This window comes from Pogona vitticeps, chromosome 3 (genome assembly GCF_051106095.1).
Source record: "Pogona vitticeps strain Pit_001003342236 chromosome 3, PviZW2.1, whole genome shotgun sequence".
Classification (NCBI taxonomy): Eukaryota; Metazoa; Chordata; class Lepidosauria; order Squamata; family Agamidae; genus Pogona; species Pogona vitticeps.
The window spans coordinates 124,826,680-124,898,768 of NC_135785.1; the positions used below are offsets into that span (position 1 = coordinate 124,826,680).

The 72,089-nt window shown below is 40.7% G+C and overlaps 1 protein-coding gene across 1 annotated transcript; it reads left to right on the plus strand.

Annotated features, from left to right (window-relative positions):
* Positions 1-16,119: 16,119 nt before the first annotated feature.
* On the plus strand, positions 16,120-46,277 carry OLFM4 (olfactomedin 4). The gene is made up of 6 exons (XM_020777650.3): positions 16,120-16,277; positions 18,390-18,452; positions 23,535-23,687; positions 29,457-29,669; positions 30,701-30,854; positions 44,937-46,277. The coding sequence occupies exons 1-6, from the start codon at positions 16,128-16,130 to the stop codon at positions 45,740-45,742; spliced, it is 1,539 nt and encodes a 512-aa protein (XP_020633309.3). The 5' UTR covers positions 16,120-16,127; the 3' UTR covers positions 45,743-46,277.
* Positions 46,278-72,089: the final 25,812 nt, after the last annotated feature.

Genomic DNA, 72,089 nt, shown 5'->3' on the forward strand with positions numbered 1-72,089 from the left:
TATTATGGGAGGGAGTTTGAAAGTCTGGGAGAAGCAACAAAGAAGAGACCTCCTGAGTCCCCATCAGATGCAGCTGTAAAGATGGTGAGACGAAGAGAAAGGCTTCTCCTGATGATCTTAACACACAAGCCGACTCATAATGAGAGATATGGTATTTGAGGTAACTTGGACCCAGGGCTTTATTTATGGCTTTACAGGTTAGTACAAGGGGCGTGGTGGCGCTGCGGGCTAAACCGCAGAAGCCTGTGCTGTAGGGTCAGAAGACCAAGCAGTTGTAAGATCGAATCCACATGACGGAGTGAGCTCCTGTCACTTGTCCCAGCTCCCGCCAACCTAGCGGTTCCAAAGCATGCAAATGCGAGTAGATAAATAGGGACCACCTCAGTGGGAAGGTAACAGCGTTCCGTGTCTAAGTCGCACTGGCCATGTGACCACGGAAGATTGTCTTCGGACAAAACGTTGGCTCTATGGCTTGGAAACAGGGATGCGCACCGCCCCCTAGAGTTGAACACGACTGGACAAAAATTGTCAAGGGGAACCTTTACCTTTACCTTTAGGTTAGTACAAACACCTCGAATTCAGCCCAGAAATGGATTGGTAGCCAATCAGTGGAGCTGCTGTAACAAGGTGTTTATGTGATACTTATAACCAGCCCCAGTCAGCAATCTGGCTGCTGCGTTTTGGATCCTGTAATTAAGGCATGTTTAGCCTTAAGAAAAGAACAATGAGGGGAGATATGATAGCATTTTACAATTACTTGAAAGGTAGTCAGATAGAATCTGTTCTCAATAATCCCAGAATGCAGGACACATAATAATGGGCTCAAGGTATAGGGAGCCAGATTTAGGCTGAATATCAGGGAAAACGTCTTAACTGTTAGAGCAGTACAACAATGGAACCATTTACTTCAGGAGGTGGTGAGCACTCCAGTACTGTAGGCATTCAAGAGAAAGTTGGACAACCTTCTGTCATATCTGCCTTGATTTGGATTCCTGCATTGAGCAGGGGGTTGGATTATATGCTTTGCTGTTTTGTTTTTGGTTGAAAATATTGATCTCACATCACAGTTCTAAAATGGTTGGCTCTGAGCAGGCTGATATTAGTTGGAAATAAATATCAGCGAAAGCAATGGGTCTTTAGTTAAAAACTGTTGCCCCAAATCTTACTGTGCAGCTATAAAGTCAATGGCAGTGGCAGACTGCAGCCAAGGACAAGGTCCTTGCTTTGACTTCAGACTCATTTTAGTCTCAGTGCATACAGTGTACATCATGCTGGCCCACTTTTTGACAGCTGCATGTGGAACAGGGACAACTACAACAGGGCTCCTACACACAAGTAGCTTTTTATATGTATCTCCTCCTTTGTGGATGCCCATGTTCGATGTGCACCTGTTAGGAGGATGCAAGGGTGGAGGGGAATGCATTTTTCCAATTATCAAGAGAAACCTCTCCATCATCCCCATACATTAGCCATACATGGGCAAGGAAGGAGGGGAAAGGGCTATACTTGTGAATAATTTGCACATTGGTTTTAAGTACATATGCAGTGCAATCCTCAACATGTTTGCTTAAATTTTTAGCCCTACTGAGTTCAGTGGAACATAATCCTCAGTCAGTGTGTTTCAGACTATAACTTTATTCACGGCTGACTTTTATTATATTGGGCCTCCTGTATGGAAGAAAATCCCATTGCTATCAATGGAAATTACTCTTGAAGGCAAGAAGCTTAAACTAGTGGAGAAAGTGCTGTAATTACGCCCCCCCCCCCCCAAATGTGCTTACTCTGTCAGCTTTTTTAAAAAAAGAAATTGCATCATAGTACATATTGCAAAACTCGCAAATCTCTTGGGTTGGTTCATATAGAAGCACAAAATAGGAAGTAAATAACCAGCATATAAGTAATGTGCAATAGAGTTCTTTCTATTGCATATTGGGAAACAGTAAGCTGTTTAGAATGGAGGCTGTTTCAACCTCTCTCTTTTCAAGGCCATGGATCAGTTTCCGTGCAAAGTAATTAAGAGTCTCCCTTAAACTTTTCCTCTATTGACTCCAAGTGGAACTTTGGGGAAAAGGAAGGGGAAAGGCGCAATGCAGACTTGAGGACTAGCACCCACAGTATTGTAGGGCACCTGCCATGACACATAGCTCCATGGAGAGCTCACTGTTGAGCCCCTGGCTTGGAGCCTGGTTGGCTAAACCAGTGGTTCTTAACCTTGGGTTACTCAGGTGTTTTTGGACTGCAACTCCCAGAAGCCTTCACCACCAGCTGTGCTGGTTGGGGTTTCTGGGAGTTGCGGTTCAAAAACACTTGAGTAACCCAAGGTTAAGAACCACTGGGCTAAACCAAAACCTGTTTGGATGAGAACAAGACTATATAATGTCTATCATGGGCATAGTCTTGTAGCAGCTTAAGGGAACTTTGAAGCTGGCCTGGTTGACAAACTGTAAAAAGTTGATTGTCTGGAGCCACAAAGGCAAACAGCTCAGGAGAAGTGAGGGAGATGGAAGAAAAGAAATGGTGGGAGAAGAACCAAAAGCACTGAAAAGCAATCAAGACAGAAGTTATTGAAAAAGGGGGACTGGTATTTGGAAATAACCAATTACAAACAATTGGTCACTTTATTTCCTTTCTTAATAACAAAGACTTAAGTACATTACAAGTGTAACTGAAGAAAGGATACTTTCACTCTTCTTTTGATGTAAATAACATTTATTTATAGGCGTGTGGTTTCTCTAAATGACAAAGGAGGAGGATGGTGGATTTTAATGTTGACTTGGGCTGCTGCCTCCTGTCCTGTTGTGTGTGTCGAAGTGACAATGAGGTGATGAGGGAAAGTGCATTTTCTACTACAGTGGCTTGTAGTTTTCCAAATGTTTTCAAAGAAGCAACTAAATTTAATGATTTTCATTACTTCTGGAAAAAAAATGGGAATATAAACTTTTTTTTTTTAAAAAAGCCAGCAGTTATAAGAGTAACTATTTGCTGAACAGCGTCTGGAATGATAACATTAACTAGTTTCTTTTAAAAACTAACTTTTCCATGTATTTGCGAAGGCTTTCACGGCTGGGATCTAATGGTTGTTGTGGGTTTTTCGGGCTCTTTGGCCGTGTTCTGTAGGTTGTTCTTCCTAATGTTTCGGCAGTCTCTGTGGCCAGCATCTTCAGAGGACAGTTCTCTGTGCTCAGTGCTGTCCTCTGAAGATGCCGGCCACAGAGACTGGCAAAACATCAGGAAGCACAACCTTCAGAACACGGCCAAAGAGCCCGAAAAACCCACAACAACCAACTTTTCCATGCTCTGAAATACACTATAAGAAGCACTGGTCAGGAGATGAAGGTAGAGCAAGAGAAGGGGGAAAGGGAGTATGTAAGAAAGGCAAGTGCCAGAAGGATGGGATGTCATTGTCTGGCTAAGGAGAGCTGTACCACACGTCTGTCTGCAAAAAAAGCCAGGCTCCTTCTGCCATAACAGACTGTCAAGTGAAGGGGTGAGGGGAAGATCTCTTTAGGAAGCTTTCAGACTTCGCCTGACCCTACTTACTGGTTGACTCTACTTACCTGTGAGCAGAAGCAGATGTGCACTCCTGCCTTAAGCCCAATTCTCTAAATCAATACATCCAAAAGATGAGGGCAAGCCTAGTTTCTTATGGTGCTGGCACAAGATGCCCATCCTTCCGTTTGCATTGAGATACTCCTACACGCAGAGTGTATCTCAGCCTCCTGAGGCTGGAGTGAAACATTTCCTTGTTTTGCAATATACTGATCCTCTATCAGAAAGAGCTGACCTAAATAGCTTCAGAAAAGAAGCCTTTTGCAATCAGATTTGGCAGGAAAGTTTTGCCACAAATCCCCACGTCCTGTTCCTTTGTTTGTATGAGGCAAGAAGAAATTCTTTTTCTGTCCTTTGGCCACGATACAAAAATGAGTGGCATGAGTGGTGTGTGTGTGTGTATGTGTGTGTGTGTGTGTGTGTGTGTGTGTGAGCTCTGCCATCTATGGACAGAAACACTGCTCACACAGAAGGTCCCTCCATCGCATCTCAGGTGGGGAATTCCATCTGTATTTCAAATTCCCCCCTGAAACTCTCCACAGAATTTTTCAGGAAATTGGATAGCCTGCTGTGGGAAGGGGAGGAGACAAGGAAGTTTGCTCCCATACACCTAAAAATGGCTCCAACTCAGCATAATTGAAATATTGATTCAATGAAGTATGCTGTGAGAGCAAACAAAGATACGTACATTAACAGTAGTGCCTTTTAAAAATGATTTATTTATTTTGCCAGGAACAGCTCTCTCACAAGGCAAGGTGAGACCCTTTCTTCGAAGGTACTTTGGAGGAGTGGGCAGCCCACAGAGCCAGAGCCACCGGGCCAGTGGACTCACCCTTTGCTGCCATACCTACTGCCCAGCTACCTGCCCCTCTCCTGCATAGCTCATATGGCTACTGGACAACTGCTGTTGCCTCTTGTCTTCTGGACCTCTCCTTACAGTGAGGGTGTAAGGCAGATGTGAAGAAACTAACCCTTTCTTTTTTGCTTTTAGCAACTTCCATTTTCTGGACAGTTCCTGTAAAAGTTAAGACACTTGTACTATGTCTTGTTAATAAAGCAATGAGTAGGTATGAAGAAATTCAGGTTTTTGTGTTCCCAACAACTGTTTTTTGACAGGATGAGTTCCATCACAGTTAGGATGTGTGCAACATCTCCTCTTAGTTCTTCAGATTCATCGGAAACAACTCACTAATTACAGTAACTGGTTTTACAACATAACCCACAGTAACCTAGAATCATGCTTTAAATAAAAGGCAACACCAGCATGTACATCAAAGTGCATAATGGTTATGGCTTTTTAGGGCATGATTCTAGGTTACTGTGGGTTCAGTTGTAAAAGCTGGGTTTTGGACCCTGCCCTTTATTGCCATGATTTTAGATTTTAGCTCTACCTTCACAGGTCACCTTACATTTTTTGCCTTGCTGCTTTCTGTTAGTACAGGATTCCTGTCTTGTGGTTGTTGGTAAGTCGTGTCTAACTCTTCGTGCCCCTTCATGGATTGCTGCCTTGTCGTGGCGAAGGGGCTTGAGCAACTCAGAGAAGCTATGGGCTATGCCGTGCAGGGCCACCCAAGATGGACAGGTCATAGTGGAGAGTTCCGACTAAACGCAATCCACCTGGAGTAGGAACCGGCAATTCCACTCCAGTATCTTTTCCACTCCAGTATCTTTGCCAAGAACGCCCCATGATCAGAAACAAAAGGCTAAAAGATATGATGCTGGAAGATGGGCCCCTGAGGTCGGAAGGCGTCCAACATACTACTGAGGAAGAGCGGAGGACAAGTACAAGTAGCCCCAGAGCTAATGAAGTGGTTGGGCCAAAGCCGAAAGGACGCTCAGCTTTGGACGTGCCTGGAAGTGAAAGGAAAGTCCGATGCTGCAAAGAAAAATACTGCATAGGAACCTGGAATGTAAGATCTATGAACCTTGGGAAGCTGGAGGTGGTCAAACAGGAGATGGCAAGAATAAACATTGACATCCTGGGCGTCAGTGAACTAAAATGGACAGGAATGGGTGAATTCAAATCAGATGATTACCATGTCTACTATTGTCGGCACGAATCCCGTAGAAAGAATGGAGTAGCCCTCATAGTCAACAAAAGAGTGGGTAAAGCTGTAATGGGATACAATCTCAAAAATGATAGAATGATGTCAATACGAATCCAAGGCAGACATTTCAACATCACAATAATCCAAGTTTATGCACCAACCTCCATTGCTGAGGAGACTGAAATTGAACATTTTTTTTGAAGATTTACAACACCTTCTAGAACTGACCCCAAAGAAAGATGTTCTTCTCATTCTAGGGGACTGGAATGCCAAAGTAGGGAGTCAAGAGATAAAAGGAACAACAGGGAAGTTTGGCAATGGAATTCAAAATGAAGCAGGGCAAAGGCTAATAGAATTTTGCCAAGAGAACAAGCTGGTCATCACAAACACTCTCTTCCAACAACACAAGAGGCGACTGTACAGATGGAAATCACCAGATGGGCAATATCAAAATCAGATTGATTATATTCTCTGCAGCCAAAGATGGAGAAGCTCTATACAGTCAGCAAAAACAAGACCTGGAGCTGATTGTGGCTCTGATCATCAGCTTCTCATAGCAAAATTCAAGCTTAAACTGAAGAGAGTGGGAAAAACCACTGGGCTACTCAGGTATAATCTAAATCAAATCCCTTATGAATACACAGTGGAAGTGAAGAACAGATTTAAGGAACTCAATTTGGTGGACAGAGTGCCTGAAGAACTTTGGACAGAGGCTCGTAACATTGTACAGGAGGCAGCAACAAAAAACATCCCAAAGAAAAGGAAATGCAAGAAAGCAAAGTGGCTGTCCAAGGAAGCCTTACAAATAGCAGAGAGGAGAAGGGAAACAAAATGCAGGGGAGATAGGGAAAGTTACAGAAAGTTGAATGCAGACTTCCAAAGAATAGCAAGGAGAGACAAGAGAGCCTTCTCAAATGAACAATGCAAAGAAATAGAGGAAAATAACAGAAAAGGAAAAACCAGAGATCTGTTCAGGAAAATTGGAAATATCACAGGACCCTTTTGTGCAAGGATGGACATGATAAAGGACAAAAATGGAAGGGACCTCACAGAAGCAGAAGACATCAAGAAGAGGTGGCAAGAATACACAGAGGAATTATATCAGAAAGATTTGGATATCCCAGACAACCCAGACAATGTAGTTGCTGACCTAGAGCCAGACATCCTGGAGAGTGAAGTCAAGTGGGCCTTAGAAAGCCTGGCTAACAACAAGGCCAGTGGAGGTGATGGCATTCCAGTTGAACTATTTAAAATCTTAAAAGATGATGCTGTTAAGGTGCTACATTCAATATGCCAGCAAGTTTGGAAAACTCAACAGTGGCTGGAGGACTGGAAAAGATCAGTCTACATCCCAATACCAAAGAAGGGAAGTGCGAAAGAATGCTCCAACTACCGTACAATTGCACTCATTTCACACGCTAGCAAGGTTATGCTCAAAATCCTACAAGGTAGGCTTCAGCAATATGTGGACCGAGAACTCCCAGAAGTACAAGCGGGATTCCGAAGGGGCAAAGGAACTCGAGACCAAATTGCTAACATGCGCTGGATTATGGAGAAAGCCAGAGAGTTCCAGAAAAACATCTATTTCTGCTTCATTGATTATGCAAAAGCCTTTGACTGTGTGGACCACAGCAAACTATGGCAAGTCCTTAAAGAAATGGGCGTGCCTGACCACCTTATCCATCTCCTGAGAAACCTATATGTGGGACAGAAAGCAACAGTTAGAACTGGATATGGAACAACTGATTGGTTCAAAATTGGGAAAGGAGTACGACAAGGCTGTATATTGTCTCCCTGCTTATTTAACTTATATGCAGAATACATCATGCGAAAGGCCGGACTGGAGGAATCCCAAGATGGAATTAAGATTGCCGGAAGAAATATCAACAACCTCCGATATGCAGATGATACCACTCTGATGGCAGAAAGTGAGGAGGAATTAAGGAACCTTGTAATGAGGGTGAAAGAGGAGAGCGCAAAAAATGGTCTGAAGCTCAACATCAAAAAAACTAAGATCATGGCCACTGGTCCCATCACTTCCTGGCAAATAGAAGGGGAAGATATGGACATAGGGACAGATTTTACTTTCTTGGGCTCCATGATCACTGCATCCTCACTTTCTGCCATCAGAGTGGGATCATCTGCTTATCGGAGGTTGTTGATATTTCTTTCGGCAATCTTAATTCCAGTTTGGAATTCATCCAGTCCAGGTTCTCACATGATGTATTCTGCATCTGAGTTAAATAAGCAGGGAGACAATATACAGCCTTGTCGTACTCCTTTCCCTATTTTGAACTAATCAGTTGTTCCATATCCAGTTCTGTTGCTTCCTGTGCCACATATAGGTTTCTCAGGCACTCCCATTTTTTTAAGAACTTGCCATAGTTTGCTGTGGTCCACAAAGTCAAAGGCTTTTGCATAGTCAACGAAGCAGAAGTAGATATTTTTCTGGAACTCTCTGGCTTTCTCCATAATCCAGCGCATGTTAGCAATTTGGTCTCTAGTTCCTCTGCCCCTTCGAAATCCAGCTTGTACTTCTGGGAGTTCTCGGTCCACATACTGCTGAAGCCTACCTTGTAGGTTTTTGAGCATAACCTTGCTAGCGTGAGAAATGAGTGCAATTGTACGGTAGCTGGAGCATTCTTTGGCACTGCTTTTCTTTGTGATTGGGATGTAGACCGATTTTTTCCAATCCTCTGGCCACTGCTGAGTTTTCCAAACATGTTGGCATATTGAGTGTAGCACCTTAAAAATGACATCTTTTAAGATTTTAAATAGTTCAACTGGAATGACATTAGCTCCACTAGCCTTGTTGTTAGCCAGGCTTTCTAAGGCCCACTTGACTTCACTCTCCAGGATGTCTTCCTCAAGGTCAGCAACCACACTATCTGGGTTGTCCGGGATATCCAAATCTTTCTGATATAATTCCTCTGTGTATTCTTGCCACCTCTTCTTGATGTCTTCTGCTTCTGTTAGGTCCCACCCATTTTTCATCATGTCCATCTTTGCACAAAATGTTCCTTTAATATCTCTAATTTTCCTGAACAGATTTCTGGTTTTTCTTTTTCTATTATTTGCCTCCATTTCTTTGCATTGTTTATTTAAGAAGGCCCTCTTGTCTCTCCTTGCTATTCTTTGGAAGTCTGCATTCAATTTTCTGTAACTTTCCCTATCTCCCTTGCATTTTGTTTCCCTTCTCCTCTCTGGTATTTCTAAGGCCTCGTTGGACAGCCACTTTGCTTTCTTGCATTGCCTTTTCTTTGGGATGTTTTTTATTGCTGCCTCCTGTACAATGTTACAAGACTCTATCCAAAGTTCTTCAGGCACTCTGTCCACCAAATCGAGTTCCTTAAATCTGTTCTTCACTTCCACTGTGTATTCATAAGGGATTTGGTTTAGATTATACCTGACTAGCCCAGTGGTTTTTCCTACACTGTTCAGTTTAAGCTTGAATTTTGTTATGAGAAGCTCCAGGTCTTGTTTTTGCTGACTGTATAGAGCTTCTCCATCTTTGGCTGCAGAGAATATAATCCATCTGATTTGGTATTGCGCATCTGGTGATTTCCATGTGTAGAGTCGCCTCTTGTGTTGTTGGAAAAGAGTGTTTGTGATGACTAGCTTGTTCTCTTGATAAAACTCTATTAGCCTTTGTCCTGCTTCATTTTGAACTCCAAGGCCAAACTTCCCTGTTGTTCCTTTTATCTCTTGACTCCCTATAATGAGAAGAACATCTTTCTTTGATGTCAGTTCTAGAAGGTGTTGTTAGTCTTCATAGAATTGGTCAATTTCAGCCTCTTCAGCATTGGTGATTGATGCATAAACATGGATTACTGTGATGTTGAAACGTCTGCCTTGGATTTGCATTGAAATCATTCTATCATTTTTGAGATTGTATCCCAGTACAGCTTTTCCCACTCTTTTGTTGACTATGAGGGCTACTCCATTTATTCTATGGGATTCTTGCCCACAGTGGTGGATATGATAATTCTCTGAATTGAATACGCCCATTACCATCCATTTTAGTTTGATGCCCAGGATGTCAATGTTTATTCTTGCCATCTGTTGTTTACCTACCTTCGGCTTTCCAAGGTTCATAGATCTTACATTCCAGGTTCCTATGCAGTATTTTTCTTTGCAGCATCAGAGTTTCCTTTCAGTTCCAGTCATGTCTGCAGCTGAGCGTCCTTTCAGCTTTGGCCCATCCACTTCATTAGCTCTGGAGCTACTTGTACTTGTCCTCCTCTCTTCCTCAGTAGCATTTTGGATGCCTTCCGACCTGAGGGGCTCATCCAGCGTCATATCTTTTAGCCTTTTGTTTCTGTTCATGGAGTTTTCTTGGCAAAGATACTGGAGTGGCTTGCCAGTTCCTGCTTGGGGTGGACTGCATTTTATTTAGAACTCTCCACTATGACCTGTCCGTCTTGGGTGGCCCTGCACGGCATAGCCCATTTTCTTAATTACTCAAGCGCCTTCATCACGAGAAGGCAGCAATCCATGAAGGGGATTCCTTTCTTACTGGGGTGCAAATATAGTTACTGTATGTGTATTTAGGATTTGTTTGGTCTTATTTTTGCCTCTTTGTACTTTTCCAAAATGCTACTTTTGGTCTCTGTATATTTTATTTCCTCCACCCTTATCCCTTTTAAATAAGTCCAGCTCTCTGTAAGCCATGTGTGCTTCTTTTCAATCAGCTTTAGTATTAAATCTCACACATTATCTCTTGGTTCATTGCTATTCTTGGAAGGCTTTTGGCCTAAGACTCTGAAAAAGGTCCCCTGCCCCCACATTACCCTAGACATTTACAGATATCTTGTAAAGTCTGGGAGTCCCCAGCCCACCCCGAGTTGCACCGAAGAGGTGATAGCAATCTATCTTGAAGGGTTTTTGTTAGACCCTGGTTTCTCTCCTTCTTCTCCTTCCCTGTTTGAGATTGGGACTCTGAAAAGCCAATACCTCACTCTCATGCCAATAACCTGGCATTATTGGCCCAATAAAACCTATGTATCCATATTGCTCAAGGTGTTTTTCATGTTTTTTTTCTGAATACAATTTAAGAGTTTCTGAGTATTGCACCTGCAGCAGTACAAAGAGTCTGAATGAGAATTGTTATGTGCTTGGGGCCTTCTATTTATGATTATACCATCTGTCACATAAAGGGAGAGGCAGGAGAGAAACCCATTAGCCTGACATTGGGAAATGTAGGGGGAATACCCCAGACATATATGAATTTTTGTGTGCGGCTTCCTTCTCCACCACTATGATCATTTTATTTAAGTTGAGTAGCCTCCTTTGTGGATAATCGACTAATCCTCCTTCCTGGGCTTTGTTAGATTTTGGGTACTTGCTCAAAATAAACTTATTTTTTCCCCCACCCTCAAAAATGTTGTAATATGTGGAATTACTGGACTGAGAAGCTTTGAATTTCCACATTGGAGCAGGCAGCTTCAATGTGTTGCTTGTTGTACATCTTCTAAGAGCTGAGTATTTTTTAAATTTTTTTTCCCAATGTTTGTCCTAATCTTTTGTATCACAAAGTTCATGTCAGGGTACTATGTCTTCCTCAAACAGCCTGGGACAAATAGTTGATGTATAACAAGATGTTATCTAGAGAAAAAGGTTATCCATTATATCAGTATACAGTTATTCTATTGTTATATATCTAACAATTATGAAACCTGTCATACATGTATAAATGTGTATAATGTGCATAGTATGACAGATAATTGTTTTATAATATAATGGTCCAACTTCTGTTGAATAAATTATGCTTGCACAAGGTGTTGATATTATTGTCAGTGACTGATTGCTGGTGTTCACAGAGTTCCTGTCATGATCCCAAGGGATCATATGAGTCACCTGCAATGTGACTGATGGTGATAATTTTTTCTCAAATTGAGAGACTCCAAAGATGAAAGCAGGAACTTTTCATGGTGGGGAGTTTCCCTCTGCTCTTCATGCTATCATCTTACACAGGCATAATTTACTCAATAGGGTTTCACTTGATAGATGCTGGAATATAGGATTTGTAACTTGAAACATACAACACTTTAGATAGATATTGATTCTATATACATATACTAGTCTGTTAAACACCATGATGTAAGTTCTGTATGAATACGGTCAAAGCATGAGAAAACAGCATGTGGAAATGGAATGGTGATGATGTCTGTTCTGTGCACCAGCAGTGCTAAGAAAGAAGACATATTTGCTGTAATAATAATTGTATAATAAAAATTTATTACAGATTATAGCAATACTTTTTGTGGTTTTCTATAGATAAGAATACTCAGAAGTGGTCTAATATTCCCTTTTTCTGTGGGCACTCAGGGATTGTGCAGATTGCCCAAGGTTACACTGATTGGCTTTTCTCCCACAAGGCACAGTGAGAAATCAAACTTTGATCTCTATGCTCCAACTAAGCAAGCTGCCCAGCCAGTTGAAAATGTTCTAATAATGCAAAAAACTAGCTTAAATCAGCAAGGGCCAAAGCTGGAATAACACTATCTTAAAAACTGATTTTTGGTAAGGAGTAATGAATGCCGGAGCTTGGAGGAAATATGTTAAGAGGTAATGTTATTACTGTTACATGTTGCTTTTCTGAGCAAGAAGGGAAATAAAGTTACTTTTTAAAAATTACTAATAGAATAGCTCACCCTCTAGTAATACTTTCTAAACATGCCAAGTAAGATTTCTCCCCCCAGGAGTAAAGACTGATTGACTTACATTGTTTGTACCCCACCTTTCTCCTCAAGAGGACACAAGATAGCTTACAATATTAAAAACTAACAATATAAGAAAAATGAAAGGGAAAGGAGATATAATTTTATGTTCTGACATACAGGATCCCATGCCCTATTTCTACATTATCAGAAATTTTGTGGGAATGAATGGAATTATGCCCCATTAGGAGGCCCCCAAAAGAAGGGACTGCTAAACCATTTCTGAATACCTAGAAAACCCTGGAAAAATGCTTACCATAAATCAAAATTTTCTTGCTAGCATGCTATGATGATGATGATTGTTGTTTTTGTTGTTTTTGTTGTTTTTGTTTTTGTTGTTATTGTTGTTATTGTTGCTGCTGCTGCTGTTGTCCTAAAACATCAGGCACAGTCAATCAAAATTATAAAAATACTGACTAGTATCATACAACTTTTAAACAAAAACCCAAGTATCCGTTAAATTTGTAGAGTTCTGACTCCTGTCCTCTGAAGATGCCAGCCACAGAAACTGGCAAAACGTTAGGAAGAACAGCCTTCAGAACACGGCCAAAGAACCCGAAAAACCCACTACAACTATCTGTTAAATGTCAGCACATTATGTATGCTGTTGCCATTTTTTGTACCTCTGATGGTGTGATTTCTGAGATCTGCAACTGCTTATAGTACAGTGGTGCCCCGCATAGCGACGATAATCTATTCTGGATAAATCGTCGCTATCCGGATTTGTCGCTATGCGGGGGGGAAACCATAGGAACACATTAAACTCCGTTTAATGCGTTCCTATTGGGGAAAAACTCACCGCTATGCGGGGAATCCTCCATCTGGCTGCCATTTTCGCTGCCCGGTAAGCGAGGGCAGGGTGCAAAAATGCTGCAAGCGGCCATTTTCTGCACCCAGTGGCCATTTTGGAACCACCGATCAGCTGTTTTCTAAACATTGCAATGCGAAGATCGGTAAGCAAAACGCTTACCGATCATCGCAATGCGATGTTTTGCCACCTAAAACATCGCAATGCGATCACATTAGCGATCGCAAAAAAAAAAAACGTCGCTGTGTGGATTCGTCGTTAAACGGTGCGCTCGTTAAGCGAGGCACCACTGTACTGTGTGAAATTTCTTGATATTGTTCCCAAAGCTCCAGTGACTATGGGGAAGTGTGTTTCATCCACAAGCAAGATGTTTTGATTGCCAGGCCTCTGTACTTTGTTAGTTTTTCCAATTCTTTATTTTTGACTCTGGCACCCCCTGGAATTGCAATATCAATGATCCATTTCTTTGTTCTATTACTACTATGTCTGGTGTGTTATGTTCAAGATGTCTATCAGTTTGGATCCAGAAGTCCCACAAGATCTTGACTTCCTCATTTTCTGAAACCTTCTCTACTTGATGTTCCTATGTGGTTTTAGAGGAAGGCAAGTTATATTTTCTGCATAATGACCAATTTTGCCACTCTGTCATGTCTAATTTTGTAATCTGTTTGTGCAATCTTTGGACATTCACAGATGAGGTGTGACACAGTGTCATATTTTTCTTGGCAAATTCAACATTTGCTGTTAGCACTAATTCCTTGAAACCTAGCTTTCATCACGTTGATTTGGAGTGCTTGTTTTTGTGCAGCAAAAATCAAGCCTTTGGCTTGTTTCTTAAGGGTCACCAGTTTTGGCTATGCTCATGCGTTCCATCAATATTTCTCAGGTGTTGTCCATGTAGTGGTTTTTTCCCCAGCTGTTTAATTTATTTTCAAATTGTTGCTTCTTATATTGAGCCTTTGCTTCTGTTGTTTTCAACAGAAGTCTTCATTTTCATCACCTTCATTAATTTTTCTGTATTTCTACTTACATAATCATTTAGGCTTCTTTTTTCCTCCTCTACTACCTGCTATATTCGCAGTAATCCATGGCCTCAAATTTTTGAGGTAAATATATTCAGTCCACATCACTTTTTGGATGTAGTGCATGATGAATTTTCATTAGTTCCCATGTTTTTTGTTCCAATTCTTCTAATTTATTTTGGATTCAATTTATTATTCCAGCTGGATATCTAATTACTGGAATTGTCCATGTGTTTATGGCTTTGGTACCATTTAATTTTGATTTTACGTTTTTCTACAGTCTTTTGATATATTCCCCTTAAGAGAGGGTATGCTAGAGTTTCGAACATCTACCTAAAATTTATCCCATGGTAACAAGACTTTTTGATCTTTGTTACCAACTATTACATGTAGCTTTTCTCAGCAAGAATGGCAACAATGTTGCCTTTTATTGCTAATAGAATAAACCAGAACAATTGTTCTTGCCTGTCCATTCTCCACCCACCATGCTTTGTGTTTCCCGAGTCACTGCATTGCATAAAAGCCTTCATTTTCTGCTCATAGAAAAAAAGATAATTTATTTTAATCATACTTGCAACCTTCAATTGCACAAACCATCAGTGGAATGAAAGGAGTATGGCATCCCTATTACTCTGGTTTAATGTTGAGTACCAAAGATAGAATTAATGAATGGGTCCCAGCATGTCTAGTGGTCATTATGGATGAAACCTAGCAATGTGTGTCTAGTGATGACCTCTGTCGGAATAGGCTTCTGCTCTTGAGGAGCTCCCTGCACCTTTGCTACCTTTACTAGTGACAGGTCAGGGATATGCAGTGAACTACACAGGCCTGGTGTGCTCTGGTCCATGGGGGTCACAAAGAGTTGACACGACTTAACAACTAAACAACAACAACACAGGCTGAGGAGAAGAGGGCAGGGAAGATCTGTTTCAGAAGACTGGATGTAACCCTCTTAGTAAGCCACACAGAAATGGCAGCTTGCAGAATATGGATAATAATATAACAATATTTTCACAATCACGTGGCAAGTAAAGCTCATTGAACATGGTCAGTTATGAGTGAAATCATTAATATTTCTCAGTGTCTTTTAAATTGCTTTTGCTCCTTGTCTGAATTCCAGAAACTTCCTGAAGACTTCGCCAATGGAAGCTTCTTTAGATGTACAATAAAATATGGAGTATGTGTGCATTTGTGTGTGGGAATACAAACTTCCCCTCATAATCAATGTATACACACTACAAATGAAACCTCTGAAATAGGAAACATACATGAAAACTATGAATGGGAGGGATTCCAGTTTAATTCTGGGTGGTTGAGAATAACAGCTTGTGGATAGCCAACCCTTTTAAAAGCTTTAAAATAGTAATGAAAGGTATATACAGTATACTATGTTGGCTGGTATTTGGTATTTGCTCATAGATGTCTTTTTCCAATGTCTTTGATAAGATGCTGACCACAAGGAGTGGGCTGAGTAAAAAGAACAAAGAAGGAAATGTTCTTGTCCCGTTTGTGGTAGGACATGACTCTGCTGATTTGTCTGTTACCCACAGGTACTGTATGAGTGCTAAAATCACTGTAACTGTCCAAGTTCCTTTTTCAAAGCATAAGCTACCGATGGGGAAATCCCCTGATCATGCTAGAAAGAGGCTTCCTTCTCTGAAAGGATGAGAGGAACAGCTTGTGGACAGCCAACTTTTTTAAAAGCTTCAAAAATACAGTAATGAAAGGTATAGACAGTATAATACAGTATGTTAGCTGGTATTTGATATTTGCTCATAGGCTCAATGCCTTTCTACAATGTTTTTGATAAGATGCTGACCACAAGGACTGGGCTGAGTAAGAAGGAACAAAGAACAAAGTGTTCTTGTCCATTTCGTGATAGGGTGTGACTCATTCTGCTTGTCTCTCACTCACCTGTACTGTGTGTGCACTAGAATCACCCGTAATTGTGTAAGTTCCTCTTCTCAAGCATAAGCTGCTGATGGGGAAATCCCCAAATCATGCTATAAAGAGGCTTCCCTCTCTGATCTTCATCCCATCTGAGGAAGCAGAGAAGATGAAGCTCATCAGTGCAGCCAAGCTGCTGTTTCTTCTGCAAAGCACAGTTGCCAGTGAAAGCACGGTAAATGGGGTAAGACTATGTGTTGTTTCATTTCTAAAGATATTGTATTATTAACACCACATGCTGGGACTGTATTTCTTCTGCTATGAACAACCTAATGCAGGACAGGTTTAGTTAGATTGCAGTACTCAAAAGTGCCTATTCCAAATGAAGTACATTATGAAAGGTTCATGGGAAAACATTCTCTGAAGGAAGGTTAGAATGCTTACTTTTACAAAAGCTTTTGACAAAGTGGCCCATGATATCCTGATTAGCAAGCTAACTAGGTGTGGGTTAGATACATCAAGTGTCAGGTGGACACACAATTGGCTACAGAATCGTACTCAGAGGCTGATGATTAATGGGTTCTTCTCTAACTGCGAGGAGGTAACAAGTGGGGTACCCCAAGGCTCAGTCCTGGGCCCAGTGCTCTTCAATATTTCTTTTAATGACTTGGATGATGGAGTGCAGAGAATGCTTGTCAAATTTGCAGATGATACAAAATTGGGCGGAATAGCTAATACCTTAGAAGACATAAAGAGAATTCAAAATGGCCTTGATAAAATGGGGCACTGGACCGAAAAACAAGAGAATGAAATTCAACAGGGATAAGTGCAAAGTCCTGTGCCTCGGAAAAAGAAACCAATTGCACAGTTACAAGATGGGGGATACCTGGCTCAACAAAACTACAAGGGAGAAGGAGCTTGGAATTGTCATAGATTACAAGCTAACTATGAGCCAACAGTGTGATGTGGCAAATGCTATTTTAGGCTGCATTAATAGGAGTATAGTTTCCAAATTCCACGAGGTCCTAGTCCTCTTCTATTTGGCACTGGTTAGGCCTCACCTTGAGCACTGTGTCCAGTTCTGGACACCACACTTCAAGAAGGATGCTAACACATTTGAACAAGTTCAGAGGAGGGCAACAAGGATGAAACCAAGCCTTATGAGGAAAGGCTGAAAGAATTGGGCATGTTTAACCTTGAGAAAAGAAGACTGAGGGGTGATATGATAGGACTTTTCAAATATTTGAAAGGCTGTCATACAGAGGAGGGGCAGGATTTATTTTCAATCATCCCAGAGTGCAGTTCACACAACAATAGGCTCAAGTTCAAGGAAGCCAGATTTCAGTTGAACATCAGAAAAAACTTCCTAACTGTTAGAGCAGTACGACAGTGGAAGCAGTTACCTCGGGAGTTGGTGAGTGCTCCAACACTGGAGGCATTCAAGAAATACTTGGATAAGCACCTGGCAGATATGCTTTGATTGTAGGTGGATTCATTGAGCAGGTGTTTGGACTTGATGGCCTTGTAGGCCCCTTCCAACTTCACTTTTCTATGATTGTATGATTCTATGCAGGTTGGAGCAATCTAGATGCTCATCAGGAGCAAGGAGCTGTGTCAGATTGTTCTGAAAAGCACTTCATTTACTTTGCCTAATATAAGTAGAAGTCTGTATTTACTTTTACAGTGGTGCCTCGCTTAACGATGTTAATTCGTTCCAGTGAAATCACTGTAGAGCGAAAACGTTGTAAAACGAAATTTAAAAGCCCATTGAAATGCACTGAAAACCCCTCAATGCGTTCCAATGGGCTGTCCAGTGAAGATCCTGTAAAGCGAGGAATCCGTCCAAAAACACAGCGGGGAGCCATTTTAAGCAGCCGGTGGCCACTTTAAAACCCTACGATCAGCTGTTTTTGATCACCGTAAAGCGAAAATTGGTTCTTGAAGCAGGGAACCAATCATCGTTAAAAGCGATCGCAAAAACCTAATTGTCGAGTGATTTCGTTGTAGAGCGAGGCAATCGTTAAGCGAGGTACCACTGTATAAGAAAATGTAAAACTTGCATATATACATTTCTTCTGTCTCAAACACTGAGCAATCTCAACCTTTACAGCTGAGCTGTGCATGTGTCTGTACATGTGTGCATGCATGCACATGATGTACATGCACATATGAGCCCTTCTCCATATGTGCACACAACCATGTGTGCCAAAGTATGCAGTGTTTTTCTGTGTGCAGGAGGGTTACTGCACTCCACATCTATGTCTGCCCATGCCCTCCCACTGAATGAAGAGCATTTAGCTTGCCATTAGTAAAGACCTATTTTTTAACAATGAGAACATGCGTGTTCCTCTTCTAGGTTACAGCTTCTCAACCAGCTGACATAACTCACAGATATCTAGAGGCAAGCAGTCACTCAGAGGTAAATATTTTGATGTTCATTTCTTTACATTAATTGTACAATTAATACTGTTTTTTAACATGTTTGTGGTTGAATGTTGTGAATCAACTATGCAACAGTAACAGCAACATTAACCAGATCTTAAAAATAAACAGGTAGTACCATAGCCTCAATTGTAAACAAGTAGGCCATTATGCAGTGTGTTTGATCAGACATTTCTCTTTTACAAGTTGATTATATGTTTCTTCAGTGGAGTGACTCATAAAGTGATGCACGTCCAGTGTAACTGTACATCTCAAAATAGCATTGATACAGTGTTGGCAGAAGTCTATTATTCACCTAATTTTACAGTGATGGGAGAATGTTTTAAAGGCTAATCTACACAAGGGCAGACTCGCAGGTCCTGAGCACATCTGGCATTTAGGAAGGTAAAAAGTGCCTTTTAGCGATACATCTGCTCAGTTTAATATTCCAACCAGTCCAAAAACTGGAAAAGCTTATAATTTTCAGAATATTGATGTAATTGCCAGTCTCTGCTCTTTATCTCAAGGATGTAGTATTTAAAGATATACTGTCTCTTTATACTGAGGCTCTATTATGGCTAAAATGAATGTATCATCTTTTAATCCATCTAATCTTATTTTTAGATTCATTCAAGTGATAATCACCACTTGCATAACTTGATAAAAGTTACTTTTAGGGATTATAGTTTCTAGTAATTAAAAACTATCTATGCTCTAATCTTGTAGCATGGATTTCTGTAAATGTGTGTGTGTGTGTGTGTGTGTGTGTGTCTGAACTGACTTATAGTGACCCTAACAGACCTTTGAAGGTAAGTGACATATCTGAGGAGAGGTTTTACCGGTTCTACTCACTCCCTCAGTGAGTTTCCATGGGCAACAAGGGATTCAAACCTAGGTCTCCTGAATTATGCCTGCTGCTCTGTCCATTACATCACACTGTGTATTCTATAAGTGAATGGTGTGTTAGTTGCAGAAGTACTTCCTTTTGATCGTCACAAAGCTACTGCCAAATACTCCAGCACTTATCAGGCAGAATCTGGCTTCTGTATCCATTACACACTTCACCAGGAAGTCCCTGAAACCTTGAACTGATTTGGGCAATTTGGAGAGTATTTCATGTTGGTGTGCCAAACTGTCTGATTTGCAGCTCCTCCTGGGACAGAAATAGCCTGTTGGTGTACCAACTATTTATGACCTAACCACTTTGACTAATACATAGTCAAGGCCATGATAGATTCTTTTGTCCCCACTCTGTGCTGTCTCCACATCAAATCTCATCTGCTGGGAGGCTTCTACTTTTTGTTCTTGTAGGATTAATTGTGCAACAATTACCGTAGTGTCTTGTGTGCATGGCTTTACCGATACCTTTTTTTGGGAAAATCACATTGTGTTGCTTCTGCCAGTGATGTCATTTGTCTGCATGTCCCTTTGATTTTTAAATTTTTTTTAGCAAGTGGAGTGTTAGTGCATTGGAAAACTTGTGTCACCAGCCTCTATGCTTCACTTATTTGTAGCTCTCTCCACCAGGTGGTGGTCGTTCCCCTGAGCCCTTGCATATTTTCCTCTTGGGGAACCTCCTGGTATAGCTGTAATGAAAACAAAGCCCAGCTATGAGTTTCTCTGCTGCAAGAGGCACAAATGCAGCAGAGAAACTTGTATCCATCAAAGAAATGTTGCCAAAACATCAATGTTAATGAAGTTTTTAAAAGGAAAAAAGGGGCCTCAGAGACATAAACAAGTCAGAGGGAAATATTCCGGTACCAAAGTGTAGCCAGTCATATCACATCAACTGTAGGGAAATGTTGTAGCAGTTCAAAAACACATCAGAGTGCACACCCTGGGAAGGACTGTGCCGTTTGACAGCAACGTGTAACGGCTCAGGGAGTAAAAAACTCAAAAAAACAGGGAGACATTTTGCTGGTGTGACCACGCCCTTAAAAAAGTAAGGAACTGATGTGACTTCAAAGCCTTCTTCTGGCTCCTTCTGAATACAGCAGTATGCTTTGCAAAGGATTTATCTGCTCTTTGTACTGCTCTGCTTTGCTGTTGCCACTGCTCTACGTGCTTTCTTACCTCACTACAGGGTTTCCAGAAGTCTGAGAGTCTTCCTACTATTTTTTTAATCCCAAAATTTCAGTTCATCTTGGCTGGGAATCAGCTGTCTCTGTTGCTCACAAAAATTGGGGGATGTGAGAGTGGAGGAAGAAATCTTTTGTTCTTAGACAGTAAACAAGTTTATTCCATTATAGTTCCTGATATTTTGTCATAGTCAAGTTGACCAAGAAGCAGAATTTGAGATAGGGCTTTAGAGATAAGAACTGGCTCGAGACTTAATGGCTGTGTTTAAATAGCCCCCACAGCACACACCCTTACTTTTCTCCAAGCATTGTGTTTTGATTTCTGTGGGGGTAAGGTGCAGGTTGTTTTCCATAAGCTTGCAGTGGTGGACTCTGATATACTTCACTCTTGACACTAAGCGATTCAAAGACCACAGACTGAATTCCTGCATTAACCACCATTATGTGAAAAGTTGCCATAGGGGAGCCAGAGCAGAACTGTTGAGAAATAAAATATACTCCATTTTTTTCACATTAGACCTCCAGAATGGCATCTCTGCATACAGTACCTAAATGCCACTAGTTTGCAGGGCTCCCCAGATCCATCTCTTCCTCTCATCTAGACCTCATCTCTAAAGATCAGCTTCGATTCTTTCTTTCCAAAGACATATATTGCATTCTTTTTAGCTGGGAAAAGGTGAGGGAGAACTTTGATACATTCTGGAAAGTAATAGTTCAAAAAGTAAATGGCATAAGTTCTCCCTCTCTGTGACCCAAAACAGTCTATTTATGATTAGCTCCCAATGAGCCAAAAAAGAAGATAAATTCATGCCTCTAAAAGCAAAAAGAACTAACATAAGGCTATCAGAATTTGAGCAGATTATAAAAAGACTAGATGCACTAGAAAATGCAATCATGATGGGAAAAGTTAATGACAACAGGTAAAGGGGAAGATCAGTATGAGATGGATTGACCTGGTAAAGAAAGCCTTAACCTTGAGTTTGCACTACTTGATCACAGCTATTAATGATAGGACCTTTCAGAAGCAACCTGATGGTATATAACAACAAAACCCACTAAGTGACATTATTTGAATATTCTCAGTTAAAAACATGGGTTTATGACGGCCAAGACTCTGCCAAGGTATAGCCTTATGGCAAAAGCATAGGGATGGTCCTGCTCACACAAATCTGATCATAGAAGTCCTAAGAATATTCCTGGCTTTCCAGGTCTGCCTTACATGGGGTTGTTTTTGATGAGGAGTGTGAAGTAACAGCAGGAAAAGACAGAAAGAAAAATGCATGGGCAAAGGATAGAAGTGCTGGACCAGAAATATCTACTCCCTGTTTTGAAGTCACCTTCTGTGCTCTAGGCGAGGAAGCAATATGTTTCCAACTTCCAGCTCCCCTCAAATCATAGGCCAGCTTTGGGAATGGGATAAAAGCACACATAAAAATTGAATTCCCCTGAACCTGTGCTTTCCTAACAACTTTGCAGAGGCTAGAGGCCATGTCGAGTATGAATGAACAGTGACATGGGCCAAGTTTGGCTCTTTTTCACAAAAGAACAACAACAACAACAAAATAAGAGCAACTGTAACAATTACAGAATTATAAATTAGAAGGCACTTTGGAGGAATCCCCCCCTTCATTTTGAACTGAAACAAGATATAAAAGAAACAGAGCCCTAAATGGATTGTTGCGTTAACAATGACTAACAGAAACGTATTTCACAAAACACAAGATGATAATAGTAATATTGGGGGCACATAATATAGCACAACAATTGAGCCAGAAATCTGGAGTGAAATAAAAGTGATGTGGCATCCTGAGTGCACCCTGGCAAGGACCAAAAACTTTTTAAAAAAGGAGGACTTTTAAAAGAATAAGCAGAAGGAAATCAGAGCTGAAGAAACTGCTGGGAAATTGAAAAGATGGGTGATAAGGAGGGGTTGCCGGGGAAACTGCTGTGAAGAGCAGGAGTGGTGGATGTCAGAGGCAGGGAAAGTAACAGTGATGGAGTCAGTTCCTGGATTTGCCTGGTATCTGTGGGCAGGTCACAGACTTAGGGTCAAAGTCTGACAATTTAGACAATTTAAAAAGATATCAAATTTTATTTATTTATTTATTTATTTATTTATTTATTTAGTTAGTTAGTTAGTTAGTTAGTTAGTTAGTTAGTTAGTTACAATATTTTCCCCTGCCTTTCTCCTTAAAAGGACCCAAGATGGCTTTCAACTATTAAAAGGTAATATTTAAAAGCTAAAGAACAGTGAATATAAATATTAAAAAAAGAATTAAACAAGTATTATATTTAAAAAGGTCAATAAAATTGATATTAAAAGCATTAAAAAACAACAGAGCACAAAAACCCATTCAAAACAATCCATTGTAAGCTAACCTTTGGCCCTTTAAGTTAGTAGACTTAGGAACATGACTGATGGCTGATTGGGAAGCATATCCAATTGATATGAATGTAGTTGTGTTGCAACTATTGGGTCAAGTGCACTCTTAGTTAGACAGATGGTCATATAAGAGGAAAAAGTGTGGTTGACTAAATAATAGAATCATAGAATAGTGAAGTTGGAAGGGGCCTATAAGGCCATCAAATCCAACCCCCTGCTTGATGGTGAGGTTTTTTTTTTTTTTTTTTTTTTTTTTAGTACTGACAAACACATATGTTACTTGGGAAGATCCACAAATTGCAGTAGGCCAGATATCATTATAATCTTTCATTATGGGGAATAGATTTTATCAAGGACTGTTAATGTACTTATCCATTTAGAGAATGTTCTTCCTGTCATTTTTTAAATTGGCTCAGCTCAGATAAAGTTAATATTCCAATGTAGGTTCAAATCAGAAATTGGTCACAAGGTGACAACATCTAGACTAAATGTTCTCTGAAGATTTTGTGAATAATTTTATACCGTTTATGGTCCTTTTCTCTTGGTGGATTTCAAAAAAGAGAAATGCCTCCTTCCAAATAAGTAACCAAAAATCTTCAAAATTCCAATCTCTTTGCAGCCATTTGCCAATGTGACCGGATCTTTGGATGACCATGGAGTATGCCAGTGCTCTGTCTACCTGCCAGATAACACATTTCCTGTGCAGAGGATGGAAAGGCTTGAAATCTTAGCTCAAGAGCTCTCAGTGAAATTCGACAGTGAGCTTTCCAAAGTAAGTGGTTTTTGCTCCTTGAAAGACAATAAATTGGTAATACACAACTCTGGAATAAACAAATGCTCATTACCAAAGTCAGCAAGAGACTAAATCCTACAACCAAAATGGGCATGTTTATGGTATGCTGGTATGCTAGATAACATTTTACTAGATTATGCTGCATTACTTTGCATTATCTTCTGTCCTTTTCTAGGAAAACTAGCAACTTTGGGCAAGATTAAAAACATTACTCAAATCAGCTTGATTAAGCGTCTTGATTGTGAAGAGGTTCCAAATGATAGTCTCCCTTCCTGGACCCTTCCTCAGTGCACCAGCTGAATGCACAGCCACCTTCTCTTTTTCTTTGCTCTCTCCATGTGAGCCTTGCAGCAGTCATTTTCCTGTCCTTTCTTCAGGATCAGACCCGGGGGCAGGGCAGGAGCCTCATCTTGAGGCCCTGCAGGCTGGATGGGCAGACCTGGATAATCACATTTGGATTATACACCAGTCCCCCCCTACCCCATTTTTCCTCACAAATCTGTGAGGGCCAGTCTTCATCAGGAGGACTACAAGTTAAAGCTATTTTGGGTCTAGTGTATTAGGATAATAACAGAAAATGGGGTTGGAGGGAGAATCACGTTTACACCTTCTGTTCTCTGAGCAGTATGATGCATGATTCCCAGCGCATCAGTGGAAGGAGGGACAGGTAAACCCTCCTGAGTACTTTGTAGCTAGAAAATCTCAGCAGAGTGAGTATATGTTGGAATCTACCTTACGGCACATATTATAATTATTATGAACTGCACAGGCACCAGTGTTTTACCTGGTGTTCCAATTTCATTTGGCAGCACCATAACTAGCTATTTGGGCACCTGGGGCAAGCAGTGTAAATCATGACCCCAAATCAGTTTTGTAATTCAAGATGCAAAAATAATGCAGAAAGTAGCTACAGTACTGAGCATACTGGGCAAAATCCTGTTGGTGTAGTTATGCTGGGTGTACACCAGATATGAGTGTTGGGGGAAAAAGTAATGCAAATAAATTGAAAGCTTCCTACTTCACCCTTTCAGGTTCTGAGGCTCCTGAGGGCTGCCTGGATAAGTCTTTCAGATAATTGAGATGGAGGGGAGCCTTTTAATGGTCAAAACTTGCTGCCAGATTGCTACTCATGGTCCTGGTTCCAGCAGTGATTGTTGATTATTAAAGGTCACCTCCCCAAGCTTCCCAATGGCTTCCCCAAGGCAAAAGAGAGGCCTAGGGAGTCTTTGAACCTGAAAGGAATCCTTCACTGCCCCTCCAAAAATATTTTAAGAGTGGAGAAAATCAACAGTTCTCTGTAGCATGTGAAGCTGTTATGACAACAGAAATGTTTTCACAATGCCACGGTGCATCCTAATTACAGCAAAGCTTCTTAGCCTTATGCTGTTTTGGTTGTTTGCTACAGGAATTGGGTTCCCATGCAAAATTCAGCAGAAGGAAAATACCCATAAATAAGCATCAACTACTGTAATCTTCAAGAGCTGAAAAGACTCTTGCACAGCCAAGAGCCAGCATTTGACATTGGTTGCTTGATGAAAAATATGCAAGGTTTCAATTACGTGTCCAGGAGAAATTTTTTGACTCCACCAGGAACCAGACATAGTAACAAATGAAGTGCCCTTGAATTAATCAGGAGGAAAGACAGAGCACTAAATTATAAATTCTATCTATAAATATTCATAAACTTTTTCACAGTATAATCAAGAAGAGATAAGAAGTTTACACATAACAGCCCTCTCCCCAACTACAGAGAGGTAGTGGAGGAGGAAAGAGACAGTCTGCTGGAAACACTCATTTTTGTTCAAAGTGTTTTCTTTGAAGTAACTGGAACTATGAAATGCAGAGGAACTCCTTACATTTAGACATTTTGTTTCAGCAGGGGTAAGGACTATCCCCACACTGCATCTTCCCTCAAATGTCTAAAATTGCCCTACTTGAAAGTTTCATGGATCTGCTTCTCATACCTCTAGCCAATGTCTTGGACTGCATAGAACAGCACACACCACTATCATTCTGGGTTCATAGGGGCATTTTGTTGGCTGTGTGAAGGCACAGAAAATACAAGAGCAGTGAGGTGAGATTAGCTTTAGCGGGTCGTTTTTCTGACTGAGAGCCTGTCTATATTGGCATATAGATCAATATATGGACTGCTGTTAGTATAGTTTGGTCTGAACTAGAGATTGGCACAAAGCTAAAAATGAACCAGGAGATATATCAAAAATCGCTAATTAATTGGTTCAGATTGGTTCGGGTTCATCCAAACTGGAGAACCTGAACTTTTCAAACTGATGAATTTTGGGATGATTTACTTTCCTCCTGATTTGTTGCCCCTCACTGCTTGTCCATGCCCCCTTCCCACTGCCCCTGTTGCCTCCCTACCTTTTGCTGCCACTGCCTGCTCTGCCTTGGCTGCCACTGCCATCTTATGACCTTCACCACATGCCAGGGACCATCTGGACATGTCCCCACTTTTCAGTTGGTAAGTGGGGACATGTGCAGATGGTGGCTGGCTAACTAAAATAAATAAATAATATTATTTAGCTGAACCATCAGCCAGAAAGGGGAAATCTGTGCATGCCTCCACTTACCAGATGGGAGAAGACACACACAGATGGGCTCCAGCCAGCTGATGGGCTGGCTAACCTTTTTAAAAATTATTTATTTATCTTAGTTAGGCGGTCCATCAATTGGCCCAGGACCATCTATGCATGTCTCCACTTTGAGACATGCATAGATGGTCCTCTCCCAGTTGAGAGGTGAGGACATGAGCAGAGACCAGCTGGCCTGCCAGAAGGGCTGCAGCAGCTGCAGTGGAGGAGGATGCAGAAGCAGGAAAAGGTAGGAAGGCAACCGGAGCACTGAGAGGCAGGCTTTGGGGACGGGGAGGGAACAAGCCAAGTTGTTGGGGGTTTTAGACAGCCAAATTTCCTGAATGAACCAACAACTAAATTCATGGTTTGTGACATTAAAACAAAGAATGGAGAAACCCCCTCTTCTATTTTCATCCTCTTCTTTTTAATATTTCCATAATGGAGGCGTCAAAATTCTAATACATACTAGGCTGATGCGTTGCTCTTTCAATATGCCACTTACTTTACTCAATCGGCTGAATGAGAAAAGGCAGTAAAGGGGGCTGTGTCAACTCCATGGGCTATGTCCCCACAAGGCAGTGTTGCCCTAGCAGAAGGCAGGAAAAAGTGGATGTTACCTCACTTATGTCTCTCCAATCTTCAACCCAACATTTTCCCCTTGCACCAGTATTGCCGTTGTGAGCTTATCTTGCCACTGCTGCTTTCTTACTTGTGAGTATGCTGGGTAACACATGCTCACAAGTAGACTGAGTAAAACATACTCAGCTATAAGCCAGGTGAACCTTACTTGCAAACAAACTGGGGACACTCACACGGATGAATTGTGTGGACTTTTCCTGGAGGAGAATAAACATATCCAGTGTGAATAGAACAATTGTTCAAGTGGGGGACAGAACAGATTGCACTGAAGATAAGAACCTTTGAAGCATGAACCAGACAGCTCCAAATTCCCCTCTCTGAACAGGCCCTATCTGTCTGCAAAACAATTTTTGCTGAAGGAAGTAGGCCCAGATATCACGTTTCCCCTTGGCATATTGTCTGTGGAGAGGAAGGGAATAAAGTTTTCCTTTGTCTTCCTCATGTCTTCCTATTTTAGGGACAGGAAGAATATTTAACAAAATTATACTCACATCAGGCTACCTGAATCAGAAAAGAATCGATCTACATTCAGAATCATTTTCTGCGAGCTTGTACCTATCAAATAATCATCTTTAGCAATTGAGCTACACGAGTGACTGTGGAAAAGGTTATCTTCTCCATTGGTGGCTCTTGGACAATACATGGTTTCCAGTGATTACTCTACTGAGAACAATCCATGTTGTTCTCCTTTCATCCAGCTTTTGATTAAAGTGATAGATAGCTGAAAATGAAAACCAAAACGGTCTTAACCCCAGCCTTTGCCGCACTGCAGTGTGTCTGGGCAGCTCATCCTAGGATGGCAGCAAACCACCAAACTAGATTCAGAGTAATACATTCTCCAACACGATCTTGACAGATCTGGTCAAATAACAGAAAACAAAGCTTCACTACAGGAGTGTTAAAGAGGCTGGCTTAGTTATGACAATGGTTTATAGAGGAAATATAAGAGATTTGTCAGGCTTGTCTTTTATATTCTAGGGTTGAGGTCATTTGGTAGACACATAAAATGAATGCAGCCCCATATGTGATTGTTCCATATAAGCACTTTGTTCAAGCCATTATACATTCTTATTATTTTCAGTATAAAATGAATGATGGCACTTGTAAATGCATTACTGATCTTGAAAATCACTTGTAGACAAAGAAAAGAGAGGTGCCCAACTTTCATTGAAAGTTAGTGTACTTCCAGGGATCTATTTGAAATACTCTTTCATATTATATAGATAGTTGCATTTCCTAATCTCTCATTTGAGGGTTTGCTTTATGCAAATTGTGTCTTTCTTGACATAACAGTCCATTAACACACTTGAGTTTCTGTGGTTTGCTTCTCTAGTTTAAGAGGTTAACTGAAGGTTAAAATCAGTTGAAAAGAATAACAAGAGAATTTGTGTGCATTATGGCTCTTTACTGGGACATTGCACTTACTGATTCCCTGAAGACACTACAGTCAGGAAGCTCAGAGGTGTATAAAGTTACAAAACCCCAAGATGGACGTACTGTATATGTAGCTAACTTGCATCACAATAATTAAAGTATATATTTACAATTTTGAAAAATGGTCATAACTATGAAATATTCTTCATTTTTTAAAAAAATCATGGCCACATACCCAGAGTTGATATGCATCCAGAATGGTAGAGCTGACTTCCACAGCCCACTGAAAATTCAATGACTCTCCAAGTTCAGTTTCCAGAGAAAACACTGTAAAGGCCCAATATACTTTTACAATTATACTCTTACAAAGCCCAATATACTTTTCAAAAATCCCAGCTACCACAGTCACTAAATGGGCCACTAATAGAGAGGTCTCATCCTAGTTTGTAATTCCACAGTTTGCCTTGGGTCTGGAAACCTCAGAGGCTCTGGTTGGGATCCAGGGTAGTGAAGTCACATGGACTGTGTGTGCCAAGTGGTCAAATGGACCAATCTTTTTTTAAACATGGAAAGAAATATGGGAATGCAACATTGATTTCTAGAGCCCTCAACTCTTTGGCCAGAATCTGGCCCTAACATGAGAAGACAACGTAAAAGTAGTTCTAATATTTTTTTTTCCTCTTCTTGGAAATAATTCTGAGATGCCCTTGGAAGGAAGGAAGGAAGGAAGGAAGGAAGGAAGGAAGGAAGGAAGGAAGGAAGGAAGGAAGGAAGGAAGGAAGGAAGGGCAAATAAAAATGTTACAGATAATCATCCTCTATGTCATTTTGCTGCAGTCTGATTCACTTCTCTGTTGAGCTGCATTTTTAAAAGCACAGAGAAGACTGTAACTTATCAACGATTATACTTTTCATATCCTGCAGACATTTCACTTTATCTATGCCATTTATCTGTAATCTTTGCTATGTATTTTGGTCTAAAAATAAAGACAATGTTAGATAAGCCCCTGTGCTTGGTTATACTCATGTAATCATATTTTGATCTCAGTGAGATTGCAGAGGTGCAATGAGGCAAAACTTATCTTTGAAAAAGCTACCTTAAATATGTTTGCTAAAATGGAATGTCTTTCTTTGTATATTCATAGGTTAGCCAGTATACCAGAGAAATTGAAGTGTACGAGAGAAGAATTCTAAACCTAACCAAGAAGATTGAGTACTTGGAGAAGACCAGTGTTTCTTATACAGAACTGGACTTCCAGATGATAAAATTGGAAATCAGTGAAATGGAGAGACTGGTCATTCAGCTGAAGACGACACTAACTGGGAGCAATGTGATTGTCGAGCAATTATATGAAGAGGTATAGTAAAAGCTTTTGCACTTCTGCACTGTTACTTTAAAATTACTTTAACCTAATCAAAGACACTTTTTCTTAACCACTTATCTTTTATTCTTGTCTGTGCTGAACTACATTGAAGGCAAAGTCTGAAAAACATAGCAAGACCAAGCTATTGGATCTATAGAGCAATAAATGGAGGAAATAGTGGGACATACTCTATGTTAACATCCAGGGCAGCAACACTATTACCAATTGGGGCAGTGCTTATATTTGGCTAATTTAAAGATCTGTGAGTGAGTTACTGGCAGGAACCCCATACATGCAACCAGAAAGGCAAATAAATAAATCTATAAATGTATATCCCATTTCATTCAATCTGTTCAGTGCTGTGATACTTCAGAATTTTGTTCATTTTGCACTTCTAGGCAAAGCAACCTGATTTTCTCTCTGCCTAGATTAGTGTATGGATTGGAACAGTTACAGATTGCCAGACTAGATGATGAATAGTTCTCTTTAGGTTTCTGACCATCTCTTTTTTTTCCATTACAGTTTTAAACTAAAATTATATCAGCAGGAACACAAAATGCCCATTTTACATGAAAAAGCATAGCACTCAAATGCAAAGATATGTGCTTTCCTTCCCAATTCACATATTGCCATGGAAATAATATGGAACAGGTTTATGGATGATTGCATTAAAAACTATCTGACATAGGCCAGCACAATACAGATCCATCCTTCTCTGATCAAGGTCCCTCACATTTTAAGAATATCAAGTAATATAAAATAACAAAGTCATGCAATAAAAGCAGGGAATGCAAGCAACTAAATACTCCTGATAACAGACATCCTTTTGCAAAATCAATAGACATCTCTCTGCACAGCAATAGCGAATATGGCAGATAATGCATTCTCACAGATATAGGATTTCAGAAATTGTTGTGTGCTGTTGGTGCATTGTTAATTAAAAAGAAGAACTTGGCAAATGTGGTGGCAGAACAAACATGGGGGGGGGTTAACCAAAAGTCACATGTGCTGTTTTATCTAACTAGATTAAGAATTTGAGTCTCATGGTGAATAAGCTGGAATCGCTGGACAAGAATAACATCCTTGCAGTCCGCCGAGAAATGGTGGCTCTGCAGAAGAAATTGCAAGAGTGTGAAGCAAATAGAAACCAGAGTACAAACACCCACCACTTCCTACCTGGTAAGCATTTTATTTACTTGCTAAATGGAAGTATGTATAACAGGACACACGTGAGGGCAAGCTTATATTCCAATTTTCTTTTCTTAGTCTGCACAGTCAATACGTAGGCCTCACAGTTCTTCTCCACAAAGGTTTTGGTTTTTTTATGCACACACATACAGGCTGAAGTGATGTACTGTACTATCACCGTCCTCTGCCTGCAGCCTGTCACGCTGCAGTGATCTCCTTACTTTCTTGAAGTGAGTGAGAATACCAGCACAAAGGGTCAGAGTACTGCTAAGGATACTCTAACGGAATATTGTTACTTCTTTAAAAGATTTGTATTCCAACTTCCAACCAAGCCATTGTCTCCAGAGTGGCTTCCAAGAAAAATGAAATCAGCAATATTGTAAGAAATCATAACCACTGAAACTGTGTAAGAGGTGGAAGAATCAACTATGTACATTGTAGCAGATAATCATTACACATGAGTGCTGTCAGAAAGTTTGAGAAAACAAAAACAGTGGCACAGGAAAACGAGAAGCCGTCTGGTACTGAAGTAAACCATTGGTCCATTTCTTCCAATGCTGTCAGCTGACTAGAAACAGGTCCCTGGGTTTTCAGGCAGGAGGATCTTCTAGTCTTATTTCATGATACCGGGTATTGAATCTGGCACCATGCTCTACTAGTGGCATCAGATCTAAGTCAGTGCTAGGGCTGTACTAAAGTGACAATAACCATTCCTCAGTTGTTTATCAGCATAAAACTGGTTTCCTTTTTGACACTCACTGGGAGGTGCAAATATGGTGGGCATCAGGGTATCTGAAGGACCATGTCTCTCCATATGAGCCATCACAGACATTGAGATCTTCAGAGGAAGCCCTTTTCTTGGTCCCATTGTGTTCGCGGACATGTTTGCAGGGGACAGAAGAGAAGACTTTCTCTGGGAGTGCTCCAAGGCTGTGGGATGCTCTCACTTTGGAGGCTAGGCTAATCTCTTCCCTTTTATGCTTCCACTGACATTGGAAGACCCGCCTCTTTAGGCAGGCTTTTTAATAACCATGAGTGAACCATGATTCAAAAAGTCAGGAAATGGGCCAATATTGCTGTACAATATTGTGCCTGTGTTGCCAGCAGAAAAAAAGGATGCCAAGATTTACATAGCACCGGGCAGCCTAAATGTTGACAACACCAAGATAGTGCAAAAGTCTGCTCACGACCTTTCCCACACTTGTTGAAAAACAGCCCTGACAACTGCTTTGTGTTTGAGTGGGAAGTGGTTAATTAATGAAAAAAGGAGTCCCCTTCTGGGATTTTCCCTTGAGAATGGTAGTGGTGCTAGGAGACTCCTGGTCAACACTTTGACCATTAGCTTGTGGAGTGTCTCAGGGCGCCATGATTCCCCATACTTTCACATATACATGAAAAACATGGAAAAGGCTGTCCAGAGTCTGGTACCAGCAGTGTGCTGATGACATCTGACTCGTTTGCTTTTTAAGCTCTTCCAGGGGGCCCTGCTCTCATTTTCTCAGGCCCCAGTGTTGTCAAATATTTTGACTCCAGCTCCCAGAATCCACATCTAGCATAGCCAGCGGTATTATAACTCCAGTACACATGGGGAGCCGAAAGCCTCCCAGTTATTAATTAACTAATAAAGATAGCATTAATCTTTGTGCCAATGACATTATCAGTTTTTTAAAATAACTTTTGAAGTATTTTCACAGGGAGGAGCAAAAAATGTGTTGCCAGGAATGGGTTAACCTTGTTCTTAGCATGGCAGGATCAAAAGTTCTATTCATTTTCAGAAATGTTTGGAAACTTAAAAGTGAAAACCAGGGCACTTATGTTTTTCTGGGTTCAAAAGTAAGAACATAAGAAGAGCCGTGCTGGATCAGGCCAAGGGGCCATCTAGTCCAGCTCCCTGTATCTCACAGTGGCCCCACCAGATCACTCTGGGAGCATAGGAGACAACTAGACACCTGTCTCCTGAAACCCCTCCCCTGCATCTGCCATTTTGAAGTATCTTTCTTCTAAGACTGGAGATTGTACATCCCCCATCATGGCTTGTAACCTGCAATGGACTTTTCCTCCAGGAATCTGTTCAATCTCCTTTTGAAGGCCAGATGCTATCACCACATCCTGTGGCAAGGAATTCCACAGATTAACAACACAAAGAAATATTTTCTTTGGTCTGTTCTCACTCTCCTAACACTCAATTGAACTGGATATCCCCTGGTTCTGGTATTGCATGAGAGGGAAAAGAGCTTCCCTCTATTCATTTGATCCATCTCCTGCATAATTTTATATGACTCAATCATGTTGCCCCTCAGGTGCCTTTCTCTAGGCTAAAGTGCCCCAAAAGATTAGCCTTTCCTCATAAGGGAGGTGCCCCAGACCAGTCATCATTTTAGTCACTCTCTTCTGCACCTTTTCCAGTTCCACTATGTTAATTTTTTTGGGGTGCAGAGACCAGAATTGTACAAGGTACTTCAGGTGCAGCCTTACCAGCGTTTTGTACAATGGCATTATAATGTTGTCTGTTTTATTTTCAACCCCCTTTTTAATGATTCCTAACATGGAATTGACCTTCTTCATTGCTGCCACACACTGGGTTGACACTTTCACCAAGCTGTCCACCAGCACACCAAGATCTCTTTTCTGATCCATCACGGACAGCTCAGAACCCATTAAGTGACAACTAAAGTTTTGATTTCCCCCCCCCCCCAATGTGGATTACTTTACATTTTCTTATGCTGAAATGCATTTGCCATTTTGCCACCCATTATCCCAGTTTGGAGAGATCCTTCAGGAGCTCTTCACAATCCCTTCTGGTCTTCACCACTGGAAAAGTTTTGTGTCTATATCCACCTGACAGTTGTTCTATCTAGTTCACATCTAGTTAACTTGCCAATCAGAATATCATGGGGCACTTTCTCAAAAGCTTTGCTGTAGTCAAGATACACTCTGTCTACAGCACTCCCACTATCTAAAAGGCAGTGGGAGTACCCTATCAAAAAAGGAGATCAAATCAGACTGGAAGGATTTGTTCTTGATAAATCCATGTAGGCTTCTAGTTAGTACTGCTTGGTTTGTAGGTACATGCAGAGTTACCACTTCATAATCTGTTCCAGAGTTTTCCCAGGGATTGAAGTCAGGCTGACTGGTCTGTAGTTCCCAGGTTCCTCCTTTTTGCCCCATTTGTAGATAGGGACAACATTAGCCCTCCTCCAGGTGTCTGACACCTTCCCCCGTTTCCCATTATTTCAAGCACATAATGGACAGTGGTTCTGAGAGTTCTTCAGCCAGTTCCTTCAGTTCTCTTGGATGCAGTTCATCTGGCCCTGGAGATTTGAATCCATTCACGGTAATAAGGTATTCCTTGACTATTTGTTTATCACTCTCAAGCTGCAGTCTTGTCCCCTCCACTTGCACCTCACATTTGTCTGCAGGGTCATAGGCTCTGGGAAAAGACTGAGCTAAAATAGGAATTTATTTCTGCCTTTTCTTCATATTCTGTTATCATTTTTCCATCTCCATTGAATAGCTGAGCCGCTGTTTCTTTTGTTTGTCTTTTACTATGCACACACATGCCTGAAGAATATTTCTTTGTTACTTCTATTGTCTCTAACTAGCATCATCTCATTTTTCCTATATGTGCCCTTTTTTTTGTTTCCAAGTCCTCTCTGAGTTTTTTGTGAAGCCACATTGGTCTTTTTTGCTGTCTCCCACCTTTTTTTCTTATTGGAATTATTTTTAGTTGTGGCTTTGGAATTTTAGAAGCTCCTATCCTTCTTGGACTCCTTTTCTTGTTAGGATCCCCTACCATGGGACCTTACTTTGTTCTAAGTTCATTAAAATTGACTTTTAAATAATCCAGCATATATGTGTGGCTACACTCTGCTTTGGTTTCCTTTGAAATCAAGAATTCTAGTAGAACATGGTCACTGTTGCCCAGAGTTCCTATTACTCCATCAAGTTGTCTATATTGGTTAGAATCAAGTAAAGGATAGCTAGTCCTCTAATTTCTTTCTCTGCTTTTTGTAGGAGAAAGTTATTAGCCATCCAAGCCAGGAATTTCTAGGAAGGGCAATACTTGGCAAAATTTGCCTCCTGATATATATCTGGATTAGAGATGGGGATGACTCACCATTTTGGCGAGTCGTCCTACTTCGTGAGACATCAAAAGTTGACGACTCACAAAGCATGAAGTTGCCCCCATGAACCGATGAATAACGAATTTATTCATCAATTCGTGGGGGGGGTTGCTAAAGAAAACCACACTCCTGCTGCCACTGCCCCCTGCTGCCACCCCACCACCACCACACTGCCCCCATCCTCCCTCCACCTCCACCAACACCCCCTTACTATAATTGTTGCCACTACTGCCAAGTATCAATATTCCTTTTGCAAAATGAAATAATTACTGGTAATTGTCATGACATTTATTGTGTAACAAGGAACATTTTCATATTACATTTTCATTACTTTTATAGACAAAAATACTTTGGAGATATCGTGAGAGGATTTCTCGCAAAACTTTATTTTAATTTATTCATTTTATTTCAGACATTTTTCTACTGTTTAACTAAGTAACATGCACTATTCTGGGTGGTTAACAATACATAAACTACCCTAAACTACCCCTATGATGAACGAAAATCCCAAAATACAGAGCAATCTGAATCAGAACGATAGATTAAAAGCTGAATTGATAATCCAAGAAGCAAATGATGGCCGTATAAGATCCCGCAGCTACCTCAGGGGAAGGATATCTTTGAATACTTCCTCAAAGAGTTCTGTCTTTAGCACTTTCTTGAAGATAGGTAGGGGGCCTGATGAAATTTTCTTTTCTTTTTCTTTTTCAAAAAAGGAGTGACGCTGATATTAAAAAAAGAAATGGAAAAAGTAACAAAGAAGCAATGTATAATATGATGAGTAATGTAACAGGTTGCTACAAATTATGAGCTATCACTAGTAATAGTTGCTAAAGCAAAGCAAAGCATGCTGCTTATATACCACCCCATAGTGATTAAAGCAGTCTTTGGGCAGTATACAAGTATGCAGGCTACACATTGCCTCCATCTCACCCCAGTGAGCTGGGTATTCATTTTACTGACCTCGAAAGGATGGAAGGCAGAGTGAACCTGGAGTCAGCGACCTGTTATTCAATGTGGAAAAGCATAGGACCATAAGGAGGCACAGAGGGGAATCTGAACACCCAACCTCTGGCTCTGCCACCAGAGACCTAAACCACTGAGCTATCCAGCAGTTGTGTAACACACAAACTGGCCACGCCAGTATTATAAGAGAGAGCCCAAATAAAATTATTAGAATATATTTGTTCCCATCTATTCTTTCAAGTTTCTTTTTTTAACCCACCTATGACTTCGTATCTGTCTTAAATGGAAGTAGAGAGGTTTGTGGTAATTGCATTTCTAAGTAGGTGGCTCAGTGTGGAGATAGTTAACTGCATTCTCCCAGCAGTCTTAGATGTACCTGTATTCCTGCCAGCCCATTTGGCTTCCGTTTGCTCTGGGTTCATATTATATTTATAACGTTTGTATTAAACTGTGGGTTTTTTTGTCCTCTTTCCAGTGCTTTTCTCCCCCTTCTCTCTCTTTCCTTGAAATTTTCTGGTAGGCGGGAGGAGTGCCTAGGAAATCCCAGAGCTGTCGAAGCTTATGAATCTAATGAGAATATAAAAAGTTTAACGGCTATGGCAGAGCTTTAGAAAGTCACCTCCTGAGATGCTCTGTTGTAAAGCTTCTCTTGTGGCAGTGCTCAATAGAATGGATTAGCCTAGTTTGCAGCAACGTTAAGGCAAAATATGTCCTCCATTTTGCCTGCACTTTTCTATCTCAGTGCTCATTCTGAGATGGAAAAAGCATTTGGCAGACACCGAATTGCATTCTCATTTACTGAAGAACATTTTCGCGATTCATTGACATTTCCATCTGTTTAAGTGTTCCACCCATCCTCTTTCCCTTGATAATCTTTTGTCTTGACTACAGAATTACTTTATCGGAGATCAGTGTTAAGGAAAGGTAGATTTAATATGTATCTGACCTCTAGTATCTGCACTAAATAATGCTAGGAAACAGTAAAGACTTGATAATAATGACACAAACCAGTGGCCAGGTTTAAAATGTATTAGCTTAAGAAAATGGAGAACTACATGGATGGATAGTAGCCCTGTTCTACACATGTGAAGTTGGTCCCTGAAGTTATTATTGTTAGGCTAAGATAGTTATATGTTCTCAGGTCGGAACCAACTTATTGACCCTAACAGGATTTTCAAAGTAAGTGAGAGATTTAAGCTTTACTAGTTCCACTTCCCCAATGATTTTCTAAGGCCAAATGGGGGATTCAAACCCTGGTCTCCATAGTCATAGTCCATCACTCTATCTACTACACCACATTAGGTAGCTCTAAGGCTAGGATTGGCCTTGATTATTACACAGCCTGCCATAATTTATCAATCTAAAAAGCTACTTCGACATTCTCATTTGTTTTATGCTTATCCATGAATTACTGAGGACAAAGCTGATAAACTTTAGAGTCAAATGAAGGTGCCCTATATCTGACCTTGAAGTGCAGTTTTTGCCCTACGTCTGAGAAGCTGTTGCTTATAGATGCAGGATGTGTTTGTGGCTGGTTTCCATCATTGTGCTTACCCTTCACTCTTCATGTATTTCTTTAGTCATGTTGTGAGGAAAGCTTTAAATGATATACAAGCATTAGAGAGTCAACGGAGCCTCTAAGATAGTTTTATTTTTATTCTGCTTTAACTGTCATAGCTTATCCCAATATATCCTAGAAACTGTTGTTTGACAAGTGGGCTAACCAGACTTTGTTATGAGAGAGATAGAAATCACTCTTTATATGTTCTCATAGGGGTTCTGCCACTTTTGTCACATCCTTGCTGTATTTCCCCATTGTCTCCATGCATTGGAAAGTCAAAGTCAGTACTGGGGGCCTGCTGGAGGTTTCTGACACTGTTTAGAACTCTAAATATAAACTGTTCCAAATGGGCTTAGGGAAGCCACCCGCTGCCCAAAGAGCAGGATTTTAGTGTAATCCCCCCCACAGTGTGTAGAAGGGGGAAAGAGATGAAGGAGATTGAGATACCAAACACTTTCCTATGCTCTCAGAGGTGAGGCCTTGAGTGTCAGCATGGCTCTTGACAGACATTCTAAAGGGTGAAGGAAGTGGTCCACACAGATTTTATCTGAAGAGCCCTGTGCCACAGTAGTTAAACTGCAGTACTGCAGTCAAGACTCTGCTTATGGCATGAATTCGATCCTGATGGGCTCAGTTAGCTGTCTCAAGGTTGACTCAACCTTCTGTTTTTCTGATGTCAGCAAATTGAGTACCCAGCTCATAAGGTGGAGTGGTGCAATACCTAGCCTGCATAATTAAATTGTAAACTGCCCGGAAAGTGCTTTGAGTCCTATGAAGTGGTATATAAGGAGTACACTTTGCTTTGCATTGCTTTATCTTCGGTCTTCTCAGTTCTGTATACAAGCTATTTCTAATGTCTGTTTCTGGCCTAACACTTTCCATGGTAGAGGATGTGTGTTAAAACCATTCCTACCCACCTCACATAATGTCTCCCTGCTCATCTACCTGCAGAAATCACCGGTTCCTCCTTAAAATGTGAGCAAGTCCTGATTCTTCTTCTTCCTACAGTCTGTTCTTTGTGAAGGGCGAATGAACATTAAATCACTTCTAAATATACAATGCAGATTCTTCAGTAGTGTCATTTTTCAGATTACAAATGTAGAAGGTATAGAGCTGAGTACAATGTGTATCTCTTATGCTCCCTGAAAAATGTGAGAACCATGATCATAAATTTTTGTTGAGAAACTGGTCACAGAGCCTCTGAGCATGTGCCTGCCATGCAGCTGATAGGTGGGCGCATTTGCAGAGACAGCAGGCCTGGCTTCTGGTAGCAGGATGGCAGCAGCAGCGGCAGAGGAGAAGGCAGCAGGAGCAAAGTAGGGAGGTGACGGGAGCAGTGGGAAGAGAGGGGGCAGGTGGGCGCCCCGTTTTATCAAAGCAAAATGAAGCTCCAAGGAGGGAAAATTTTGACATTTCATTTTGCTTTGTGAAAAAGAGAATCCCCAAACCGGGTCACAAACCAAACTGTGAACTAGCTCGGTTTGTCAATTTTTCTGGTTCACAGTTTTCTGGTTCATCCCATCCCTACTTCTGATGTTTACAAAAGCAGACAATGGGTTGTTTGCTTAAGCCACCCTCTCACAATCTTCTAGCAGCCACTTACATTAAACAGTTCGAACAGTAATAAAGTATTCAGAACTTGTACAAGAAATATCTGTTCCTGACCATTTTACCATTGTTTTATGTGTATTAAAAAGTATGCTTATAAGGCCAGGTTTAAAAAAAAAATCAAAGCATCAAAAGGATATTAAATAACAAAGTGGTTTTTTTGTTATTATTAAATCAACCCCTCTTTCAACTTTAATAACTCATGCATCATTTTATAAATAAAAAGCAAGTAAGTTTTCAGGAGAGAAAAATGATTTTTAAAACTTTTTTGTCCAATAAAAAACCCTCTTGGCTGAATACATGATTTTTTTAATTTAGGAAACACTACATGAGTTATTGAAAAAGAGAGCTATATCAGTATTTGGTTTAATGACATGAACAATTATTTCAGGCTAAATCTATGTGACATGCTGTGACACTTTTCTACTTTCACAGTTTGGTATAGGTTTTTCAGAAACAAGGTATTTCAGATTAATGCAAGCTATTATTAAGCATTTAATTTGAAGATAACAGTACTGATTTCAGTGCACTAATTCAGAGAATGTGTTGACAGTTAAGGACAAACTATAAATTACTATAGCACGCAACATTACCTTAGATCTCCACTATATAAAGAGCTCTCATTGATTTAAAAAACTGGTAAGCTGCAAGGCATTAGCAGTAAACCTGGCTCATAAAACCGTTATAATCAGTATTGGCTTTTTCGTATTGTGCTGATGGTGGTAAATATGATACTCTAGAATTCTATTTATGCCAAGGGATTACACAATACCGACTGTGTAATGATTCAGAGTATGAACTCTGAGTTGGAAAAGTCTCTAATTCAAATCTTGCTTCAATCAAGAGCAAACAGAATGGCTTTAGGTAATCCCCTCTTCTCTCACCGTTACTCTCCCCCCATGAATATGAACTCCAAATTACAAATCACCATTCTGCATCCCCTTTCTTATCCAACTTGCTAATTAAATGGAGTAAATAATGGAAATGTGTTCATTTTCCCTCCTTCCCAGGATATTTCCTATCTCTCAAACTGGCAAGAGAATGATGATAAAAGCTGCATGTGGAAATAATGCCAAGGATAAGAGAGGAAAAGGTGCAATGATAGCTAGATGTAAGAAAATATAAAACCAGCATAGCAGCTCAACACCCAACAAAAGGATAAGTTAACTTGTAGTAGACATCTGGCCTCATTCTAGTGGAGGCTGGTGCTCTGATGTCCATTGAGTGTCGAACCCATTCCAGATTTTAATCCTAACTTTAACAGAGCATTGAAAGGCTACCCAAATAGGTTCAGAATCTTGGAGAGCTCCTTTACAGTTCAGAGTAAAACCTGGAGCAGAGTCACTGGCCTCAAGACATTAGGGCCACCAGTTTCCACTATCTCATTCCTTACCTTCACTAAGAAAGTGAGGGAAATCATGCACTGGGCTACATCAAAGCAGGTTGCAAAAGGATTTTCAATCCAATAGCAGATTCTGTGCAGGAAGCAGGAGTTGCTTTTGCTGATTCCCACTTCTTCTGCAACCAATTAAGTAATTTCAGTCCTTTGATTGGGAATATGTGGCCTTCCAAGTGTTGTTGGAGTGGAACCTCCAGGATTCCTCACCATGGATTACCAGGGTAGGTTGGAGTTACAGTTCAACAATATTGGAAAGGCAACACTTTGCTCACCCCCTGATTTCACATCCTGGGCTTAGTGGTATTATGCTTCCCCTCCTGTCCTTCATATGGTAATGCTTCAGTACAAACACTGACCTAATACCTCTCTTATCTCCTTACTCCCTGCACCCTGTGTTTCTGTTTTCCTAATGTTAGGAAGTACCACCACCACCAACTGTTTATGAACTCTGATGTTGGAACCTGGATGTGTAAGATGAGGCTCTGTAGCACGGGGGAGAGAGTAGAGTTTCTTCATGTGCACAAAAGTATTCACTGGAGCAATAGCCCTTCTGTGTGTATAAGGACCCTGCTGGGTGCAACACATTGTCCAGAATCCTACTGGTGATTTATGGTTGTATGAAGGAAATGGCCTACTTATGGTGACAAATTGATGCTCGTTAATAAGATGCTGATTCTGTTCCTGGGCACGTACCCAACTGTGTGATTGCACGACCACCACCTCATTAATGAGCAGCAATTTGCCAGCACAACTTACACAGTTTTCATTATGGAAGTGGGATTTGGGACGTGTGTGTAAGACTATCTGCTGAAAATGGCATCTTTATACCAAGTTCTTTCCTCACCTCACACCTGTCATTTGTAAAATCACTGACCATGCTATGATGCCACCAAGGGCTTCCCCAACCCCTTGCTTACTGTCATTTGCTATTGACAGTAGATGGGGGCAAAGAAATGAATTTAGTGACAGCTTCCTGACATGAAGTATGAGGGGGAAACAAGGTGAGAATGTGACACAGAGGAAGCTAATTCTGGCAGAAGGCCCATCTTGATCATAAGGTGCAGCTCTACCTTTGGTGAATGTAAATTGGCCCTGCACACGTTGTGACTCAATGAGACAAATGTAAGTCACCAGCCCACTAGCATGCTGATAACTTCAGGATGAAAAGAAATCTATATTGGAAGTGTGCTGAATGTGTTTCAACACATGCTGTCTTCCTCAAAAATAGGTATCTTAAAAACCTGACTTATGCATGCAGTACCATGAGGTAAGAATATTGCATGGGGGCATCCAAGACTGAAGTGTTCCCACCTCAAGTCTGAAATAGTACAGTCCATTCCTCTCAGAATTTTTAATACCTTATTCTATTGCACATTAGTGATGACTCAGAGACAAACTCCATGTTTAATATGTATCCGATGTAATTATAATTTCATTCAGTAACTAAAAGGGGGTAAAATTGTTGTGACTGGGAAAAGATTTACACCTTCTTTCCCTAGCAAAGATTCTTCAAATTAACAATCTTTACCCAGATAGGAATCCTGAGGGGGGGGGGAACCCATCCTCCCCATCAGTGCATATGGGAATTTTTTTGGCCCCTAACTTCCTAGCTCTCTCTCTCTCTCTCTCTCTCTCTGCATTTTCTGGAGAGTGGTATGACTTAGGAGTGAAGGAGTGAAATCTTCTCCATACTATGTGTGATCTTGTTAAGAATTAACCCTCTCATATATATAGGATGCCTCTAATTAATGAAACATTGCTGCAGGCTAGGTATTAAACCTCACGAGGAATTTGTCCCTCAGAATGCAGAGAGTGTGCATTCAAATTCTCAGTCACGTCCTCCATACTTTAAAATCTAAAGGTTAGATTATAAATCTAACTTCCTCTTCTGAGAACAGGGACTTCTCATAAATATTTCTGAAATTGCATTTAGAATTGATCACATATGTGCTAGGATAAATGTCTATTGGAAGTTGTATGGAAAATTGACCTGGTGCTCAGAGTGAAGAAAACCTGCAGCTAATTCTTCTATAATTTATTGACGATTTTTCCATGTCATCTCTTCTCATACATACCTATTGGCTTTTGTATTCACAACGCCAGCCAATAAGGATAAGATATGGAATTGTTATTGGCTTTTCAGTTTCTTACTATAAAAGGCATTGATTGAACATGTGCATTCTATTTTAGTTGCTCCCAAGGGATGATCTTGATCAATATACTTTAAAAAAAAAATACTTAGGTCTATTTCCTAATTGGATTAGAGCATAACTAATAGAGCCTCGTGGTGCAGTGGTTAAACTGCTGTAGTGCAGCTAAAACTGTGCTCATGACCTGGGGTTCAATCCCAGGTAGCCGGCTCAAAGTTGACTCAGCCTTCTATTCTTCCAAGGTCGGTAAAATGAATACCCAGTGTAGCCTGCATATCTAACTTGTAAACCGCCCAGAGAGTGCTTGAAGCACTATTGGGCGGTATATAAGCAGCACACTTTGCTTTGCTTTAATATTCGCATGTTAAAACATCACTACTGTTCTTAAATACTTCTAAGATAACTTGACCATTATATTTATATTTTTTTGCTGTACTGAAAAGAATGTCAATGATACACCTGTCCTTTTGATAGGCCAGAACTGTCCATGTTTCTTTAGTTAGTGTTAGAAAAATAAGTATTTGGAGGATTCTCCTGGCTGGGCTTTTATTACTAAATCAAAGGTATTGGACAAATTGCCCAGAAACAGCAGCAAGATGTAGAATAGAACTCAGGAACAGATGCAGAAATCTGTTCCTGGGTTCACATTTCAACTGTTTGGTCTATGTGCTTTTTTTTTGGCTTCTTCATTTGCACAGATGGGTGAGAATACAGTCCAGCCTCAGCACTAGACATCTGTAGCTTTAGATACCTTTGAGATACCAAAGAACAGCAGACATACAGCTGTGCTCTTCCCTTGATGTTAAGAAATGCTTCAAATAAAGAGAAGCATACATCAGTGCCATTTATGAAGTCCTGACAATGCTGAGGAAATATTTCTCCCTGGGACCCTGAGAGAAACTAGTTAGGTTTTCCTGGAATAGGAAGCAGCTGCTGCCAGTCCTTGGGCTCTCTAAGCCAGGACATTCTTAATCTCTCAGTTTTTTTTTCCAAAAGAAAAGAAGTGAATATGGAGAGAGTACTGCTTGTGATGGAAGGAATTCCCAGCAGACAACTTTGGAAAGTAACTGTGGCATCTGGCTCACAACCATGTACCTCAGAGTGACCTTCCAGTAGATTTACTTGCTTAATAGAGAAGCTGGAATAATTAGTTGTGACATGGTAGAAGACAGAGATTTGTAATCATTTTACATAAAGGCAGTGGGTGAATAATGAAAATAAAAAATAAATGGATTTTCAAAACAAGTAGTCTAAGTTTAAAACATTCCTCCCCTTCTTCTTAAACTTGGTCAGTAGCCATGTCAGGAGAGGAAATGGGAAGCAGAGCCATTTTAGCGTTCCTGATGAAAAACAATGCCCTTTCCCCTTCTTTCCTCAATATCCCTTGTTTTTTCAATGTCATGTTGCAGGCAGGAAATGTCTTGTTTTTCTTGATTCTATGGAAGCAGCTCCTACCCTTTTGACAGGGTAGTGAAATCAAAATGTAATAAATGGTGTTATAATAATATATTTGTATTTTTGAAAAATATTGAAATAGCACTACATTAAGTAATATGCAACACTTTTGCAAAAGTCACAGTGTGTCTCATTAGACAAGAGCCGTATCATTATTTTTCTTTTATGCTCCAATTTCTTTGACAACACAGAAGGCACAAGAAAGTAGATATTTTATAACATTGACTTATTTTCTGGACATGAAACTCCTAGTCAGTTTTCCTCAGAATATAATGTGTCCATTCAACATGTGAAAAAGAATACCATCACACAGTGCAGTCCTAACTGAAAGGTGCACCATGTGTGTGTGTGTGTGTGTGTGTGTAGAAGGAGTGGTGTGAAGGAGGATTTAAGCTATGTCAGAGCTAAGCCCCTTTCAGCCCAGGGACACAATCACTGTGTCAGCACAAAGTTAGACCAAATTGGTAACAATCTTAAAGAATTTCCAACACTCCTCAGTTGAGAGGGTTTGGATTTAGCACAGCTTACTGGGCTACTATCAGCTCAACTGATTTTTGCTATTTAGGACTGCACCATAAGCTTTCTTCTAGGCATGTGAAGCATTTACCAGATATCTGGCTGAGGGAGAAGACTGGATGAGAACTGTCAAGCATGGCAACGGTTTGCTAAGAGTTGGAGGGGGTTTGAGGAGCAATACTTAGTGATTGTTCAAGGTTGAGTGGTGAGCCTTATACTGTACACGCATGCACTGTTTCCCTCCTTGAATACCTTCTCCACACTTAAAAAACATTCTGTTTTTGTTGATTACAGGAAACTGCGGTCATGGCACAATTCTGAACATCAGCCAGCCCTATCTGATTCAATTGAACTGGAGGGGATTTGACTACAAATATGGTACCTGGGGAAGATATTCGTCTCCCCTCACTCCTGAAAAAGAACTCTACTGGGTTGCACCACTGAATACTGATGGAAGATACTTGGAATATTACAGACTTTATGATTCCTATGATGATTTATTGCTTTTCAAACAGAAAGGGCAATACAGAATTGTGTATGGTGAGGGTAGTGGTACAACTGTTTACAATAATTATATGTATTTTAATCAACATAGTTCAGGAAATATAGCTAAGCTAGATTTAAGCACAAACACTGTGGTGCTGAGGAAACTTCTTCCAAATGCTGCTTTTAACAATCGCTTTTCATATGCAGGTGTGTCATGGCAAGACATGGATTTTGCTGTGGATGAGAGTGGGTTGTGGGTCATTTACTCAACGGAAGCCAGCACAGGCAATATTGTGATCAGCAAGCTTAATGAAACATCGCTTGATGTGCTTGATACATGGGAAACAAAACAATACAAGCCATCAGTGTCCAATGCTTTCATTATATGTGGGGTGCTATATGCCACGAGGCCTGTCAATACTAGAAAAGAAGAGATCTTTTATACTTACGATACAAACACTGGAAAGGAAGGCAGGATAAGTGTGATTATTGACAAAATGTTAGAAACAGTTCAGAGTCTTGACTACAGCCCTATAGATAGGAATCTTTATATGTTCAATAATGGCTACCTTGTTCGATATAGCCTGACTTTCCAACCTCTTTCACTGGTATAATTTTTCACAGATGCTTAAAACTAGAGTGGGGTGCAAGGGACGGGGGAGGCAGACATTCCGTCCTTTTGTAAATTACCGGCTGACCACAATGGTGCTACATTTGTTGGGGAAGAATTAATATCCATCATGGCGTGTGGTTTTTATTTGTGATAATGACACTTTTAAAATTTGGTGATTTCGACAGAACTTTAAGTTTTATATTTCCAGTGGGAATATAAAACGTCTTGAGTTTAGGTAAAGTGGGATATTCAGCACAGGTTATAATCTGTCTAGTTCACCTTCTTTATGTGCTATGTGTATATTTACTGCTAGATAAAAAAATCTATTGTTTTTTTAATTGAGAACAGAGGAAAATGTAAACACACCCTTTACAGAATAAATGCAAGTTTGCTGTGCAGGTTTAACACTCCTTTAAGGCAACACATCTAATATCACATTTCTCTAATCCTCTGTAATTCATTGCTGAGGGAAAGTCCACAATTGGAGGTGAATGTTTGTGTATGTGTGTGTGAATAAATGTGTATGCCAACAGAAACCTTTGTTGACTTGAGTGTTGCAGATTTTGTCTTTCTTCGGCTGGTTTGGGTAATAAGCCTGCAACTTATGAAGTCCCTTCACAATGTTATGAAGGGCCTTTTTTGCTACCTCTCTTCAACTATGGGACAACACACTGAAAGGAGAAATAGAGCGCACAGCAGCAGGTTTGGAAGAGAGAGTCACCTCTCACAAGTATATCATCTGAAACTATGAGATATGTGACACGATTACTGCACAAGTGTGCAGCAATAGATATTGTGTGACGGCCCAATTTAAGCATTCCATAAGCCAATTCAAAAAAAGGGGGGGTGCACCAAACAAAAAATTATAATGTATTCTCGAAGGCTTTCACAGCCGGGTTCCAAAAAACTATAACTTTGAAATTGGACCTTGGATCAGGACCACATGGTTCTACCATTCATACTTGTTGAAAAACAGCCCTAACAGTTGCTTTGTGTTTGGGTAAGAAGTAGTTAAATGATGGAAAAAGAAGTCAGCTTCTGGAATTTTCCCTTGTGTGGTGTCATGTTGTGAATGGGTGTGAGCACAAGAGGGTATCTTGTAGGCCATCGTGGTTTTTTCTGTTGGTGGTGTCAACATTAAGGCTGCCCTTTGCTTTGTAAAGCTCAGTATCCTTTTTCCTGTTGGCATCACAGACACAGTATTGTGCAGTAATATTGGGCCATGTCCTGGCATTTTATATTATAGGTACAGAAGCAATATCTCACATTGATGAACTAGGTGATTTTTGAAGAATTGAAATCATGTCATTGTTCAGAGATTGTTAGAAGTATCTCAAGGAAGGAAAACAGAAACAGAGATATGATTTGTAAAATCATCTGGATAAGCTTTTAGGGCATCCTTCTGGAAATCTTCCTGTGAAAACCAGATTGAAATGAATGGGAGGTACAGAAGAATGCTACCACTCCTTTCAGTAAGGTTTTCACAAACAAATCTCCAACTGGGTTGTGACCTTGGTGTCAACACAATAAGCTCTGTTATAGGGCATTATGTGAAACAGTCTTTTTCATTTCATTTTGCCATATTTAGCTAAGGATTAGATCAAAACCTTTGCCCTCCCACCCAGAATAGTGAGGCAAGATGCAGGTGATGTGGTATACTAGGGACACAATTTATTGAAAACATATCAAGGAACATCTTGCCCTCAGACACAGGGGCCTATGGTAGTGCTGGATCTGGTTTGGTACAAAAGGTCTCACCAAACTCCCTCACCAACCTTATATGGATGAGTCCCATGCCCCGTTGTCGCATGTTCCTTAAGACAGCATGATCCCGGTCGGTGAAAGATCAAGCCCCTCTCTGAGCCTCTAAACTTTGGCAGCCCTCAGCCTGGGAACGGTCCCAGGACGTTTGTCCTCCCAGCATTGTAACCTCACAATCTGCAACACCTCAAGGTCGGACACGCTATCACCTTCATTGTAGTCCATGGGCACTCACCGATCCTAGTTCCTTCCACACTACCTGCTATGGAATGGGGCTAGCCTAGATCTTTTTTTTAATTATTTTTTTAATTTTTTTTTTAACATAAGGGGTGACAAAGGAAAAAGGGAGTTGGGATTTATGAGGAAGAGGGTAGACAATTGCATACTAATATCCAATCTATACCTATTGCCATGTCAAATTTTGAGTCCTTCTATTTACTCTTTTCTGCCTTGTATATAAAGTTCTCATTTCCATATTCAGCTACTGCCTGTTGATTCAGTCCATTTGTTGAATAAGTCCCATCTTTCTGTTGCCTTTTGCAGGGGTTGATCTTTCATGACTTCTGATAAGATATCCATTTTGGCTATTTCCCATATCTTTTCAATGAGGTCTTCTTGTTCCGGTACCATCGAACTTTTCCAGTTTCTAGCATACATAATTCTGGCTGCCGTGATAATATATATAACTATGTGTTCCTTTGACTTATCTATATTATCGGGTATCATACTTAGTAAAAACAATTCTGGGATTAGTGGCACCTTACAGAGCAAAATTTGTTGTAACATGGCATGTACTCTTTTCCAGTATTTTTTCGCTACTCCACATGACCACCACATATGATAATACGTAACTTCCCATTTGTGTTTCACATTTCCAACACTTATTTGATACATCAGTATACATCTTTGACAGTTTTTCAGGGGTCATATGCCACCTATAAAACATCTTATATATATTCTCTTTAAAATTAACCGATCTTGTAAGCTTTATGTTATTTTGCCATATTTTCAGCCATTGATCAATATCAATGTTATGCCCTATGTTTTGTGCCCACTTGATCATAGATTCTTTAAACGTTTCATCTTGCATTTTAATTTCCAGCATATAATTATACATTTTCTTAACAATTTGTTCTTTTGAACCCAATAAAAGTTTATCAAAAATCTTTTGCTCTGAGTAGAAACCTTCTATTTTATCTTTCGTATATCTAGATTCTAGCTGTATTCTAGGCCACCAGTCTAAATATACATTCTGCGACTCTAGTTCCTCTTTAGACCTTAATTCACCATCCTTTTTAAATAAATCTTGATATCTTCAAAGGTTTGCTTTTGTCATAAGATTAGGTTGTGTAAAGGCCTCTATCGGTGACACCCATACAGGAATTTTGTAATAAACTTGCTGTATAATCTTTCTCCACATTCCCAGTAAAGCTTTCCTTATCATATGTGAGTTAAAATTCTTTTGTTCCTTGTCCTTTTTATACCATAAATATGCATGCCAGCCTAGTTGCAAATCGTGTCCTTCCAAGACAAGTAATCTATCATTTTCTAGAGTTAGCCATTCTTTTATCTGATCTAAAATACAAGCTCTGAATGGGGCTAGTCTAGATCTGACCCATTCCCTCCACCAAGCTGAAAATTTCAGCATGCGGGCCCTCTGCAAATCATTCAAAAAAACTTCCAAACCAGCCTTAGATAAATGAACCCCATCACCTCTGTACCATTGTGTTTTCCCGAAAATAAGACAGGGTCTTACATTAATTTTTGCTCCAAAAATGCATTAGGGCTCATTTTCAGGGAATATTTTATTTTTTTCATGCCCGAATGCATCTACATTTATTCAAATACAGTCATGTCATATTCTTCTGGTTGCTGCACAAGGGTGGAGGGCAGGGTTTCACTTCACTGGGGCTTATTTTTGGGGTGTGACTTATTTTTTGGGTAGGGCTTATAGTACAAGCATCCTGAAAAATGCTACTAGGGCTTATTTTCAGGTTAGGTCTTATTTTTGGGGAAACAGGGTATTCTGGCTGATCCAAACAGATCTCCAGATTCCAATTACTGAACCTAGCTCATTAATAACCACCCTGCAAACTTCCTTATTAACCTTCCTATGGGTCCTGTTTATACAACTTGGATAGCATTCCACTCTGCAGAAATGCTGGGGAATGATTGTGGACCAAACAACTCTTGATGATGGGTACTTGACCTTCCAGCTCTGTAAGTCCCTCAGAATATCTAAAATGATGGACTTGCCACTCCTTCTGGCCAAGTCATTACTGCCCAAGTGAATCAACAGCATGTCTGGGGTTGTACCCGACACTCCTGAAGATGCCACTTCATTGAACTCTTTCCAAAGCATGTCTCTCTGCCCTTTCCAGTCCAACAGAGCAGAGGCCCCTTGTCCCAAATCTCGGCCCCAGATCATCCTGGCAGCATGCGCTGCTGCCCAGTAAATAAAGCTGTGCCCCGATAACAGAATCTTCCATCACCACCTGGGCTGATCCAGTCCTGAAAACAAAAAGCACAAAGAGCTAGGAGCCAGCCTACAGCTGCAGCATGTTGTATACATAAAGCCAGTACCTACTGGATGACAAACTCCCAACCTTCTTTATCTCCTCTGGGCTGTATTCCAGATTAGCCACAGTTGATGCTGTCCCAGTATGGAATGAATGGGTTCCAAAATGCCATCTTTCCAAACCCACATGTCCTAAAGCAGTACCCGTGACCTTCCAGAATCAATATTTAGTTAGTGGTGCACCATCACTGTGGCAAAATAGGTAACCCTGTGTATCATCTCAATGCTTCAGGTACAGTTCCAGCACCTGAACTGAGCATATTTCTTTGATAGAACATTTCCCTAATGGGATGTTTGTCCCTCTCCCCACCTGATCTGATCTGTGTATGTGTAACTGTATTCTATCCACTACCACTGCCACATCTGCTTGCTGACGTGTCACTCCTGCCAGCTGAAACCACCTTGCTAACCCTCAGTGCTCCAAAAAATGTCAATAGTGTCACTGACTGAAAAAGTGAAGCCTCATATACATCCTTACGAACACTACCCCAGGTTTGGCTAAACCTTATTAGAATGCTGGGAGTAAACAGGGACCTGTCATCTGGTGTCCAAACCCTTTCCTTGCTCCATCCCTCAATCATTTTATGTACCCTAAAATCAGCTGTAGTGTCAACAACCCCCAGAGCCTTGGCCTGGAATGCCAATGCAGACATTTTTCCTTGAATAGAGCTAGGCACCAATCCTTTCCTAAATAAATGTTAAACTGCAGTAAGTGCTCGACCAGTATAGGCTATGCTAACTTCAGTCTCTCATTAACTCTGAATGCTCTAAATTCCTCGCATACTGCTGAATAACCCCGGTGAGTACTTGGGGTGAGTGCCAACCCTATCACTCCCCGAGCTTCCCTCCTCCAATCAACCATACCTCTTGTTAAAGGACTTTGGGCCACCAGTAGGCTTCCCAAGCCAATGCCCTAAACCATGTGATCTGTTGATGGGACAAGGCATCAGCTATACCGTTGTCTAAACCAGGGATGTGTTGTGCATGGATGACAATATTAAATGGCAAAGTACGTAAAACAAAGGCCCAAACTAGCCTCATAACCCATTCTAGTCTTGAAGACAGGTTATTGATGACGTGTACAACTGCCAAATTATCACACCAAAATCTGACTACTGCGTTGGCCCATTCCTCTGCCCATAACCAGAGGGCACCTAGTATAGGAAAAAAATTGAGGAATGTCAGGTCTCTTGTTAGGCCTGAGCATTGCCATTCCATGTCTAAAACTTGTTGCCACACTCTCAAGTTCTGCCCCATGTCTACTGTAACCCTGGTTCTATGAAATGTCCTGCACAGCCTGCTCATGGTATCACACACAGTCTGCGTATAAATGCCCAACCTGGAGCTACTACCCTACAAGCAAAGTTCAAATGACCAACAACTTCTTGCAAATTGTGGAGGGTAACTTTTTTTCAGGTCAGATAGGTGCCTTAATTTTGCCTGCATCTCTTTTAGCGTAGCCGTCAGAAGCCGACAATATTGCTGCTGGGTGTCCAGTTCTATGCCTAAAAATGTTTATGTTGAAGCCGGTCCCTCAGTTTTTTCCTCCACCAATGTGAGCTCAAGTACCTGTGATAAACTCTGAAAAGTTTCCATCAGAAGACTACAATGCCCAGAATCCTTTTCCCCGCAGAAAAGAAAAGAATCTAAATAATGGGCTCCAAAAAAGGAGCTGAAACATTCAAAGGCAGTGCAGGACACCAAGCAGCCCTAGGGCAATGCTCTGTTCATATAAAAGGCTCCCTCAAATGAAAACCTAATAATTCAAAATCTTCTGATGAACTGGGAGGAGATAAAATGCCAATTTTATGTCACATTTCACCAGCTCTGCCCCCAAACCACATACACGAATCATGCGCACCATGTCATCAAATGATGTGTATTGCACAGAGCAAAGCTCCATCGGAATACCATCATTCACTGAATCGCCCTCTGGATATGAGAGGTGGTGAATAAGTCTAAACTCCCCCTGTACCTTCTTCGGTATTAATCCCAAAGATGACACCCTGAGATGAGGCAGTGGTGGCTGTGAGAAGAGGCCTAGTACCCTGCCTTCTCTAATTGCCTTAGCTATTTTTTCCCTAACAATGTCTTCCATTCCCTCTACAGACTTCAAATTCTTGGCAAAGGCAGCCTTATACTCACCCAATACTGAAATACTAAAACCAAATTGAAAACCATTTAGTTTGGTTTTGTCGCTCTTTGGATATCTTGCCAACCATTTTGCCAGCACTTTTAATTTAATGGGCCCCTTTTGCCGTGGTTGCAGATCTTTCAGGCTTTTTGCCACTGTTCTGGTCCCTGTAGCCCTCTTTGGGGGGTCACCCTTTGAAGTATCTTCAGCTGGCATGGTATTCCCCACAGATGGAACATTTGTATTTATAGGAGCACTCCTTCCTGGAACAGGAACCCCATGAATTAAACTCCCAGCAGAGCAGGCAGGATTGAACCACCTGCTCCACCAGTGCACTGGGACTGTTAGCTTGCCCAGCCTTTGTGATGAGGTTATTGCTGTCAAATCTATCACCCTGGGCTGGCTAGGCTGGCGTCATGGTTTGAAGCCATAGCCCTGGGTGCGGTTCATCCCACCGCATATTTGTGTGTATTGATGCTCTCATACGAAAACTTTCATTGCAGTGAAGCCATATATGCCCAGGAAAATCCACATGCACCCTGTAAATAAGGTCCAAGTACTGGACCAAAGACTGGGCTGGCTTTATTTATAGGATGCACAGTGGGGGATTGAACTCCCAACCTCTGGGTCTACAGTCCAATACCTAAACCACTGAGGTATCCAGCTAGCTATATGAAAACTAGTTCATCCTTTATCTTTTCTGTTGCTTTTTCCAGGATTAATATAGTTCTGTTTGTGATAAAATCCCAAATACTGATTCAAAAAACCAAAGTGGATTCATAACAAAACACAGAAATTTTGTCAGCTTGTATGTAAAATGCATTTGCATAAAATGTAATGCTTTGCATAATTCATGTGGAATGCAGTTTTTCTATTTATTTGGCAGTAAACGTGGGACTCTGTTATAGAAAATGAATAGATACATGATTGGTCAGATTTTTCTTTCTTTCTTTTGCAATAAGCTAATTTTAGAAAGAACAAAAGTAGAATGAAATCTTATAGCAGCTTAAGCTGTTTCTGACAGCTGGTATGAGAAACAACAAGCAGTCAGCTTGGCCAAATTCTTTTGGAAGCATTGATGCTCACACACCTCTGGACATACCTGCTTAAGTGACTGCTGGAAAAAAACAGATGGATGTGGACCCATATGTCAGCAAGTGCACACAGCAATCTGTCAACTCATTTGGTGAATATGTTGCACCTGGATTACACACAGGCATCTTGGGAAAATCTGCTCAACTGCCAAGTTGTTTTCTTTCTCACTGAGGTGGTAGAAATTTGCATCAGAACTATATTGTGTCTCTTTAGCTGGAAGATGGAAGGTTTATGTCAGTAAATACTCCTCAGCCCAAAAATGTTTTTCCACAAAGAAAAGGAGATGCCAGAAGAGTTCTAGATTACACCCCTCCTTTGCATCATGTTTACTACATGGAGTGGCATGCTTCAATCCACATCATTTGCTAATTCAACTGTCATGTCATTTGCTAATTCAAGCCAGGTTTTAAGTAAACTGCTGCTTTTATTGATCATGCTCCTCCTCTTCTCCTCCTGCTCCTCTAACCATTTATTGAAGAGGTCATTTAATGTTTGATTGCAACAGTGAAGATGTGGAAACCTGGAAATTCTGAATTCAATTCTCATCTTAACTGTTATCATTATTAATTGCAATTCTACCTTGTGCTTTCTCCAAAGAATCCGAGCTGTACATATGTTTTCCCAATCCCAAAGAACACTGTGAGTTTATTTGGCTGCAAGACAGTGAATGGTTTAAGGCCATGCTAGATTTGTTGTTGTTTAGTCATTTAGTCGTGTCTGACTCTTCGTGACCCCATGGACCAGAACACACCAGGGCCTCCAGTCTTCCACTGCCTCCCAGAGTTGGGTCAGATTCATGTTGGTAGCTTTGGTGACATTGTCCAACCATCTCATCCTCTGTTATACCCTCTTGTCTTCACATTTTCCTAACATTAGGGTCTTTTCCAGGGAGTCTTCTCTTCTCGTGAGATAGCTAAAGTATTGGAGCCTCAGCTTCAGGATCTGTCCTTCCAGTGAGCTCTCAGGTTGATTTCCTTTAGAATAGATAGGTTTGTTCTCCTTGCAGTCCAGAGGACTCCCAAGAGCCTCCTCCAGCACCACAATTCAAAAGCATCAATTCTTTGGCAGTCAGCTTTCTTTATGGTGACTATGCGGACTTATGTTGGCAAGGTGATGTCTCTGCTTTTTAAGATGCTGTCTAGGTTTGTCATCGCTTTTGCCCCAAGAAGCAGGCGTCTTTTAATTTTGTGGCTGCTGTCACCATCTGCAGTGATCATTGCACCCAAGAAAGTAAAATCTGTCACTGCCTCCATATCTTCCCCTTCTGTTTGCCAGGAGGTGATGGGACCAGTGACCATGATCTTAGTTTATTTGATGTTGAGCTTCAGACCGTTTTGCACTTGCTAGATACTTCATAGCTAATAGGTTTTTGAACCCATGTCTTCTAGGTGCCTGACATTTGCTGCAGTGCATCAAACACATTTGCATGCCTGCTAAGGTGACATTAGCTGGGCCCCATGCTCAGTCAGTTTCAAACCAGTTTCATCATTATGGAACAAAAGATAGACTAGCCCACCACCAGTTTGTATCATTTTCTACATATCGGTGCTTTATTCCAGCACTTGTGATGCTAACAACTGCATGTAAGACTGCATGCAACCAACTTTTCATATACATTCAAATCACCTTAAATTCTTGCCAGCCACACTGTTCTCCTCTGTGATAAGGGTCAGGTGAAAAGTTTCTATTTCAGGTTCATTTCCATGCACATGGACAGTGCTTTTCATATAAACCAATTTCTCACAGACACAACTGTGACTGCCATGATGGCAGTGTTGGAAGAAAATGTAGCACTGTTGTCTGTTCTTTAGAGGAAGAGGAAGAGGAGGACAAAGAAGAAGAAGAAGAAGAAGAAGAAGAAGAAGAAGAAGAAGAAGAAGAAGAAGAAGAAGAAGAAGAAGAGCAGTAATATTCTGTGAAAGACCATGCCAAGGATGGTGAATTGAAATCTAGAGATTGTACATATGAACACAGTCTCCTAATACTATTCATCAGTGGGCTCTTTATGACATGGATGTAGTAAACACAGACTCCTGTCATGAAACATTATGTTAATTGTTCATTAAATGGGAGAGAGGGGAATCTTGGGGGGAAAAGGAATATGTAAATGAGAACTTCTGTGCCATGCAAAATCTTCCTAGTTTGCACACCAGAACTCCTGCTTTATGCAACAACAACAACCTTCCAAGTCTGCATATGCAAACTCATTTCCATTTACTCGGGATTTAAATGTCTCCTTAAAAATTGGGTATATTAATGTAATAACAATTCAAAATTCATTAGTAGTTTTGACCCAAAATTAATACCTATGGACCTCATTAAATTAAAAGCAAAATAAATTATAGTATCACTCTAATACAGAATAGAAGGGCATGAACATATATACTCAGCAGTACTAGGACTTAGTTCTACTATGGCAAGTGAATCATACGGCTGCTGATTAACAAACCATCACAAGTGCCTCTGAGCATTTGTAAAATTCTGCCACATTAGGGAAGAGATGTTTTCAGGCTGAGCAAATGATAGGACATGTTCTAAAGCATTAAATCTCATGCTTGGTGACTAATCCATTTTTTGTTGTTTTTTAAAATTCTATTTCTATGACACATACATACAAACAAAACAAACAAAGACATCTAAGACAATCAAAAACATAGAAAACCAACAAAACATATATGCGGGGGGGGGGGTATTTCCCATTCAAACTTATTCATTATATAATTCTGACTAGAACAGATCTTATGCCCTACTCCCATACTGAATCTTACTATATCCATAATAATTTTTATAAATTCTTTTACCTGCATCCCCCGCTATACAATTATCATCATAAGCATTTCTGATTTCATCATTGATTTCTTATCCACCAATAAGAACCAAACATGGCCAATACAATCATCAAAATCACAGTTGCTAAAAACATAAAGATATCATATATCTAGTCTTATCTACATAGTCACTATTATAATTCACACATATTTAATATCTCTATATACAGTGGTGCCCCGCATAGCGAGGTTAATCCGTTCCGGATTAACCCTCGCTATGCGAAATCGTCACTAAACGGGTAGGGGAAATGTATTGGAACGCATTAAACTTCGTTTAATGCGTTCCAATACCTTTGTTACTTACCCGTTCAGCGAGGATTCCAGGTGCCGGCAGCCATTTTCGCGCCTTCGCTAAGCGAGGGCAGGGCGCGAAAACGGCTGCCGGCAGCCATTTCCGGGCTTCCGGCGGCCATTTTGGAACCGCCGATCAGCTGTTCGGTGGCTCCAAAATGGCCACCGCAATACCCGATCTTCGCAATGCGGGTTTTCCCCATTGCGACAATCGGGGATGTTTCCGTATAGCAATCCCGAAACATCGTTATACGGTGCACTCGTTAAGCGAGGCACCACTGTAGTTGCCTTAGAAACAATAGCATCTAATATTATCTTCATCATAAACATTTCTAAATTCATAATTAAATGTATTTGACTACCATTACTATCTAAGCATGGCCAGAATTACTTATAGGTATGTTAACCATATTACAGTGGTGCCTCGCATAGCGAGGTTAATCCGTTCCGGATTAACCTTCGCTATGTGAATACTTTGTTAAACGGAACAAAAAAAGCCCTTGGAACGCATTAAACAATGTTTAATTGGCAGAAAACTCACTGTTTAACGAAGTCTTCCCTTAGCCGGCAGCCATTTTCGCACCATTTTCGCGCCCTCGGTAAGCGAGGGGAGGGCGTGAAAACACTGCGTGCGGCCATTTCGGCTGTTCCGGTGGCCATTTTGGACCCGCTGAACAGCTGATCCATGGGTCGCAAAGCGAAGGTCGGTAAGTGAAACACTTACCGATCTTCGCTATGTGAGTTTTGGCCATAGAGGCTGACGCGATGCCTCCGCATTAGCGATCCTAGAAAAGGGATCACTATGCGGATTTGTCGCTATATGAGGTGCTCGTTAAGCGAGGCACCACTGTACTTTATCTATAAACATGTATTAGTCAAACCAATAATTTCTATTGTTATATTCAGCAAGTAACTTTCTCCCTTTTTATTTGTGCTTTCCATCTCTAGTACTATCCAAAATTAGCCTCTTGCCTCCTTTTTTGCCAGTTTTAAAATGCCATTTATAAAATCTCCTTAAGGCATTTTCTCTGCAGTTTACTAATTTCATCCCAATATAATGCTGCTTTGAAATCTTGCTCCTTGATCAGCCTCCAAAAAATAAAAAGCCTGATCTATTACTTGCTGTTGCCTAGTGTAGTTCATTAATTTCTGTTCATGCAGTCAGATCATAAATCTTCATACCTCCCCCTTCTCCGGGCAGCTACTCACCATTAAGATGGCGACCTTCACAAGACAGTTGTGTGCGGGAAGGGAAACTCTTCCAAAAGACAGACAAGCATCTGAAATTCGGCATTTCCAATCCCCACTTGCTGCAAGTCCACTCTCCTGTGGAAAACTTGCCCCCATCTCCTGAGGGGGGTCCACTGTCTCAGAGTAAACCCAGGGGTTCCCAGAGCCCTGAAATCCCCCTGTTCTTGCTGCCTGTTGCTCTGCCCCAATTGTGACTAATCCATGTTAAATGGGCATGAGTATTGCATCTAGAAGTGTGTGTATATGTGTGTCTAGAATTTGACCATGATGCTATGAAAAGAGAAGGAGTTTAATTTCCAAACTAGAAAATGGCAGGGCTTATGGTCATCATAGAAATTGTAATTCCAAATGTTCTGAGCTCTAAATCAGACTTGTGATTAGATAGATACATTTTGGGTGGCATGATAAAAGGGTGTCATCTTTCATTTAATTTGCTATTTTTAAAATAATAGCAGATTAAATAGCAGACAACCCCCCCACGGTATTATTTTTAAACTCCCTCTTGGACGCATATCTTAACATGGGTTACAATGTATCAGGAAAGCTGAGAGCCATGCAATCAACCAGCTTGACTCCATTACTAGTCTGGAATTCCAGCAGCGTCACCTAAGGCATAGTAGTCAAAGCTACAACCCCAGAAATGATGTATCTGCCCTCTTCAGGGTTAACACTCAAATCAGCAGAAGAGAGTTCTAATGGTGATCAAGTGGAAAAACTCCTGATGGACAGCTATTTGACAGCAGAAGTGATAGAAGGTAAGACTGAAAGAGGATTTTTCACAGAGAATGGCAGTGGCACTCAAACTAACTTTTGCTGGAACTGTGCAGAAAGTGGCAAAGGTAAACCATATCTAAATATTTCTTATGTATAGCAGTATCATCAATGAAGCTTTAGATTCAAGCCCAAAGGACTTCTGGTTGCCAGTGTGCACAGGGAAAAGGAAAACTTTGAACAGGACACTTTCAATCAAACAATTACAAAATGTTTGATTCTGGAAAGGACAAAATCAAAAGAAATGGGGTTACAAGACTCATTGGAAAGGACAAAGATGCTGGGTAAAGTTGAAGGTAACAGTAAGGGAGGAAGACCAAATGCAAGGTAAAATGACTCAAAGAAGGAAGAAATGATTGGGATCAGTGCCACAGTTCACATTATATACAATTCCAGCCTTAGAAATGATATTAAAGCAAAATGTGAGAGACCAAAGATGTTCATAGGCTTAGTGGGAAATTGCCCAAATGAACTTGGGTAGATTGGTTTTAATGTTCTCATTGAAAGAGCCTTGTGGCTTGGTGGTTAAATTGCTGCACTGTAGCCAAAACTGTGCTCACCACCTGAAGTTCAATCCCAGGTAGCCAGCTCAAGGTTGACTCATCCTTCTTTCCTTCCAAGGTTAGTAAAATTAGTACTCAGCTCGCTGGGGGTTGGGGTGGGGGCGGGGTGGGGGATCAATGTGTAGCCTGCATAACTAACTTGTAAACTGCCCAGAGAGTGCTTGAAGCGCTGTAGGGTGATATATAAGTAGCAGACTTTGCTCTTTTTTTAAAGAAAAAAAAATCTGCTTATAGAAATAACAGTCACAGGAAAAACCTACCTACCAGATGTGGTTGCCATCAAGAATGGATGAAATAAAGAAACAACGTGCCCTTAATGCACATAGACAGGGGGAGCAACTATGGGTACACATTATTCAGTCTTTCATTCAAAAAAGACATTTGAAAACCACATTCCAGCCTTCTCATTATCTCTTACACCTACAGTTCCCTTAACACATTATAATAATAAGGACTGTCCATTTTCTTGCCTTTCAGATAAAGGCTGAGTACTGTTTTCAGAACAAAGAATGACCAATGCTAAAAGCAAGCTCTGTATTAAAACTTTTGGTGCATTTTTGTTGTGTGTTTATTTTTCTCCTTGCCGGTACATGGCTAGAATGCAAAACATCTTTCGATGGAGAGCAAACAACGCACTTCCAGACAACTGTGTAAACATTCTGCTGGCAATTGCAATTTCAGTAGCTGTGCTCACATAATGTGATGTTTGAATTTCCTAACTTCATCCTTAAATGTATAATATATATGAGTGAAGACTCCTTTTCTAGTGCATATGGGGTAACATATTTCTTTCCTGTTTGTCAATGCTGAATGTTATTGCTTGCTGAAGGTGTGGAGACTTTTGAGCAGTCCAGTTCAGTGCTGAAGACAAATACAATAAGAGTGTAAGAAGAGTACAGCTGGCACAAGTCAGTCCAAACTGTGCTTTGTACTGCTGCTTTGTGAAAATATATGGCACATAATGTCTGCTTGAAAGAGGCACATTTTTCCCCAATCTGTTTTTAAACATTAATTAGGAGTGCTTATTTGTGACTCATGTGCTTGACTGAACATCACCAATGTTAAAAGAAAACTGCTCACATCAGCCCTTTGACACAGATTTTTAAAAATAAACAAATAATTCTTCCCAGCTAAAGGTCTGCCAATACAAAAGGTGTGGTGAGATGCAGTGCAGTGCATAGTGCAGTACTGACAGACTCACGAATATCTGTAGCAACATCAAAAGTGGGTATTTTGTGTGATATTTTCTTAAAATGATCCTTTCCAACTGGACCAGTACAAAGTGATTGCCATCAGTTACCTTGATGGTCTTCAGTTGCCTTTAATAGCACCAACACCCAGCTCAGGATCACTTCATGCAGTAGAGGATATATAAGAGGGAATGGGGATCCCCTATAGCAATATCTGGAGCTTGGGAAAGTTCGCTCTTCAGGAATATGAGTCCTATAGTTTCTTAGCCTGGCTAGAGGATTCTGGGAATTGTGATCTCAAAAAGAACATTTCCAAGTTTAGGAGATACTGTATGTGTAACATCCCAGCTGCACATTTACCCTGAATGAAGACATGAAGATCCTTCAAATGTTTGGAATCCTTGTGGAATCAGGGATCCAAGCTGCCTAGAACTTACATGAAAGCACTCCTATATAGATGCTCAGCATGAATTAATGCTATGGTAAAAAATGTCTCATGATAATTTCAGCCAGTCTTGGTCAACTGGTACATCTGTAATACAATTGGAGAGAGACAGATGGGAATAATTCATTTTGTTATGGATAATGCATCTCAGTCTACTTTAATGGTTTATTTTCAGGATAGCCACCGTGGCATAGTAGTTGTGTTGTTGGGTTGGGAGTCAGGGAACCAGGTCCAAAATGCTCATTTGGCCAGAAGGCTCTCTGTTTGCCTCTGGGCTAGTCACTCTCACACTGTGTCCTATTTCAAAGGTTGGTTTGTGAGGATAAAATAGGGAGAAAAAGGTACAGACACTCCTCACTGAACAGTCTATATGTTTAATGACCGTTAGGATTTATGACCATTTACAACTCTTGTAAATCCATGCTTGTGTCTTCTTCGCGACCCTTCTCAATGGCACATGATTTATTACTCCTTTATACAGTATTATTGCTCCTCGCTTATTGACTAGTTCGCTTTACGGTTTAGTTGTAAGAATGAAACTCGGTCATTAAGTGAGGAGTACCTGTATTTCATTTAAACTCTCTATAGAAAAGGTTCAGTATAAACATAAGAAGTAAATCAGTAAAAAGGGGGAAGATGTTTATGCCCTCTCCCAGGAAATGTGGGATATAAATATAAAACAATGAGTGAAATAAGAACTTAGGTAGTGACCTGGGTTCTCAGACCTGAATCTCGCTGAATGTGTAATTTGAGCCTTCACAGCAGCATGTGAGTGCTCCCAGTGTGTTTTTGTCAACACACACATAAATATGCAAATCATTCAAATTATATTTGAATGCTGACTATTTCGGGAGCAACGCTAAAAAAGATTAATATGATGAAATATATGTGAGATCCCTTGCTGTAGTAACAATGCATTGGAATGCGGATTGCCTCAATTTTCTCCAAAATCCATGAGCTAAAAAAGGAAAAAATATCTATTTTATTTTATTTATTTATTAGATTTTTACCCCGCCCCTCTAGACAATGTCTACTCATCTGCAGCGCCCACCATACGTGTTAGTGTCAATAAATGGTACCATGAAACACTCAGAAAAAATTGTAAAGAATCACTATTTATCTTGCTGAAGAAGACTCCTGGGAGCTGGGTATTCTTAACATTCTAAACACTTTTCAGGTTCCGTCTCCATTTTCACTTTTAAAGACCGGCCAAGTTTTCAACCCCTTGCCCCATAGATTCTTTGATCGCACACAGTCTCATTCTCTCAAGAGAGACAGAGAACTGTCTTTGAAAGCATTAAAGGAAGCATTTTTATTTACTAGCAAGATACAAAATATTCTGAAAGCATGATGTGTACTTCCCCAAAGGGCTGTTTGTGGATTGGAGGAGACCTCTGCAAAGTAAACCTGCCTTAACATGGTTCAACAATATATCCATTGCCTTCTTGTGCCCTCATTCCCTTTCTTGCTTTAAGGTTGACTCAAAAGTCTGAGGAGCAGGTTGTTTGCAAAATCTGTTGCATGGCTCTGCTTCGACTCCAGTCTGTTTATATGAATAGTGGGCTCAAAGTTCACGAACAAACAAACTGTAAGTGGAGACCATGGCAGAGCTTAGTTGCATATTATACAGAGTGATAGATTGCTTACCTGTAGCTGTGGTTTCTTTGAGGGGTCATCTATACACAGATACAAGTTCTGTGTCTGTGTAGAGAACACTCACATTTTTCTAGGCCCGAAAGGTTTCTGATTATAGCTGCATGAGAGTGCAGCAGTGATAATGTGAGGCAGAACAAATCAACTTTCTACAAGGCAATTCTAAAAATGGGGGCAAAAATTTGTAACTTTGAAACTGGACTCCAGATCAGCAGTCGTGCTCTGTGTCAAATATGGGAAAGTTTGGGAAATGAGTTTTATAGTTATAAGTTTTCAAAAGTAAAATTCTTTTATGCTCTTGTCCAGAAATAGGCAACTCCCAGCTTTTCAACTGCTTCCATAAACTGAAACAATTAATCTTGCTTATCTTGATTCTCTGACCCACCTATTTTTTTATTTTGAAATAATCCACACTGTCGAGCTGAAATATTGGATCTTTAATAAGGCTGTTCAAATGGGAGAAACAGCAGTTTCTTATAACACTGAGCAAGCATGGTACAGGCTTGTCAGGAAGAACAGTGGCTTCTACAAAGGCTATAGTTGAATGGGGGTGGTAGGGTGCTGTGGACTGACTAGGACATGCGTAATTCTATATAAGGGATGTTACTGTTGGAATTTGTATATAGTGTATGTATACTTACAGTAAATCTCTGTTTTAAAAAGCCATGACATGTAATTTTTTTTTTAAAAAAAACACCAACCCTCTCTTTTGTGAATGTTGGATATTGTGCTTCTGTATCCACAATTCAAAACACCAGGAAATGGCCAAATATTGCTGTGCAACATTTTGCTCATATTGTCCGTAGGAAAAAGAATGCCAGGCTTTATCTAGTAAAGGGAGTCTGAATGTTGATGACATCAATGTCAGCAGTCAAGATGGTCTATAAGATACCCTTTTGTGCTCACTGCCATTCACAAAGAGACACAAAGCAAGGGGAAATCCTAGAACATAGTTGTATTTATGACTGCATGGGTGGCACTTTAAAAGATTGCAGTTGCAGGTAAGCAATCTATCCTTCTCCTTTATTGTCTTTTTGCATCATGTTGACATAGTCCTTATCTTTCCCCACCCCTCATGGCACTGATGCAGCAACAGAATGGGGGGGGGGAGAGTACAGGTAGGTTTTGCTTCTTGAAATGACAAATTACATACTGCAACACAAATCTCATGAGAATTTAAGGTGGTTCTTGGATAGACATACAGATATAAACCAACCCAGAAGAATGTGGGGGTGGGTGAGGAGGGACAGGCAGCTGCCATCCTGATGCCTCCTGCGGGCTAAACATAGACTGACCAAATTTAATTCTGTCTAATAGGCTGGCTAGTCCTATCAGTTGATGAAAATCTGCTCAGTGAATTGCCCCAACAGCCAGTGTCTATAAAACTGTTAAAGCACAGAAATCATACTGATATGGATGGGATTGCTGAGGAGCACATTGTTTGAGTGTCTGCTGCTCTGTCTACTTTTTCCTGAGTCACCTATACACATGCAAATGTGGTAACGTGATTATCTGTTGATTTTTGTCTGCTGCAGGTCTATGTATTCTGAAGTCATTTATTCAGTAATGAAATCTATTGTCCATGGTAGTGTAGACCAGCCGGGGACCCACACTGCTAACAGTCAGCACAAAAGCACAAGCTATTGAAATGATGCAGCATTCAGCTCTATTTTCTAAAGGTGTCCAACTGCACAAAGAAAAGCAATACATTCCCCAGAATGGTGCACATTTTCAAAGTGCTTTGCTCAGCATTTTATTCTGACTTCTATTAAAATTAATAGGAGTCGTGCAGCTGAAACTCCATGGAATGCACACGGATTGATAGCACAATGCCGTCACAAACGAATGCTGGATCGTGAAAGCATCAGGGACAAAATGGCAAATTTTGCTGTGATCTGCTTGAGTCCATATACCAGTTCTCAGAACATTAACTGTTTAGTTGCTGGCTTCATCTGTAATATAGCTGTGCAGGGAATACTGTTATCCTAGTTGCTTATGGAAAGCTGGAATCACTGTTGCTGAGTGTGTGATAAGGAGTGAAGAATCCTGTGATAAAAATAGAATCCTGTGTTCCCTGATTTTCTGAGGAATGGCAGTATTCTTTGAGAGTTACAAGGTCAGGTTTCTTGCGAGGGAAGAAGACTAGAGATATGTGGTGGGAGCTGTTTTTTTTTTTTTTTTTTTAAACTTAGTAACTCATAAATATACCAGTTTTGCATGCAGAGAACAAATAGGAATACAAGAGGGTTCCTTCTGGACCAGCCAGTGTCTAGCATTCTATCGTAAAATATGGACAGCCAGGGACTTTCAGAAAATCTATGATCATCAAAAGTATACAACAATTTGTTGATGTTGTCATGTCCACAAAATATATAGTATTCAGAGATAACACTGCCTTTGACCATGAAGCTTCCATGTAGCTATCGCTGTTAGAGATGGATACAAATTAAAAAGCAAATCACCAATTTCATTCAAAAATTGCTAATTCATAGATTCTTATTCAATGTCCCTGACAAATATGAATCAATGTATTTTTTAGTGATTTTTGATTTGTTGATCTGTCGGGCTATAAAATGCCCACCCAGGCACCTAGAGACACCAAAATTGCAGGGAACCTTCCTCTGACTCACCTCTACAATCTTCCCAATGTTGTTTAAAAATTGGTTTCAGATGTCTAAGTTATACACTCACAAAGAGATTCCCTCAGGAAAGTCCACCCCGGCACTTAGAGACATTAAAATCGGAGAGAAGCTTCTACTGACTCTCCTCAACAATTCTTTGCAGTGGTACAAAAATATGGATCCAAGGCAAAAACTCTCATGGATCTAGAAGATTTTTATGTAGGATCATCACCAATCCACTGACCAGTCTGTGAGCAAAGATGGTGCCTACGATTGAGAGTCATTTGGGGATGATCCCACATAAAAATAATGTGGATCCATGTGGATCTGTTCCTCAGATCCTTTTTTTTGGCCCCACTGCAGAGCCATGCATTGAAGCACTCATTATTTCTAAACTGATTTTTTACAAGAGATTTAAATTAAACAGCCTTTTCCTGGCCAGTAAAATACCTTGCTTTCAGACCAAAAACATGCTTTCTGGCAAAAATATCAGAATTTCCATGTATGTTGTGTAGTTGCCTTTAAAAAAATCAATCAAAAACATGCGAAACCTGATTTAGAAATACTCCCCCCCCCCAATTTAACTATGTTCTTAGTCCTGCATTGCCTTCAATACTTTTTACAACCAGTTACTAATCCAAAATAGGCTTTCCTTTTCCCCCAGCAGTTCAACTTAGTAAGGAGCATTTAGTGACAAACTTTGCCAAAGGCTTTTTGGAAATGCAAGTAATAAGATCTACTACATTGCTCTTATGTACATGTTTAGACATTCTCAGAGAATTTTAAAGAGCTGGTAAGCAGGGTTTCAACTAGTAGACATCTGTATGTATTGTGTGCTATCAAGTTGATTCTGACTTGCGGTGACCTTTTCCAGAGTTTTCAAGGTAGAGAATATACAGTAGTGGTTTAATATTCCCTTCTTCCGGAGGCAGCCTGGGACTATGCAACTTACCCATGACTACTCACGTTGGCTCTTATCACAAGAGGCACAGTGAGCAATTGAACTCCCTACCTCTGTCTCTGGAGTCAAATACCTAAACCATTGGGCTATCAGAAGCCATGCTGATTCTTCCCCAACAAGGCTCATTTTGCATTATTTTAATTTAGTCATTTGACAAAAACCTCAATGTTTAACCATGATTTTCACCAATTTACCTTTGAATGAATTTAGGTTTTCAGATCAATAATTTTCCAGATCTCTTTTCAGAGCCATTTGTAAAAATTGGCATTACATTGGTTAACTACCAAACTCTAATAAGATGAATAAGGAGAATTATAAGAGTAAGGTTAATGGGGGAGTGTCCCTAACTAAAGAGCCTCGTGGCGCAGTGGTTAAAACGCTGTACTGCAGCTAAAACTGTGCTCACGACCTGAGGTTCTATCCCAGGTAGCCAGCTCAAGGCTGACTCAGCCTTCTATCCTTCTCAGGTCGGTAAAATGAATACCCAGCTCGCTGGGGGGGGCGGCAATGTGTAGCCTGTATAATTAAACTGTAAACTGCCCGGAGAGTGCTTGTAGCGCTATGGGGCGGTATATAAGTCCAATAAATAAATAAATAAAATAAAATCCACGAGCCCCTACACCTTGCTTCATTAAATCATGCCTGCTATAGCCTTTGTGAGGGAAGGGAGTGTGGCGTTCGCTCCTCGTGCCCCTGCCTGCCTGTCCAAACACACACGAAGGCAAACTAATACACTCGCTGCCACCAGTTGATCACCAGATCAACATTAATTATGGAAGGATGAAGATGAAGGTCCAAATTTCACTGTCTTTTAAATAAAACTTGTTCATTGATTACAGATGTTTGATTATTAATCATAGGTAACTTCTACAGGTTTATTTATTGTCAATCTCAACCTTCTATTTGATATAACAGTTTTTATTCACTCTTTACTCTAGTCACACCTCAGATCTCCCACATACCACACTCTATCTCCACTCTGATCTCTCCTCTCTCCCTCACTCTGACTGACTGACTGACTTTCTCTGACTCCGCCTCTTTATTACCTATCTCTCGGCTCCGCCTCTCAGCAACATTAGCATGCAACATGAATATGCATGACTACTTAACATAATAAGGGTGAACGCTACAGGGAGGTCTACTGAAGTAGGTGAAAGAATCAGACGTCTCCAACTTCCCATAATTTGAGTGTAGGCTAATTTTATTTACATTTTGCCTCTTTTCATGTCCTGAATACACATTTGCCCACCAATGTGAGTATAATTGAACATGCTTTTCTTTTATTTTCTTCCTTGACTGCCTCCCTAATTTCTTTTCCCATCTCAAGATCATCTTTCACAGGAGGCAGGTGGAGGTGATGGTTAAAGTACCATAGGTACTTTATTGGTTTATTTTCCCACTATTTCTTCCCTAGTGGTTCTGCAACTGACAATGCCGTATCTATTCAGAAGTGACTTGTATTAAATTCAGAAGGTAAGTTCAAGGTAAGTGAGTTCAGGATTGCATTCTGAATAATTTCCTTCTAAATTTCATTGGACTGGGCTAAGCCACATGATTTAGCTATAAAGCAGGAATGGGTTCTTTGTTCTTCTATTTTTGCTTTTTAATGCCAAAACAAGAATCTGTACCTTCCACTGAATCTCATCTACTTGCCCTCTACTATTTTTAATGCCATTTCCCTCAGCCTAACTCTGATAACTGAAAATGAGTGGAAAGGCAGAAAATATAATAAAACCAAGGATGTAAGATGTGGGATGGGTTTTGTGTGTCCCCTGTATATTCTAGTGATGAATATTAATCCCTACCTTAAAACTGAACTGGCAGCAGCTGTTTTTCACAAGCACATGCACATCAGAGTTGGCCATCTGACCACAAGGTATATTGTGCTAGTCCTATAGCAGTGCCCATTTTCAAGTCAATGTTTATTTGATTGTTGAAAAATATTTACATTCTACCTTTCCACAGTTGTTCAGTGTGGCTCATCTTATTTTCTTTCATTTTGTTTTCTTTCATTTTGTTTTGTTTTGTTTTATTTTATTTTACTTTATTCTATTTTATTTTGATTTACTTTACTTTATTTACATTTCTATGTCAGCTTTCTCCCAATTGAGGGATCCAAGGCAACTCACAAGTTATTAAAAAAGAAAGATAGGGACTTGAGTTTCAGGACTCGTCATCAAGTTGGACTTAAAATGCATGGATGTCTTGATTCAGATTCAACTTGGTTTTCCCCCCTTAATGTCTTGGGCTTGACTTGTGATTCTGAACCCACCCACCTCTCCCTTTTTTTTCTGGGGAAAACCACTTGTTCTTCTTCATGACCTCTGTGAATCCACACAAATCAGTTTTACTGCGCCTGTGCAGGACTTCTCAGAATATTCTAGAGCTTAAAAAATTGTAAAAATTTTTAATGGACTGATAATGGACTGGATGAGGGTCAATAAATTGAAACTCAATCCAGACAAGACGGAAGTGCTGTTAGTGGGTGCTTCGCCGGACAGGTTGGAGGGCCATCTCCCTGCCCTGAATGGGGTTACACTCCCCCTAAGGGACATGGTCCAAAGCCTGGGGGTGCTCCTGAACCCCAGTCTAACTCTGGAAGCCCAGGTGGACTCGGTGGCCAGGGGCACCTTCCTCCAGCTGCGGAAACTATACCAGCTACGGCCCTACCTGGACGAGCGGAGTCTCATGACAGTTACACATGCACTGGTAACATCCCGTATAGATTACTGCAATGCGCTTTACGTGGGGCTGCCTTTGAAGACGGTCCGGCGACTGCAGCTGGTCCAGAATCGAGCGGCGTGGCTGGTGAGTGGTGTGGCCGCCAGGGAACATATCAAGCCGATTCTGTATAAGTTACATTGGCTACCAGTTGCTGCCCAGGCCCAATTCAAAGTGCTTGTTTTGACATATAAAACCCTAAACGGCTTGGGCCCTGGATACCTGAAGGACCGTCTCCTTCCATATGAGCCTACCCGGCAGTTAAGATCTAGCCAGGGGGCCCTTTTGAAAGAGCCGTCCCTCAAGGAGGTAAGAGGGACGGCTTGTAGACAAAGGGCCTTTTCGGCAGCTGCCCCCAGACTATGGAATGCCCTCCCGACTGAGATTCGTCTGGCGCCGACACTGATGACATTTCGGCGCCAGGTCGAAACCTTCCTGTTCCAGAAGGCTTTTAACTGAAATAATATTAGCTGTGGGTCCGATGGCAATTTTATATATATTTTAATTGTATTTTAATTGCTACATAACTTTATTGTATTTTAAATGCTGTAAGCCGCCCAGAGACCTTTGGGTAGTGTGGGCGGCATATAAATTAAATAAATAAATAAATAAATAAATAAATAAATAAATAAATAAATAAATAAATAAATAAATAAATAAATAAATAAATAAATAAAAAATGGGATTAGTAGGCCATTGCCCCATGGTGGGCATAGTCTACCCACCCATTACCTCAGTTCCTTTTAACTGCCGCTAAAATTGGACTTCTTTGGTTAGAGCTTGTATTGTTACATTTGATTATTTTTGAATTTTTGACTGTTTTCGACCATTCTCTTGTCTGACAGATTAATCTAACTTCTGATTACTATTTTTTATTACGGTATTCTGAAAAATTAGACTGTTTATGACCATTCTTTTGCCTATGGACCTTTTGAATTTGTGATTGTTTTTCTTGATTATTACGGTTTTCTGAAAATTGGACTGATTACGATTACTCTTTAGCTTCACGGACTAAATCACTTTTCATGTCAGATGTTTCCCTGTGAGTTAATTTCATTGTTCTTCCCCCCCTTCCTTCCTGCTCTTTTTAAATGGCCTCCTCAGGCCCTTTCAAACGGTATATGTTGGGTGCCAGTAAAATCCCATTCTCTGATGGCTGCGACCGCTGCCTATTTTGCCTGGGCAAGAGCCACCAAACACAAAACTGTATGAAGTATAAAAAGCTGATGAAACCAGCCCTTAAACAACAACTCCAGTACCTCAGATCCCGCTTATAGGAGATATCATTGGCACCGGCCAGTCTGCCAACTAGCCCGACTATGGAACTCACCCCAATTCCAATGACTTGGTCTGAGTTCTCTAGCCCGGTGGTTTCCATCATGTCACCGAGAGCCCCTTCAAAGTCATCCAAATCAAAGCCTCCATGGGTATCAACATCAATGTCGATATTGAAGACTTCTTCCATTCTGCCCCCCCCCCAAAAAAAACAATCTGGAAAAGACAAGAAAGAAAAGGAAAAGACTTAAAATAAGAAAAACAAATGACCCCAAACCACATCAACCCAGGGAACCTCCAGTTATTCAGGTATCCCTTCCGTCTCCAATTTTGGACGAATCTTTGAGAGAATCTCCAAACCAAGGCTCTCTGAAGTGGGACAATCCAGTGTCCATGTTCAGGCTCAAACATTGATTTCCATCCTGAGCTTCTCACCCAGTCATGGCCATTCAGAATCGGATATTCCATCCAGCCCAGCCTCGGTCCATTCCAGCCCTGTTTCAACTGGGCGGGCGATAGTGGTGCATCTTTCAGGCTTGGAGGTGTTGATCTCTCAATCCCCTCCAAGAAAGAGAACTACTAAATGACACCATATCTCTCCTCCACAGTACCAAGAGGTGATATTCATCCCTCATCCCTCTTGACGTCGAGAGATGCATGGGTATGAACAACCCATTTATGATGTTGACCGTTATGGTGACTACCATCACTATCGATACCAGCAATTTGACCCGGCTGGTATTTTAGGCTATCGTCGATATCAAAAATGAACCCGATATGTATATGGCCTGTCGGATTCGCCACTCATCATGTCACTGCTCCTACAGTTTCTACTTCCAGGCATCGTCGTTGGTCACCATCACCACTTCTATCTGCTTCTGAGCAGTCCTCAGTATCATTAATTTCGGATCGGGATCCCCCCTCTGATTCATCTGGGGAATCTCCATCACATATTCCTACTCCAGATTCAGATGCTGGAGATCTGCACCCACCATTGCCTTCAGAAGATTTCACTACCTACACATAGCTTATTTTAAGAATGGCCAAATCGTTGGAATTAGACATTGAGCAATCAGCTCCTCCCAAACCTGATTTAATTTTTGAGGCCATTAACCAAGATAAAACCCCACCATTAAGCCTCACATTTACTCCGGTTATGATGGACCTTATTAAGGAGTTGTGGGACAAGCCTTCCATATCACAACAAATCCCCAGACAAGTGGAGAACCATTATCACACCCATGGCACTGATACAACATTCATGTTTAAGCATCCAGTGCCTAACTCTTATTGTTCAATATAACCAGTCAAGACCAGGCAACAGATCCACAGTGACCCTTACTAATAAAGAGGGAAGAAAACTAGATGTGCTGGGATGCTGTGGAATAAAAAAATTCCAGCTGTGGAATAAAAACTTACCCATCCTTCAAACTGCTCCAGAGGATGTCAGGACTGCAGCCCTCAACACTCATCTTGAGGCAATGAACTTAGTCAAGCGACAACGTCTGGTGGCCCGCTACACTGCTGATGAGGCTTCTAAGTCTTTAGTGTCCTCTATCACACTTAGACGGCATGCATGGCTGTGGCCTTCTGGAATTACAGATGATGACAAGACCCGCATTGAGGAACTGCCCTTTGACGGTGCAGATCTTTTCAATGAAAAGACTGGTGAGGTCATGAAGAACTTGCACAAAATCTGCAAGACTACTCGTTCCTATGCCATCCAGCATCCTAGATACTGCACCAACACAATCAATGGCGTAAACCTTTTACTTATCAGCAATCATATCAACATCCTTACCGTCCCTACAAACCTCCGTCTCAGACAGTTGAAAGATCCGGTTTCACCCAAAAATCCTCTGCTGCCCCACTTCAACCTTCCCTACTCACTCAGGATGAGGGTCGGATCAGCCATCCTGACCTCAGCTCCCTACACCTGACTCCATGGAGAATTCTCCCAAAGTGGCTGAAGTCCTGAATAGAGCAAGGAAACCCTCAACTCAACTATTGTATTCCTACAAATGGAAATCTTTTATCAATTTTGCTGAATTACAAAAATTGCCCACTGTGACATTTACCACGTGGCCCCTGCTTGTTTCAGCAAACAAAGAGCTCACGCTATGCCATCCCACCAGCTGACCCCAATTGTGTCCTTCACTCCTTTGATGCACCTAGGTGTTGTGTCCTCACAAAGGGTTCAGTCTTCTCTT

Coding starts and splice junctions, on each gene's coding strand:
- OLFM4 (XM_020777650.3), top strand. CDS start 16,128: ATGGGGAAATCCCCAAATCATGCTATAAAGAGGCTTCCCTCTCTGATC. Junction 23,688..29,456: donor TCGACAGTGAGCTTTCCAAA/GTAAGTGGTTTT, acceptor GTATATTCATAG/GTTAGCCAGTATACCAGAGA. Junction 29,670..30,700: donor TCGAGCAATTATATGAAGAG/GTATAGTAAAAG, acceptor TTATCTAACTAG/ATTAAGAATTTGAGTCTCAT.